The following is a 72,089-nucleotide window of genomic DNA, read 5'->3' on the forward strand; positions in this document are numbered from 1 at the left end:
AAAATCGAAATAGGGCCTGAAAAAAGTTAGAACTTTTTTTTAATATATATTTAAAAAATCTATATGTTTTAAAGAAAAAAACTTAAAGGGTCTGAATTATGAACCAAAAACGTTAAAGCTCAACTGTTTAGAAATCCAAATGCTTCGAACCCTAACTGTTTTAGTGTGTAATGGATTAAGGAATATGACCAAAATTATATCTCACACAAAGCCATTTGTTTATTTGTTTTTTTGTGATTTTCAGAGACATGCATGCCAAGCCTCCCTATCGCTAGATCAAATTGATGGATTAATTTAATTATTACCTACTAATTGATCAAAGTAGTACTCTAACGGCTAACCTATGAAAAAGGTCTTTGTTTTTTGCATATTCATTTTGTTTGGTTCAAATCTGACTAGAATAAAATCAAATGCTTTTAAGAATTTTTTATGACCAGCCCATTACATAAACTAGTTTACTATAAAATAAACATTAATAATTTTAATGACATATGTTATCCATATGTCCATTTGCAATTCAAGAAACATGAAAATATTCCCTTTCACCATTACCATTAATGTTGCATTGCATCACACACTACATCACCATTACAACTACATTATATATATGCCATTATCAGAAGAATGACTTGGATCATACTAAAAATCTACACATAAATGGAGATTGCACTTTACAACATTCATCTATCCATAAAATAATAAACGAAAAGGACATGATATATAATCACACAATCAATCAATACACCTAACTAATCTTCATTTGCATCAGGCGTATGGATTTATTTAAGATAGAACAAAATGCTAAAAACTTTATTATATTAACTAATACTAAATATATTTTGTTTTCTCTTAAAACTTAAACATATTTTGTTTTCTCACTATAAACTTTTTTCCCGAAATTGGGTTGTGAGTTGTATTGTACAAGCAAGCGAAACACAAATGTACATGTTATCAATGGTATCTCACATTTATTTTTTTATACATATAAATTGACGATGTTTACCCCTATCGCCATTTCATTCTTCTAGTGTTGCGACGTACTTATTTTTATCAAAGTTTCGATTAAAGTTTTATTTTAAATCAAATATTGTAGTGGCGTGCTTATTTCTATTTATGTTCTGATAAAAGTTTAGTTCAAAATTGAATGAGTCAAATAGAATTGATTTTTTTTTGTTCTTTATCGTGACTAACTGAACCGATACCGTTCGAACAACTTCAGTAGCGGTATAAAGTATTTTTTAGTGTCGGTACCGTAACGGTACTATAATGAACCAAACTGATATATCATCCCAACAATATCGGTACCGCATCGATTCCGACCGAACAATACTAGTACAGGTATCTGTACTATCAGAACCATTATTGATATTCGTGTTGTAACTTATATGGTTTTCGATTGATGCAAAAGTGCAACACACGTAACGATATTATGATGACTTTATCTTTTGGTGTTTATATATCTTTCGGTCAAGTTCGGGTACAACACCGATACCGTAATGTATAAACTACAAACCGATATTGACTGAATTCCTACCGCAATACACGGCTAGTTAATATAGTTATGACTTAAATAGTTCGTACCATGAAAAGACTGGGCACAGGTCATGTGATAATTAAATAGTTTAATTACCGCATAATCCAGAATGAAGAACTATTTATATATTACAATCGAACACTGGAAGTAGACATATAATTTGTTACATTGATAAAGCATCTAACTTGGAACAAACTTCTAGTTATTAAAGGCATACAATACAAATATATTATGGGGATGCGCCTCAGGCGCAAAATTAAGCTAAATATATAGTGGCCACAGTGCTGCACATAATTAATATGCAGCAGCTTATTTACTATAAGAAGGAAATTTTTTTCCTTATGATAGTATATAACATGTAAAATCATACCATACCGTAGATGAAAGAAAACACGTTCATCTCACAACTGCATGACATGTTAATGGCCTTTTTAGCTCAAGAGAGAGTTTGAGGCACTCTGAGAGGTCTACCTTTGTAGATGGAAGCCACTTGTATCGTTGGAGAAGTCGTGCAAGCCATAAGCTAACTGTGGCTAACCCTAGCGACTTCCCCGGGCAAACCCTACGCCCAGAACCAAATGGTGCAAGCCTAAGGTCCGAACCCAAGATTGGAAAATCTTCTTCCATGAACCTTTCCGGCTTGAAGTCCCATGGATTTTTCCATATGGAGGGGTCATGTGTGATGGCCCACATGTTAACCATAGCGGTGGTTCCAGCTGGGACGAAGAACTTGCCTACTTGGACATCATGAGTCGAAAGGCGAGCCCATGAAAGTAATGGCCCTGGAGGGTGCAACCTAAGGACTTCTTTGATTATGGCTTGAACATAACTAAGATTTGGGATATCTGAGTCTTGAACCACCCTATGTCCGCCTACGAGTTCCTCGATTTCATGTTGAGCCTTTGCTTGAATGTCTTGGTGCAAAACCATTCTTGCCATGATCCATTCTACAAGGATGGCAACTGTATCCGTCCCCCGAAATATCATCTCCTATACAAGTTTGATTAAACAAATTTATTATTTAATAGCTTAATCATGAAAATATTATATGTTATGAAATCTATATCGATCGCTCTATTATAATTTTATTATTTTTTTTTTGTAAACTTCTCAGTGCTTAAGTATGGTGTCTTCTTGTAATGTAAGTCTTGATTATATTTATATATCTTTGAACAATCAGCTAGCATGTCTTTATGAAGTTTGTGGACTTAGTTAACTAAAGCTAGTGATCATGTGCCAAACAAATAAAACACACACATATTTTATATATATAAATTGGGAGGTATACCAGTTACTTTGTTATAGATTTTTTTAAACGGCAATTAATTTAAAAGTCTGGCTATCCGAGCTAACTCAATGGTAAAAGGCAATCTCACACGTTTGAGACCGCAAACAGCGTTCAGTAGACCAAGCCCACTATCACCAGTTTCAAGAAAAACCTGTCGTCTGCTATGGTAAAACTCGGTTATAATCAGATTTAAACTTGAGGCCTTTGATCTCCAACCAAATCTTCACTTACCCTCCGGTACCAATTGAGTTACTAGCTCATTAGCATTATAGATGTTAGTTTGTCACAAATTAGGTCTGATAAACCTATTACTATTGAGGTAGCTAGCTAGTAACTAGTTTAGTCAAAGTTCCTTTGATACAAACCTACAAAGTCTTTTTTATTCTACCAACCTTCACTTTTGACCAAAACAATCTAACCTTTTCTTTATATTTTCTCTTTACCGGTCTGACTAGAGATATAAAATTTGGCTTATATCCAACATTCTGTTTGGAAAAGTGATGCCAAATATTTATGAGAGATATGCTAAATAAATGATTTTGGGACACACATCCATGTTAAAAATATCTTCATTATTAAACAATGAATTAACTCTCAGCTTTCCATTTTATAGGTTTCCAAACTTCATTTGATCTTAGAAAGATAGAGGATTTTATATTATTTAAACCGTCATTTTCACAATCATATTTTCAGAAAAAACATGCCACCTCTGATCAGCGTATTGTATTATACAGAATGGTCCTTTATAACTTATAGGACCATTTCTCTTTAATCATTTGGGCCTCTGACGTTCATATGTCTTTGTTTCAAGCAAAGCTTACATCTCTCGAGTTTTAGAACAAATATTGAAGAATTCATATATAGCATTGCAAAAATTTTTGTCATCCCTATAACTTTACCGTATTTATCTCGAGTTTAAGAACAAATCTGTTGGTTTCACTGGTTGATTTCTATATTTAATCTTACGATCTTTGTTAATATTAGTGAGTTTATGGTTTCATGTAAAATCCAAAGGCTCACGAACCCATTATATTCACTACATACTGATATGAATTAGGTTTAACAAAAAATATATATGACTAGTAGCTAGTATTAAGTTAGATGTAACCTTTGCATGTTCATAAAAGAAAGTCACGGGTAGTTGCTTCATGCCATGCATATGAGAGGAAAATACGGCCGTGTGTGTGTGAGAGAGAGAGGAGTGGGGGGGGGGGGGGGGAGGGGGGGAAGGAAATAAAATGTGTAGATATAGCCATATAGGTATACATATATAATTAGAGAGAGAACAAAGAAATACATGTACATATATACATAATATCATGCATATACACAATATGACATGTGTATCAAATGGCCATGTCATAGTAAGTGGCGGATCTAAAAAAACGTTATAGGGGTAACATTTCAAAACAAAGGGGTAACGAAATCGTAAAAAACGTCAATTTTTTTCAAAATTTACACTACCGCCAGAGCATCAAGGGGTAGCGGGAGCTACCCCTATTATAGTGCTAGGTCCGCCCCTGGTCATAGTGGTATTCATGTGTGTAAAATGAAATTGTGTCTCTCCTCAATAGATCAGATCGAGGGTCCGAGTCTCGCGATGAAAAATAATGTAAATCAAGGGTAGATTGGATTGATGTTAAAAATATGTGTGTGTGAGAGAGAGGAAGAAAACAAAAAGAAAAAGAAAAGAGAGACATACCCACAGAACAGCTACCATATCAGCATGAGTGAGTTGATCCTCTTCAGGCAAAGATAACAACACACTAAGAAAGTCATTTGGGCCATTGTTTGTACCTTTAGTACTGTCTCTTTTTCTTTCCTCAACAATTTGACCTACAAGACTTTTGACTTTCAAAGTCAACTTGTGACATCTCCTCTTGAGTCCAGTAAAGTCTAAAACCCTAATTGGAAAGTAATCTCCCCAATGAAATTCACTTATCAACTCATATCCTTCTTTCACCATAAACCCTAATTCTTCTTCTATTTCTAACCCTAATCCACTCCCAAACACACTCTCTATAATATTTCTCAAAGAACCCTTTTGTAATATCCCTCTTAACTCCACAACCCCTCTCACACTCATCTCATTCGACACCTTTTCCATCATTTGATCACACACACGTTGTCGAAGACACTCGAGGCTCGAAACCCTTTTGGGAGAGAACATATGGTTTGCAGCAATCCTCCTGAGATGCCTCCAGTACATCCCCGAAGGTGCAAACCCAATGGCTCGCTCAAACATCAACAAACTAGCTGATTCCTTTATGGGACGGTCCGAAAAGACACTTCCACACAAGATTTCCTTAGCAGTCTCCGGGTGACTAGTAATCACCACCCGAGTTGAGCCAAGGCTAAACGCCATAAGGCGAGTTGCACCCATCGAACTCGCTATAGAGGCGAGCTTCCGATGAGCATGAGGGCCCATTTTAGGTAAGATACCTAGGAAAGGCCAACCGACCGGACCGGGGATCTTAGTCGGGTTCAAATCAAGATTTCTCCATGCAAACCCGCCGGGGACTAACCATATGTTAACAAAAAAGGGAAAGAGAGGCACAAGAGAAATGAAAAGGAGATGTGGGAGTGAGAGATTGTAAAAGGCCACCACAAAGCAAAGGACTAGAAGAAAGATTTTCATTTTCTTGATGAGACTTATGCAATTAGTGCTTAGGTAGATATGTGTAGTGAGTTATATTGCATGTGAGATGGCTTGTATATATAGTACATCATGGAAAAAGATTAGTTCTTGTGATTGGGTATGTTAACCCAACCATGGTTAGTTAATTAGCAAGTATTTGGTGTTGTTTCATCATTTGCTATAATTTATTCAATAAATTAATAATTATTCAAACTATCGTTTCAAATATTGGATTCAGAAGTTTAGATGATGAATCCAATAAGACTATTTTCATAGAAATAAGTAACCCTTCTTTAAGAAATCTCATTTAACATGGAATTGAACTAAGGTTGTAATGAACCGAACCAAATTGAATGGAATTTTGTTCGTGTCCGTTCGTTTAGCATTGAAATTGTCGTTTACAATCGGTTTACAAACACATATCAACCGGAAATTCTTGTTCGTGTTTGTTTACTAAGGAATTGAACTTGTTTACAAACGGTTCACGAAGAAAAACAAACAATATGCCAATTTAAAAATACAACCACATTCTTAACCCCAAACATTAGACATAATCACCTTGTTAACCACTTGTAATAATAATCATAAATATAATTATCCCAAAGCAAAGGCACAAGTTAGACATAATAAGCAAACACATCATTATCCCATAACAATGTTTTAAAGATCTAAGTTTTTCTAATGACTAAACATAACTAAACAAAACAAGCGACCATGAAGGTCTTAGCCGATATTAGTGATAGTATTTTAGGAATAGATTATCATTGATTTTAGTCATATATATCTCTTAAATATTCTTGTATATCTCCTATTTTTACGATTGTATTTTCCTTATTTAAAGGGCAACATTATTCAATACATATCGATCAACATTCATACCATAAACACTTTTATGGTATCAGAGCTTCGGTTCTGAAACAACCACCAAAAAGTTCCGATCTCCCTTAATTCCGACTTTTTTTCCTTTTTTTTTGGTTTGGATCAGATTCAAAGGTTCATTTTTCGATCAACATAACAAGAGACGGCGACAGCTCCTCTAAGAAACCCGAAGTCCCCCATCACCCTGCGTATTCGGTCACGAATATTCAAACCAAGATTCGTACCCTAGATGGCACCAAGGTCACCTACTCATCATGGACCAAACTAATCAAACTACACGTCGTAGCCTACAAGGTCCTTGACCACATCGATGATACCCCAATGCTTTCAGAAACTGCGCCCGAGTTTGCTTTCTAGAAAGAGATTGATGCTCTCATTCTGTAGTGGATTTATAGTACGATTTCGGATGACCTTTTAACACGGGTTTTGGACACTGACTCAATGGCCTGTGCAGCTTGGGTGAAAATCGAAAAGATTTTCTTGAGCAACAAGAACGCACGCGTAGCCGCGTTAGAGATGAGGTTTGTGAATCTGACACTTTCATCTTGTTCCTCTCTTGATGACTATTACCAGCGATTGAAGGAACTCGTTAATCAGCTTGGGGATGTCGATTAACCAATCACCGAGTCTCGACTCGTTCTTCAGTTAGTTCGAGGCCTGCAATCTGAAAATGATACCATCGCCTCCCTCATCTACGCTCAGGACGCCAACTGGGATCTTGCACGCTCCATGTTACATGATGAAGTTATACAACAAGAAGCACGCCAATCCTCGCAATCCATTCTCGTTGTTGTGACGCCCTCCGACCAGCTACCACCACAGCCAAACTCGGCTCCGCAACCTAACCGAAACCCGAACTCGGCTCCGCCAACTTACCAAAGGGGTCGGGGACGTGGTCGCGGTCAAGGTTACCGTGGCTCTCGTGCTAGTCGTGGACACGAGGGTGGTAGGAACCAACAATCAGGTAACAAAAATTGGGATCCTCAATTCACTGGCTACCCGCAATGGGCCTAGTGGAACACACCTCCTTGCCCTTACCCGACTTAGTCCACTTTGCAGCCCACAAACTTTGGTCAATAGACCCCAATGGTTCAGCCCACTCCTCAAGCCAACTTTACATATCAGCCTGTTGATGCAGCCCAGTACACAACTTACCAACCCATGGTTTCTATACCCCAACAACAGCAGCCCAGTTACAATGCTTTGAGCCCATCTGATCTACAAGCCACCTTCACTACTATGCAGTTGCAGCAACCAGATCCATCCATCATGGATACAGGGGCTGAACGACATGTCACTCTTGACCAAGGTATGATCCAACAACCCTCATCTTCACCTATTTGTAGTAAACTTTTGGTATGCAATGGTCAATGTTTACTAATTCTTGGATCCGGAACCGGTTTTCACACCATAAATAACCGATCCTACATCTTGCCCAATATACTTTATAGCCCTAAAGTTATAAAAACCTCATATCTGTTAGACGTTTTACTCGTGATAACAATTTATCTATTGAATTTGACCCGTTTGGTTAGTCTTTGAAGGACCTAACAACTGGACAAATTCTTTCGCGCCACAATAGCACTGGGGATCTTTAGCCGCTCACCGCTCCACAACTTCTGCCCCCTGCTTGTTTCATTGCATCTACTTCACTACCTTGGCATGAACGTTTTGGCCATCCCGATGCTCAAGTTATAGATATTTTAAGTCTCAGTTTTAATTTTCCATGTAATCAAAACAAGTCATCATTTTGTCATTCTTTTTAGTTATCTAATAGTAAACGTTTACGTTTATATACTTCAAATACGTTTACTTTTTCACCATTTGACATTATTCACTCTGACTTGTGGACTTCCCATGTGCTTAGTAAATAGAGATACAAATATTACATGGTTTTAATTGATAATTTTTCTCATTTCATTTGGGTTTATCCATTAAAATATAAATCTTAAACTTTCCCAACCTTTGTTAAATTCCATCACTTGGTTTCCACCCAGTTTAACAGAAAAAATAAAACTTTTCAATGCGGCTTAGGGGGAGCTTGACAATAACGCATTTAAAACATTTGCTTATCAACATGGCTTATTATTTCAGTTTTCGTGCCCACAAACGTCCTCCCAAAATGGTCGAGTTGAGCGCATGATTCGTCGCCTAAACGATATCATCCGCTCCTTGCTTATACATGCAAATCTTCCGCCTCTCTTTTGGGTGGAAGCTCTCCACACAGCCACATATATTCACAACATCCTACCAACGAAACGTTTAAACTTCTTTACTCCTACCTATACCTTATACCTACGCCATCCAACATACGACCATTTACGGGTGTTCGGTTGTGCGTGTTACCCAAATACATTTGCCACTCAACCCCATAAACTTCACAGTCGTTCTGTGCGATGCATTTTCTTAGGCTACCCTTCAGATTTTAGAGGTTACCGGTGTTTCGATCCAACCACTGGTTGTAAAAACCCGCACGTTCGTGCTTGTTACTCTCACTACACTCGTTACGCCTAGCGTCAGAGATTCGGATCATAATGTAACTACATCGCCTATAACGCTATTTCGCATATACTCGCATACTTTCACATGCTATATCGCACATCACAACGCATACACTAACGTTAACGATGACATCACGTGAATAGTTAAGTCACTCCCATCGATCGTCGTGATGCAACGCAATCACGCTAACGACGACATCGCGTGAGTACTTAAGTGGTTCCCATCGATCGTCGTAAAGCATCGCAACGCTAACGCAGACTCAAACACAATTACTTATGCTATGACCTGTTATATATATATATATATATATATATATATAATAAAAGGTGTTGAAACTATCTAAACGCGCACTCACAGGCACGCGCAACTCAATCTATCGTGCTTAACACGACGCTACTTATATCGCTAAATAGCTTAATGTGTCCACAATACTTAACGCAACAAAACACGTCGAACGAAACGAAAGTCGAAAAACCAACTCGCACAAGCCACCCGGTCGAATGACCCTTCGAACGAATGGCCATCCGTCCGGATGACCATCCGATCGGATGGCCATCCTATCGAACGGCCGTCCGACCCATTGCCCTTGCACCGCCCTTCTCACCTTTCACCTATAAATACCCCTCAGTCATATCAACTGTTCGTTAATGTGACAGCGTCATCCGACCAGCACGCTCCCAAGCACTTTTCTTTCGATTCCTCGCGATTCCGTAAGTATTTCATCCTAAATCTTGTACTTTCATCATCAGTACACACCTTCTTATCATCTCTCCATCAAATCACAACTTTTCACCGTGAAATCCGCTGATTCGAGCTGTTCTAAGGTGACGTCATCATGGAGTTCTTATGAACATTGAAGTGTGACATCATCTCATCAAGAACGATTCAGAACTGATGGATTTCTACATGTTTAACCACTAATTTCTTCATAATCTAAACATTTTCCAACTAGATTCAAACTTTTCTTCAACATCTTTCTTTTTCGCTCAAAACCGTTAGAATCCAAACTCATTCGGGCTCTTCACTCATTCTTTAGTGGAGAACCGGTCTAAGAATGGATTTATATCAAAGAGACGACCGATTCACGGGTTGAATATGAAACTCCGTCAGGGACAGTTAGTTCTGATCGAACGGGGTGATTCCCGTCCGATCAGACGAGTTGGACTTGATGTGGGTTCTGTTGTTTAACACGTTATCACACCGTCTCGGTTAAACCGCAAGCTTTCTAAACTGGTTTTACCAAGTTCCAAACAAACAGTTGCTCAATCGAATAGCCATCCGATCGAACGGCTATTCGACCAGGTAACTTGTGATTTCAGCACTAAATCAATTTTTGCAAAACTTCAAGGAATAATCAGCCTCCAAACGAATGGTCATCCGATCGGAGGACCATCCGATCGAATGACTATCCAGACAGGAGACTTGATTCTTTGAAACTTTCACACTTAAACGAATTGCCATCCGATCGAACGGTCATCCGTCCGGATGACCATCCGATCGAATGATTTTGTTTATACTACAATGAAAACTTCAGAAGTTCAACATTTCACAAACACACCTTTCCAATCGAATGACCATCCGACCGAACGGTCATCCGTTCGGATGACCATCCGCCCGGATGAGTCATCCGATCAAACCACCATCCGATCCAACATCACACTCGACGCACTGTTACACGCTGTTCAACGCTTACTTTATCATTCTGTGATCAGGCTAATCTCCCCAGTGCTCCCGTCAATCCAATCAAGTTGTGTTTACTTATTAAACACCTACTGTGAGTATACTTGAGCCCTTTTTACGCTTTAAACACACTTTGGGGTGTAACATACGTTCATATCTAAAACGCACATATCAAAACTACTATCACATGCGAATTAATGTCGTACATATTTACACGTGATGCTTGATACATATGTGCTAGGACTTTTACTCGCAACGTCCCACCTTAGCTAGCATCGAATGACTTAGCTAGTTAGCTGGTAGTAATTGTTTTGTAGTGTATATGTTGTGTGTCTCGTTTATGTATGTGGAAATTCGCATCACTTTTATCCACTTATTTACCATGTCAAACCTGTATACTCGCCAATACTTTTGTATTGACGTCGCTTTAACGTATGTTGCAGGGTAATCGCAGGATATCTCGAAATCAAGCTAGGAAGTCTAGAAACTCTCAATAAATCTAGGTTGTCGGATATGTATTGTTCGAGAGAACATGAATATCTGTATGACTGTTTATTGATGTATAGTTTGTTAGTATGGGATAATAAACGCTTAAATATTGTCACTAAATAGTTGTTATGGATTCTCTTGAGCAATCTGATTTGCCTAGTGTCGTGCCCCGATGATTCCGCCATCGGTTGGGGTGTGACAGATTGGTATCAGTGCTATAACTATAGAGAATTAGGAAAGACATCAGACCTAGTCCGGGTTGAAGTCTTAGAATTGACCTAGTCTATAGTCTAAGTACCAACAGGCCGCCTCGTGCGAACCCAATGGGGTTTGTACGGGCCTACTTTGATACTCTCATTCGAACTCGCTAAAACTGCATCTTTGTGCGAACACCGCATACTACAGCTTCGCACGAGGAAAGCCTTTCCTAAGGCTTAATACTATTTGCCTTTCCTAAGGCTAACACAATACACACGATTGACGATACTCGCATAACACCAACGAGTGATCGTGTCGAGATGAGGTGTGAAAACCAGGAACTCTCGATAGGTCGCTCACTCAGCGCATTATTCTTAGCACGAGAATTTTCGTCGAGCCAGGAGTGATATCCACATCTCAACGAAACTCTCCATTTCTATCTAGTGGAACTCCCGGATTTATTCGATGACCACAACCGCAGCTAGGAGCGAAGTTGTTAGGTCAGGGGTGAAACCCGCATCTTAATAACCCATTCCACTCCCGAAAATGGTTTTCAAAAGCTCCCACCAAAGTCTCGACTGCACCAACGACTCGAGCCACGTAATGGCTGGAAGGATGAGTGCCGTAGCCACATCCCGGTGAGGGCAGAGTTTATTAGGCCAATGCGCGTGAACGAATTTGTTGAGCATAGTTGAACCACTTTGGGTAGTCGATGTCTAACACCCCAGACAGTCTATCTATTTTAAACCCGCAGTCGCCGATTTTTACGTGTCAACGAATTTTACGAGATTATGATTTTACGCTTTTTCCGATTTATTATGCTTATATGCTTACGATTGAAAATTTTACGCTTTATCAATTTTCCTCGACTCTACAGCTTTATCGATTTATCACTTTTCGCCCCCGCTTTATACGCACAACTCGCACAGCCATCTCAATCTAAAACGAAATCCGCATGCTCACAATAAAACCAAAGTCTAATAACTCGCTCTCTCTCTCTTCATCGCGCCCTCGCGATTATCTATACAAACATATATGTATGTAAGTATATATATTATACGGTTATATGTGTCATACGTGAGAACATGAAGATCTGTGTCACAATAAATCTAGGTTGTCGGATTTGTCTTGTTCGAGAGAACATGAAGATCTGTATGACTGTTTATTGATGTATTGTTTGTTAGTATGGGATAATAAACGCTTAAATATTATCACTAAATAGTTGTTATCGATTCTCTTGAGCAATCTGATTCGCCTAGTGCTGCGCCCCGATGATTCCGCCATCGGTTGGGGTGTGACACCGGCAAAGTACATATATCTCGTCATGTTACATTTGATGAAAAAACCTTCCCTTACAGAATCCCATCCACTCCTGGCACATATCAGTTTTTGGATGACACTATTCCAACACCTTTCACATTTCGGAACCCAGCCCCGACTGTAGTTCAGGCAGGTAACCCCAACCCGAGCCCACCCAGTTCGTATCCAATTACCTACAGCCGCCAAAACCATACGGTCACCTCCCACCCTCCACAACAACCTGTTGTTGCCACTGGTGCTCAATCAGCACCACCCGCCACAGCGGTTCCACCTACCCACGCCATAACTTCGCTACCTCACCCTCTTCTGTAACACCCCCAAAATTTCACCTGCGGAAACCCCGCGAGGCGTGTTATGCATCAGAGTACGAGCCACCAATCACATTGAACCAATGATAAATATTTAAATAAGTCATGACATTAATTTACCAAAATAAGTTGTCAACATAATATTAATTCTCAAAAATTGTGTAGCGGAAGCATGTACTAAGTTGTTTAGCAATTGTTTCATAATAACGCTTAAACCAATGTATCAAATGTAATTTAATCCAAGAGCCTCGATCCATGACCACTCCAGCACTCCCAGATAGCAAGCTTCCCAATTCCAAGATACCTAACGACCTGCGAGCATGTAACACGTGTATCAGACAAAGCTGGCGAGTTCACAGTTTTAGAAAACGTTTGTTACCCGTTGTATGTAAAACAGTTCAATAACCAATGCAAGTAATATTGTTAATATCTCATTTCCGAACAATGACGGCTCCTGAAATCCACGACTGCCCTTCCCACGTACTCCTATCTAGTACTGGGCCAGACTGGGTCATTAGTTCACCTCCGTCCTCTACAGGCACGGGGTGAGGGTGCCAAACCTAAGTAGCGCTACTAACTAATACCCGATGAGGGACTTACAAAAGATGATAGGTGAGAATATTAACCAATATACTCGTTTTTACCCAAAGACTCATCCCCCCATGGGATACCCACTGACTGTCCCCAACCACTGGGACGCATGCTCGAATGTAGTGAACTCACCTTAGTTTTGCTCGGTAAAATAAAGCACGTGTTCCCAGTTGATCAATTAGTTCCTAGTATGGTTACCAATAACGGTCAGTCTCTTATTCATTCAAACCACGCATGTAACAAGTTGCATCTGGCGTACAAGTTATCACACAGTCGCATAACAGCCATTGATCCACATATATTTCACATAATCAACTCGCGTCTTACGCTGACAATTAGCAGTTTAATACATAAATCAAGTAAGTGTGCGGCCCGTTTGACCAAAGACTAACGAGATGGTATTCTGATAACCGTGCAGCCTAGACTCATTCCAGGCCCTCTCACAATTGCGTTTGGCCCAAGATTTGCACAGTTCACATTTATTCATGCATTAGAGTGTGAGCCTAATTATCAACTACTAGATACCACATTACCTACATATCAATCAACACAATCATAATGGATGGCATGTGTGTGTACAGAAATCATCACATGTAATATTCACATATAGCAAACCTCATTGGACCTCCACTTTGGTCCAATGCAAATTGACAGCATGTATTAAGGTGTATACATGGCTTGATTATGGCTCATATACATAACAGTGATCCAAATAGCACATAAATCATGCGATCAATAAATGACTAAATCATGCAATTCTAGTTTCCACAACGATAAACCGTTCGTTTAACAGACTCATGCAATTCCAGAACATGCATCGATCCTAATCTCATGGTTTATATGCTCTATACCAATCTTTATTCACATGCAGGAAGTATCAATTAGTTAATAAAGCATGCGAATGGGATCCTCAGTCAATCGTTACGCACATTTTCATAATTCATGCCTCAGCTAACCCAGTTTACAACATCACTAGTTATTAGGGCTAATTTATCAACAATCTACGGGACATTCATCAGGTTTTTAATATACATACGGCCCTAAGAAAAACGTAAACTATCATATCAACATCTAATTAATATGGCACCAGTTCTTCAAATATGAAATCATACCAACATCACATTAGATCAAGATCATGTAAAGAAAGCACAATCATTACTTAATCGTTAACATAAGTATGGGTTTACTAACCGCTAAGCTTGATCGAACAGAATGATGTATCAAGGGCCTGCCGTCGCTAATTAGAACAAGAGGTAGGGTTTGCTGCAATCCTGATGTTATGGTAAGTGCAGGGAGGTTACGTACTACTTATATGGGCCGTTTACCAAAAACAAGTGGGCCGAATCCCCAAGCATTACTAGCCCATCCCATGGTTTATCTATAAAAGAAGCTGGGCCAGAAAGCATGAAGAGCACATGCAGGTTCCAAGCATATGCCGGCCCAGTTGTGATTATGAAGCCCACTTCGCAACTTATTTTACTACGCCTATACGCCTACATGACCTAGGCAATCGGGTACGTAAAACACATTTGTCTGCTTCACTTATAACAACTTACACACATAGCATTTAATAAAACACACATGTAACTTACTAAGTCTTGCATGATCATGAAACAAAAGTAATTAAATATGAGGACACACGCCAAAAGTTACCTTGGAAAATACGGGTTGTCACATCATCCCCAACTTGAAAGAAATTTCGTCCCGAAATTTGACAAGTAAGTACGAGAGAGTGAAGTGGCAATTCAAGATTGCCGTGGATTTTCCTCAGGTGTTACATCATCCCCAACTTGAAGAGGAATTTCGTCCCGAAATTCACCAGTGATAACCATGGTTGGTTCAACCTCTTGAACCATTGAGGATATTAAAGTTTCGACAAATCCTTACATTCCTATGTACACTCCAGTCCACGTATTGAGGTTTAACAAATCCACACGATTGTCTTACAACTTATGCTAGCGAACCTTGACTCCTTAGTCCGTGTTTTCGATAGGTTCCCTGATAAATACAACTGTTCCGATGACTTCATATTCCGACCAGGGTATCATAAGGGTTTTCATCGGACAACACAGTCCTACATCCATGGCATACATACCATTGCGACAGTTATCCCACTCCATCAATTAGCCCGAGTTTGTGAGCCATGTCACCGTTTTATTCCAGAAATTCGAATGTTCCCACGCGTCGAAAACTACGATTACCATGTTTACTATAGCGTATCGCACCCTTCTAGGGTGATACTTTCGATTATGACACTCTCGTCCACAACAAACTCCCAGAGTTTCTTAAGCTTATAAGTTTTTCCTAGAAGTTACGCGTTGCCATCAAACAATTTCCGATCTAACAATCTTCAAGGGTTTTGAGCTCAAATCCTGGTTCTGCGATTAGTTATCACCCACCTTAATTCAACAAGGAGATTAGTGTTACTGTCCAAGCGTTGCCCCAAACAAGGTTATATGCATACTTATACGGTAACAGCTGCTGTAGAACTCACCCAAAGATAAGCGTCCTTCCAGTTCTACTAAAGTTAGCCATACACATGCTCACAGCATGTCCTCGTGTGCAGGGATGGTTCGTTTACTCTGATCGTTTGCCCCCACGGTGATACTATATGTCCATGCCCAGACGTAAACCGAGGGTACCGTGTATTGCCTGTCATACATCAGGTATGGTTCCAAAATCGGAAGTAACAGGAGTTGGCACCTCGTGCTTGAGACCGCCTCTCTCAGAAGAACATCCACAGCTTGTGAAGACTCGCTAGTTTTCTAGATTGTAAGGGAGTGCGCTGGTTTCGTGAGGCAATTTACGATCACCAGGTGATATCGGTTCCGTTCTGAGTTTTAGGTAGATCAAAGACAAATTCATGGTGTTTGTTCTCGTTTCCATACGGGTGTTTCTGGTTACTGCCCAAACAAGTAGGTTTCCGGGGTTCCACCTTGACTTTCGCGCATGTCCAACATCGTTCACATGTAGTGCTATGGGGCCTTCCTGCCCGGTCATTCATACGAGGCTTAAAATCCTAATATCTCCTATCAAGTCCAGACTACTGAAACGTCGGAGTCGGTGTGCCTTGCCCAGTATGAGTTCCATACAGCTGCTGTATAGTGGGATCCACATCTGTTTCATGAGCTAACGAATATCGTCCGCCTTGCCAAAAGTTGCTTCTCCATGGCTCGCATGAACCCAGCTTGTGAATTCTCCTCCATCAGGTTTTCACTTCGAACAAGGTGAGTCTGGTCAGGTGGGTTAGGGTGGATAGCGAACTGTAAGGTCATGCACGTTCAAGTCTCACGGTCGTAATCATCCAAGAGTTCCGTCCAGTGTTCTCATCATTTGATAAAGCTTCTTTCGTAGTCAGGGTACACGGGAGGCCCTTGTGATCGGTCTAAGTAACGCGTTCGGTACCGCCCAAGTAACGCCTCCAAGTGAATCCAAAGACCACGATTCCTACTACCGGTTGTGTGTGTCGTGCTGTTCTTCTTTGTAACTCCATTACGTAAGCCGTCACGGCCTCGTATTGCATTGGCGTGTAACTGGAACTCTGATTCGAACAATTGTGGTATGCCACTAGATCACTTGCACCCTCAGGCAAAGACGATTTTGAGTACGTTGAAGCATCGGAATTAGAAAGGTGAAAAGACGTTCTCCTGTTCTGTCTCTCACGAACACAACACTCTGCTGCGCTTAAGGAGGTTAAGCTGCGTGATATTTGCAAGTCATGTGATGAACCTACAGCAGCATCCACTAAAACCAAGAAATGGTTGTACCCTCGAAGGGGTCTTGGGTGCCAAATCAGTTTCTAATAAAATGGATCCTAGCACGATCCACACGTGTTCCCACTTCGTTGTTTACATGATCAAATACATTCCCCAAATCTAGATGTTACATTCAACCAGACTTCACACGTAATGACTCTTCCCTCAGGAGCTCTGAGATAAGCTACGGATGTCGTCCATGATGTCCTTTCCCCCAGGGAATGACCCAAAACGTCATCAATAAAGACGGTCGATTCTTGTGGTCCATGAGCTGCTGATGTGTTGATTATCTCAATGGTCATGGTGCACGAAGTTGCGCTGGCCGTATTGTGTTCGATGTGCTGTTATAAAAGCATTATTCTATTGGACTTCCGTCTAATGATAGTTCATTCGTTAGCCAATCCTCGAATGGAAGCTTGACTCTCGCAACTCGTCGATAAGTTTGCCAATACATGGTAGGGCAAACAGTCCCTGGTTGCCACTCTGTTGAGTTCTCGATAACCAGTACGCATACGAAATGGTTTATCTCCACGGATATAAATGGGGTTTCCCAAGCGAAAACTAGGTCTGTCAAAACTACTGTCCAACAGTTCTCGGAGTAGCTTATAGAGTTATTGCAACCCTTCCCGGTGCAAGGCGATAAGAGTACGAGTGTTCGGAGCTTCCTCTAACGCGAGATCACTGTGTTTCCAACTAATATTTGTGGTAATAGGTCTGAGAGTTCATCTAGTTGCACATTGAGATGGGTCACAACAAGTGATGGATCCTCAATCCCATCGCAATTAGCCTGATCATTAGGGTTAGTTGCTATTACAGCGAGGTCATCCTTTCATAGACGCTTTCGGGGCTGTCATTACTGACATGATGCTAACCTTCTCACCACTCTGGTACTTCAATGCATAGGGTGACGTTAAATTTCTTCTCACAGGATGCGTCTGAGCGATTTATCTAGTTAATGAACCATCACTGACCACTGCATCGTAATCACCAAGGATAGTAGAAGTGAGACCGGTGTCGAATACCTGTCTCTTGTAGGGTCGAGTTTGCGTCCCAACTAGCATGTGCGGTCGCAGTTGACTTGCCATCGGCCGGTCCCATAACATGTTTGGTTTTGCGAATCATCAGGGTTAAACAGAATTGAGGCGAAGCGATTTACTACCCAACCAAACCACCATGTTGTTATTGTCCTATCGTTGCCCACATCAATCCTAACTTCCTTTCCGTGAGCACCACTGCCGGTGCAATTGTTACAGTCACGCGGATTCCTCCCGTATTGACATCGCTCTCGTGGTTGTGGTCGTTTTTGAATTATCGACGTCCAATACATGCCGAAAGCACCTTCATTTCCATACAGTAGGCTACTATTACAAGTACCTGGTTGTCACGAATACTGTTGCTCTAATTGTACACAGTAGGATAGCTCAGTTGGAAGAGCGTCAGACTGAAGATCTGAAGGTCACGTGTTCGATCCACGTTCACCGCATCACAATTTTCCTCTCTTCACACTTCGTGCCGAGTTCCAAGGAGCTACTCGTGGTGCTGGAAGTTACACATTCCACACTAGAATCTGTTATCACTGCTAAAGTTCAGATTGGTTTGTAACAGTTGACTCCCACGAGTTACTGACCAGAGTTAAAACTTAGATTGGAGTCAGTTCGCTGGTGTTCGTTGCTGGTAATCGGGGTCGTCCAAATGCTGAAGTCGGTAGGATACTACACTCACCCTTTTGTTCATCATTCCAGCAAGTGATTCGAATTATCCCCAGTGTGTTTCAAGAGTGTTGTAAGAGTGATCGCACTTCGAGATTTAGGGCGTTAGTGTGTTAGGTTCAAATGAAGATAAGTGAGGAAGGTAATAACCATTCATTCGACGCTACTACATCCAACTCAGGGACGTTCGCACAAGCACCTAACATTCTACGCAGTTTGCTAGGTGTTCTGATGAGTGTTCAGGCAATGTTTGTTAACGTCGAGGTTCGTAAAAGTTTAATGAGAAGTGAAAAGTTCGTGTACACAATATGAGGGTATGAATACTTGGTACATTCCGTACCAGCTTGATAGGCTGCTAAAGCCTCAGTCACGCGGGTGTTGATTAGGTCAGTCAACTCAGCCTGAGTCATGGTGATGTTACCACATCCGTGTCCTCGTTCACTCATGTTTCTATAGTTGGGAATAAACCGATTTAGAAGTCGAAACGAGATGAGAGTCAAGTATCATGCTGATATTTACGTACTACCAGGTTCACACATAGTAGGGCAGAACCCTCCTCACGCTCGATAAGTCTCACTGGAACTTGCATGCACCCCGCGTTATTATTAAGTGTGCACCCATAATAATAAGGCAATTTGCATGCTTATCTCAGTGCTTCTTAGCTCGCGCTCAAGGTTTCCCCCGTTCAAACAACACAACAGATGATATCCCAGGTCTATGGCTCGCATGAGTCGATGTGTGGGGTCACGCTATCAAGTCACTATGGTGCTAATTGTTTCAGTTCATATGCGTTGTGAGTGTGTGACTGTTAAACAAGTAATGTATAAATGAGAGGGAAACGAACCTTGCAATCTGGAGCTGAGTGTCATGATCGATTTTCAAAGTTGTTCGGTTATAGTCTGGTTTTATAAAACGTTTTAAAACCTAGTTCACTATAACCAGTGGCTCTGATACCAACTGTAACACCCCCAAAATTTCACCTGCGGAAACCCCGCGAGGCGTGTTATGCATCAGAGTACGAGCCACCAATCACATTGAACCAATGATAAATATTTAAATAAGTCATGACATTAATTTACCAAAATAAGTTGTCAACATAATATTAATTCTCAAAAATTGTGTAGCGGAAGCATGTACTAAGTTGTTTAGCAATTGTTTCATAATAACGCTTAAACCAATGTATCAAATGTAATTTAATCCAAGAGCCTCGATCCATGACCACTCCAGCACTCCCAGATAGCAAGCTTCCCAATTCCAAGATACCTAACGACCTGCGAGCATGTAACACGTGTATCAGACAAAGCTGGCGAGTTCACAGTTTTAGAAAACGTTTGTTACCCGTTGTATGTAAAACAGTTCAATAACCAATGCAAGTAATATTGTTAATATCTCATTTCCGAACAATGACGGCTCCTGAAATCCACGACTGCCCTTCCCACGTACTCCTATCTAGTACTGGGCCAGACTGGGTCATTAGTTCACCTCCGTCCTCTACAGGCACGGGGTGAGGGTGCCAAACCTAAGTAGCGCTACTAACTAATACCCGATGAGGGACTTACAAAAGATGATAGGTGAGAATATTAACCAATATACTCGTTTTTACCCAAAGACTCATCCCCCCATGGGATACCCACTGACTGTCCCCAACCACTGGGACGCATGCTCGAATGTAGTGAACTCACCTTAGTTTTGCTCGGTAAAATAAAGCACGTGTTCCCAGTTGATCAATTAGTTCCTAGTATGGTTACCAATAACGGTCAGTCTCTTATTCATTCAAACCACGCATGTAACAAGTTGCATCTAGCGTACAAGTTATCACACAGTCGCATAACAGCCATTGATCCACATATATTTCACATAATCAACTCGCGTCTTACGCTGACAATTAGCAGTTTAATACATAAATCAAGTAAGTGTGCGGCCCGTTTGACCAAAGACTAACGAGATGGTATTCTGATAACCGTGCAGCCTAGACTCATTCCAGGCCCTCTCACAATTGCGTTTGGCCCAAGATTTGCACAGTTCACATTTATTCATGCATTAGAGTGTGAGCCTAATTATCAACTACTAGATACCACATTACCTACATATCAATCAACACAATCATAATGGATGGCATGTGTGTGTACAGAAATCATCACATGTAATATTCACATATAGCAAACCTCATTGGACCTCCACTTTGGTCCAATGCAAATTGACAGCATGTATTAAGGTGTATACATGGCTTGATTATGGCTCATATACATAACAGTGATCCAAATAGCACATAAATCATGCGATCAATAAATGACTAAATCATGCAATTCTAGTTTCCACAACGATAAACCGTTCGTTTAACAGACTCATGCAATTCCGGAACATGCATCGATCCTAATCTCATGGTTTATATGCTCTATACCAATCTTTATTCACATGCAGGAAGTATCAATTAGTTAATAAAGCATGCGAATGGGATCCTCAGTCAATCGTTACGCACATTTTCATAATTCATGCCTCAGCTAACCCAGTTTACAACATCACTAGTTATTAGGGCTAATTTATCAACAATCTACGGGACATTCATCAGGTTTTTAATATACATACGGCCCTAAGAAAAACGTAAACTATCATATCAACATCTAATTAATATGGCACCAGTTCTTCAAATATGAAATCATACCAACATCACATTAGATCAAGATCATGTAAAGAAAGCACAATCATTACTTAATCGTTAACATAAGTATGGGTTTACTAACCGCTAAGCTTGATCGAACAGAATGATGTATCAAGGGCCTGCCGTCGCTAATTAGAACAAGAGGTAGGGTTTGCTGCAATCCTGATGTTATGGTAAGTGCAGGGAGGTTACGTACTACTTATATGGGCCGTTTACCAAAAACAAGTGGGCCGAATCCCCAAGCATTACTAGCCCATCCCATGGTTTATCTATAAAAGAAGCTGGGCCAGAAAGCATGAAGAGCACATGCAGGTTCCAAGCATATGCCGGCCCAGTTGTGATTATGAAGCCCACTTCGCAACTTATTTTACTACGCCTATACGCCTACATGACCTAGGCAATCGGGTACGTAAAACACATTTGTCTGCTTCACTTATAACAACTTACACACAAAGCATTTAATAAAACACACACGTAACTTACTAAGTCTTGCATGATCATGAAACAAAAGTAATTAAATATGAGGACACACGCCAAAAGTTACCTTGGAAAATACGGGTTGTCACATCTTCCCACTACCAACACCCACCCGATGACCACTAGGTCCAAATCTGGATCCCATCAGCCGTCACACACACACACACCCTACTTTCCTCATCCATATCACTAGTAACCATGGTTGCAAAAGTCTCTAGGCGCTCCCTAGTCGGTCGAACGGGGAGTTGAGAGTACTCGGCATTGGCGGAGAGTACTCGGGGAGTACTCGGACAAGTTAAATTATAAAGAAATTAGTTTTTGGAAATTAAATATATGTCTAATAACATAAATTTACTAATATTTACAACAAAATACGTTAAAATGATATTCATTATTTAATATGATAGTCATATAAATTATGTTTTATTATTTTTTAAGTTAAACTCGGCCCGAATTGACCTACTAGATCCGATTTTGGCCGAGTTTGACCGCGTTTGATCGATTCCGAGTAATTAGGCGGAGTTAGAGAAAGTCGCCTCGGCAGCCTACCTTGTAGCGACTACTTGGCCTTGGAAACCTTGTTTTACAACCATGCCAGTACACAACACATATGCCAAAGCTTTTTCGGATCCAAAATTGGTTACATGCTATGAAAACTGAGTTAAATGCTTTACAGGTGAATGATACCTGGGAATTGGTTCCACGCCCGGTGGACAGACCGATCATTTGATGTATGTGGTTGTTCCATCACAAGTTCAAATCTCATGGGTCATTGGAAAGGTATAAAGCTCGCTTGGTTGTTAACGGCAAGTCTCAAACTGTGGGTATTGAGTGTGAGGACACCTTTAGTCCGGTTGTTAAACCGGCTACTATACGGACGGTTCAGTCTTTGGCGGTTTCTAGATCGTGGCCCATTAATCAGCTAGACGTTAAAAATGCTTTTTTACATGGAAATTTAAATGAAGTTGTGTTTATGCATCAGCCACTAGGATTCGTTGACAAACGGAATCCCAACTTTGTCTATCGCCTCAAAAAAGTCTTTATATGGTCTTAAACAAGCACCTAGGTCTTGGTACACTCGGTTCGCCAACTACATTCTTTCACATGGTTTTAAAAGCAGTGCTTGTGATCATTCGTTGTTCATATACAGTAATGGTACTGATTTGGCTTATTTGTTACTATATGTCGATGATATTGTTTTGACAGCCTTTACAACAATTCTCCTTCATAAGATTATTCATATGCTATCACGGGAGTTTGCAATGACAGACTTGGGGGAATTGCATCATTTTTCTGGGCATCAAGGTCACTCGATAGAAGAATGGTCTTTTTCTATCACAGGCACAGTGCACTAAAGACATCATCGCTCGTGCATCAATGTCTAACTGTAAACCATGTATTACTACGGTTGATTTGGCTGCGAAACTTAGTGCTACAGTCGGGGTTCCGTTTCATGAACCGACGTTATACCGAAGTTTGGTAGGGGCATTACAGTATCTCACATTTACTAGACCGGATATTTCTTATGCTGTCCAGTAAATTTGTCTTTTTATGCATGATCCTCGGGAGCCACATTTTAATTTCTTGAAACGCATAATTCAGTATTTACAGGGCACCATTGAGTATGGTCTTCGGATTGTACAGTCCCCCACCACCTCACTAGTCGCATATTCGGATGCTGATTGGGGAGGTTGCCCGGATTCTCGACGTTCCACTAGTGGGTATTGTGTATTCCTTGGTGACAATTTGCTTTCCTGGTCTTCTAAACGTCAACCGACAATATCCCGTTCGAGTGCTGAAGCTGAATACTGAGGTGTGGTCAATGTCGTTGCCGAGGCCACATGGATTCGTTACACGCCCCATTCCGACAGGCGTCTATTGTTTATTGTGATAACGTTTCAGCTGCCTACCTCTCCGATAATCCGGTACTACATCAATGGGCGAAGTATATTGATATTGATATTAATTTGTGTCACGGCCCCCGACCCGGTTTGACCCGTTTCAGGAGCCGCGGGACAGAAATCCTGCGGTATTTTAATTTAGGCGACAGCGGAAGTCTTTTAAAACAGGATCTTTAGTATTTAAAACTGCTCATTACATAATTTAGGGATAAAACCCAGTAATTTACAATAATATGATTTCCATGGAAATCGTTATTTTTAAAACATGTTTCTTTATTTATTTACACTGAGCCACTTTTCTAAGCTGGTAGTGCTTCCTGGCACTTTTCTTTGCTCATAACAGATTACCTGAAACATGTTTGAAAAAGGTTTTGTCAGCGGGGAAATACTGAGTGAGTTCATTCAGTTTTTAGGAAATGACCCATAGTTATAAATTACAGCATAAGAGCGATTACAATGGTTTATATCTTTATCTTTATCTGGTTTTCTGCCACAATGGTGACAAGTCACAATAGTGACGATGGTCATACCACTATTAGGTCAATGAACTCTAATAGTGACGTTTCTCCCTAGTAGGTCAATGAACCTAACTGAGAGAAATAGTAATGTGCACAATACCCCACTAACCAATAAATCAAGATATCCACGACTTAGTCCCTGTAATTATAACACTTTGAAAATAATTTGGAGTATTGTAAAACAATTGATAAAAAGAAGAATGACTCACATTGCAAATTGAACGAGCAGTGTATAAGCCTACTGATTAGCCTTGATTATTTCTAATTTAACAATAATGCACACAAAACAGGATTAGTGATCAATACAGCAGTTACGATAATTTCCCGAGATCAAATACTCGCAATGAATGACCAAGTGCAATACTTCAACTCATTTATCAAAATGACAAACGACAAAGTATAGTACTTCAACTCGTGTATCGAATTATCGACAACGACAAAGTACAATGCTTCGGCTCATTTATCGGATTACCGACAAACGATAAAGCATAGCCCAATGTGGGCGGCACTTAGACATTCTTTGAATATATTGATTCCGGAAACTGAATCGTAATAGCGATCGAGTAATTACCCTGTTCTGCGGCAGCGATTCGATAATTGTGTGTGTGTGTTGGACTGTTTTGCTTATAACTCGATCTACGTAACTCCGATTTTCGTCGTTCCAGTGCCAAAATTCAAGTCCCAACCCCTGCTATTTATACTGAGATTTTGACACCGTCGCGTAGCGCGAGGGGGTACCCCCTTAGGCGTCGCGCTACGCGAGTGACCACCCTACTTTCATAGAGTAGCCCTTCGTGCATGTAGGCTTGCTATGTTGTCAGTTTCTTAAAATTCGATTTTTATAATTAGTTATGAAGATAATCGTTGGCTAGGGTTTATCCCCCCCTGAGTTTTAGGGGCCCTGATCCTGATTCTGATTGTTCTGGAAATTTTAGGGTTTGCGTAGAATCACTTGGGTGTCTCAATTAGGGTTTCCTTAATAGCTAATTAATATTCTAATTATTAATTTTAATGAGAGTTGTTACAATTTGTCAGAGAGAAAGTCCAGATCGGCCATGTTCCATCTTCGCTGCAATATGCGGATATCTTTACCAAGGGAATCTCAAGACAGTTGTTCTAGTCTTTTCGGTCCAGTTTGAACGTCTGTCCTCCGCCTGCTTAAACTGCGGGAGTGTCTTAGCAGATATTATTGATAGTACTTTAGGAATAGATTATCATTGATTTTAGTCATGTATATATCTCTTAAATATTCTTGTATATGTCTTATTTGTATTTTCCCTATTTAAAAGGCAACATTATTCAATATAGATCGATCAATATTCATACCATAAACACTTTTAGAAGGGACGTAAACGAACATGTTGTTGGATGTTCACGAACGCAATTGAATGAATGGGACCTTTGTTTGTGTCCGTTCATATAATTAATCGAGTGATACTTACTCATGCTCATTCATTTATTAAACTAGTGATCATAAACGAATTTCCCATCGAACGGTTCACAAACGATTCGTTGAACGTTCGGTTCGTTTTCAACCCTAAATTGAACGAACTAACCCTATCAACTCTCTCATATCTAAGAACCTAAGAGTCGAGTGTTTATCAAATCTTAAGGAGATGACAAAATATCATGTATGTTTGTCACATGTACATAAATTTACTTTTTATCTAACTAATGTGTTTTGTTATATATATGTGTGTATTGACACCATAACTTCGTATAGTTCTCGTAATCCGCAAAGTCAATTTCTACGTATATTTTCATGATAAATTACGCACACGCGTAGTATTTCTATTTTCATGGTTAGTTTCCGAAAGATATTACTATACTTAAACCTAAAAGATGTAGATATGTAACTGAATTCTCATTCCCTTATAAGTTATAACTATAGAAGCTATGAACAATCATGGCGATAAAGAATAAAATTGGCTCAAAAGTGGGCACGCTTTAACAAATGAGCTTTGTGGAAGGCATATGATTAACTTAAAATAAGTCATTTCTGTAATAAATATCTATGATTTATAACAAATAAATATGATATTAGTTATAGACAAAAGATCAAATACAAATACATTTATCATACAAAACGTATGAATAGGGTGAAAAGGTAAAAAAAATCGCGGTGTCATTTTTCGTAATTATTTACTCGTAGAGTAATTATCAAAATTATCCTACAGGTGATCTTGTTGGTTAATTTTGTAAAATGTTCTTGTAGGGTAATTTTGATCTTGTAGAGTAATTTTGTAGAGTATTATAATTACTCTACAAATGATCTTGTATGGTAATTTTGATCTTATAGATAATTTTGTAGAGTATCATAATTACTCTACAAGTGTATCAAAATTACTCTGCAAGTTTCAAAATTACCCTACAAGAACATTTTACAAAATTACCCTACAAGATCAGTTGTAGAGTAATTTTGATAATTACCCAACGAGCAACTAATTATAAAAATGACACCAAGGTTTTTTTTTTCATGCCTTTCGTACGTTTTGTAAGATTGTTTGTATGTAAACTTAACTCATTAGTTAGGCTATAGGGTGTGGGAGTCATGGTTGGGTCATGATTTGCCACATAGGCCCATTATTCATGCCCTATACCACCCCCTCATTAAATCACGGTGGTTGGCGTGGATTAAACCACGGCAACCACGTCCCCCTTTTTTCCATTATTCACGCAAACCCTAACCCCAACATCTAGAAAATTTTTCAATTCACAATCTGTGATCGTCTGCACTGGTTTTACTTTTTTCCACAGGTACTTTTTTGTTTAATATGTATTTTTTTTTTTTTGATAGCAATCGCAATCTTTTTGATCGTAACCTGCAAATTACATGTTTGTTTACTGTGCAAATTACATGCTTGTTTACTGTGCATCTTTTTGATCGTAATCTGCAATCTTTTTTATCGTTGATTTTGTTTAATTGAGGCGTTGATTATGGTGAAGCAAAGGTATATTTCAGGAATCGAGGAAGTAAAACATAGAATGCATTCACTGACAAATTTTAGGGCCCTAGGTTTACTTTTTGTATCTTATCATACTTAGGGTGCCCGGGGCACAATCGGTGACCCCATGCGGGGATCGATTTCACCGAGCGGTGAGGTGCCGCCTGTACAGCGGTGAGCCAAAAAGGGGGGGGGGCGATGATCGGTGAGGAGGCACTGAAGAGAGGGGAGGAGAGAGAAGGTGGGCCCCATTCAATCAACCAATGAAATTTTTTTTTTTTAATAAAAAACCAAGTCACCTAAGAGGGGAGTGCCGCCATGGGTGTGATGGGAGTTTAAGAGGGGAGTTGACGTGGCACACGAGGATTGGTTATGCGTAAGAGAGGGGACTCCCCTCTTAGGGAAGTGCCCCTTACACCCTTATGTTTAGCTTTGAAACAAGTGAATTCCGTCCATTATCAATTAATTATGTATTTACGAATGATGAAAAATATGTATTTTAAATTATTATATTAAGAATGATTATCGAAAACGAAGGTAACACCATATGTGAATATGATCCTAACGACATTCATGAGAATGTTGTACCAATTGATGAAGGGCAACAAGAATCTAACATGTGGGGTTATACAAAGAGACTACGCATAATCATCTTTGTTCGGATTTGATTGAACATGTTTGGCAATTTGGTCGGGTTAACAATAACGAGTAGTTTTCTTTTCTTAAGTTATAATATGTAGCTTAAATTTGGATGTTATTTTTTTTATTAATTTGAATGCTATGTAGTTTTATTACTAAAACTTATTTAATTTTATTTGTTGTTTATTTAAAATAAATAAAATGAATTTCACACAAAAAAAAGGGGTGGATAGTGGTTTGGGTCATGACCACACCCTTAGGATTAGGGGTGAGCAAAAGGGAAAACCCGACCCGACCATTACCCGACCCGACCCGAGAACCGATTAAACATAAAATACAGAACCGATTCACTACCCTAAATATAGGGTCGGTTCTGGTCATAGGTCCAAGTCGGGTTTCACCATGAAAAAAACCGAGAACCGACCCGACCCGACCCTATTTTATATGAAAAATTGGAACCGATTTAAATACCTAGGTACTTGGGTTCGGGTCTGGTTGGGTATTTTTCGGTTCGGTTCTCGGTTATTTTCGGTCCGGACCTAAACTTGCTCACCCCTACTTAGGATAGTGATTTTGGATGGTGAATTAGAGGGCGATGACATGTCGCTGACGTGGAGGATCATGGTGGGCATGAGGATCATTACCACACCCTTTAGCCTTATAAACTCTAATTTGGACTAGTAAAATCAGTTAATTTTAGACAGAAACAAATTCTATAGTTTTCCATATTTTGCGGTCATGATCTCCGCAACTATGTATACACAACTTAGTTTTAAAAAATACACATATATGTAAACGGTTTTTCATATTTATAACATATATAAATTTATTTAAAAAAAAAAGTTCCACTTGTTATTTTTCCCACTGGGCTAGTGAATACCTCTGATGCCCATGATTGTGACTACAATGAAATTTGGTCTAGTCTTCTTCTTCTTCTTTTTTTTTTCTAAAAACCACAAATAAAGTGGTATATATTGGAAGATAATATTTGTCCAAAGCCTAATTTCTCGTGAAAAGTCATTTTTATTATGTTTTGTTTATTTAGGGTAAAAGCATTAACTAAAGTTATGGACCACCAAAAGAAAAGACAGTCCAACATCCGTTCCGTACGGTTCAGGCCCAAGCGGGTTTTGTTTTGATTTCATTATTAAGATCGTTCCCACACCAAGCCAAACTGAGTAGACCTTTGCTTATGTTTGACTCGTTTACAAAACTGAACCGAGCAGAGCGGCTCATTTAAAACTGAGCCTCAAATCAAGCGAACATTTTCCTAGCGGTGAATATTCCGAGCCAGCGCCGAGCGAACTTCGAGCGATTTTGACAACTGTGTTGCGCGATCTAATTTTGCGGGATAGTGACAATGTTGGGTCTCAAGTTTTTATGTCTTTAAAACATACGCATTTCATGGCATAATAGTTTTCTTATAAATAATAATGTTGGGGGCGACGAGTCGATGTTCATATTACACGAACAATGACGTTGAGAGCAGGAGACGATCGACTTAGGGTAACAACATGAGACATTGAGGGGATTAGCAGACTGTCGTTTAGCGGTTTAGGGTTTAGGGTTTAAGTTTTAGATTTGGTATTTTGTTTTTTATTGGCGTGATTAGGCTAGTACCTATAGATATAGTTGTAAATTTGTATATCGTGGACGAAAATCTAATAGAATGGTATATATAAAACTATAAATTTAATTTATATTTATATTTGTGTATAAATGTATGTGTGTGTATATATGTATAATTTATATTTGTGTATATACATGTTTATATATGTAGGTATGTCACAGTATGTGTATGTGTTTATGTTTATGTTTATGTTTATGTGTATGTATATGTATACTAATAAAAAATAATAATTCGGGCAGAACCGATCCGATTGGACCTTTGCTCATGCTTGACTCGTTTACAAACCAAACCGAGCATAGTGGCTCATTTACAACCGAGCCTTAAATCGAACACGCATTTTCCAAGCAATTTCCAACACACGACGAGCGACGAGCGGTTTAAACGGCCCTATTCATTATCTTGATCCCCTTTTTACCATATTATTTATACGGTCCTTTTAATTATTTCAATAGGCAGTGATAAAAAAAAAAGTGTTTTAATAAGGAAAACTAACTATCTGACAACTATTTAGTTTAATTTTAGTGAACTTATGTAATGCTAATAATGTTTATTCATGTGAGATGTAGTACAAGACATAAAACTACAACGATTTGTGAGATTTTGCATTTTACATATATAGTCAACATCACAACATGTAAGGTGTAACTTGTAAACTACATATCACGACATTAAGTTTGTTAGTTAAGTTGTTAACCACATAATCAGATCGAACACTTTTTACAAAATTATAAATACTATTACCGAGAGCTAGAACTTACAATACCGGTTTTATGTCAGTTCAGTTTTGTTTAGAAAAAAAAAGAACCTTGGTCTGGCGCACTCCATGAGCCGGACCAAAACTTTTTGACTAGTGATCAAGCCTGGCTAAACGATGCCATTTAATTAGTTTTAATGAAAAGTTTAATTCGGGACAAGGCTTGACCCCAAATCCCCAATTAAAAGGTACATGATAATAGTCTGATACCAAATCAAAACTAATCGTTTTTTCGGTTTTTTCAGTTTTATTGGTTTAGACTAAGTTTCCCAAATCCGTAGAGATAAATGTTGATGCTTAGTATAAAAAGAGCCTTGAAGACTTAAAAATAAAATAAAAAAATAATAAAATTGTTCTTTGGCAATAGAAACGTAAGAAATTGCATAGGTGAGTGCTCTTATACATCCAATACCTCAGATCATAACATAGAAACTTGGTGTGGTAGAGTGGTTGGTGAAAAATGTAGTGTTTTTTGTGACCTAGGTTTGACTCTCACTCTTACTATTATTTTATGCGGCATCCAGGTGAAGGACGAATACGGGTGGTGCCGGTTCGTCTAGAATAGGAGGCGTGGTTTTACCGATTATTCCGCTGTCGTGCTTTCGGGCGAGTGGAGGTCGGGTTTCCGCTCATCTGGAAGAGTTAAGGGGCTGACACCGGTCAAGTAGTCGACCTTAATCACATCGCCCGGTGTCACAGTAATTGACACGTCGTTCCTTGTCATTAAAAAAAACAACATAGAAACTCATTGGGGTTGCAACTTAAAAACTTCTAAAAAGAGCCAATCCCATTTGTGCATAACATGTAGCCCTCTCATTAGTTATTTCCTAAAATGATAATAAAATAAAATAAAAAGAAAAAAACAACCAACAAACGCATAACAATATCCCATTTGCGCATGGCATGTAACCTTGTTTTGTTTAATGTCTATTCATTTATTTATGTTGGTTCATATTGTTTACATGTTTATTTAAATTTAACTGTTATTGTTATTGGTAATGGTAATTCTATTTATAGGGCTGTGTTCGAGCTTGAAAAAACGTTTCTAGGCCTTAACGAAATTGAGTATTGGGCTCACAGCTCACTAAATATCTAAACCTAATGCCAATAGGCTAATAACAAATCTAAACCATAAAAATAGTTTTGTAAGTGGGCATATGGCCCTATGTTGGTGTTTGTATGGGTATACCCTATTAATTTATTTATTTTTACATATACATAATCAGAGTTTTTTAAAAAATAACGTGCCCTTCGAAATATCGGACCCTGGCCGGTGGCTATTTACTTAACTGGCTCATCGTGTGTCCAATTAAATCGGAAAAACCATGGAAACAAGCAAGTTAACATAGAAGATTAACAAAATGGACATTGACTTTATATGTGTTGGATATGGAAGTGCATGCTATTATGGTGCCGGCTTATCTAAATGTGGGCAATGGAGGTGTCTACTTATCGAAATTTGGGCTATGAACGTGCCAATTTATTCAAGTGTGGGCTGAGGAGTCGGCCTTGCTTATTTGCCTTACTTTAATTGGTTGTTTTGAATTGACTATTTTAAAAAGAGCATAATTCAATACCTAGTTTGTTAATTTTCTTGGTCGACTTGCCTATTCCAGGTTTTCCCAATCAAATTTAGAACCAAGGCATTGCATAAACATCCCCATTAGGCACTAACTTTCATTTATCTTCATTTAGAGTATTAACGGAAAAAACATAAACGAATACGAACACTTTCACTTCCTTAACGCAAAAAAAAAAAAAAAAAAAAAAAAAAAACCTAATTCGTCTAAGTGCTTGTGTTAGTTCAATTGTTAGGTTAAATTTAAACAAACAAACACAAATAAGGCTGGCAAATCGTGTCTTAACAGGTTTCTGACGGCGCGCACAACATATGTTTCAAACATGATTACGACTCGTTTAACTACTTTTTACCTCATGTTTATAAAACAGTTTTATGTTTTATGTACAAAGGTGAATAAATGATAGATCCTAACATTGTAATTTTAATTATTTTAAAAATTAAAAAAGTCAAAGGGTGTATTTTTCAGTCAAACAGGTCTAATCGTGTCTTAACAGGTACCCAATTGCCAGCCCTAAACACAAACAAGCCCTTAAGAAACCAAAAGTGAGCCATTGACCTTTTGAAATTATGGATTATGGTCCATCCAAGAATAATCCTTAGTTGCTCTTACTCAAGAAACCACCAACACAAATCGAAGCCTATTGAACATCACCACTAAGAGATATATAAAATCAAATCTAGCTCTAGAGGCACGCGTGTTCCTCCTGCATCCGCATAATTAATTAAAACCTTTAATTAATAAAAAAAACAAAAGACCCACTATATATCCTATTAATTAGTGAACCACTTATTATTATTAAAGCAAAGCAAACACAATATCATGGTCATCATCATCATCATGGTATAGAAAATAGAATTTGATGGATCAAGTCTAGATGAGATCTATAAAAGCATGTAATCTTTGCTAGCAGATTATTAAATAATATATACACAAATTGACCAATAAATGATGGATGAATAAAGTTTGATTATTATTATATGGTACGATGCTTCTGGGGTTGGAAGATAAGTGGGATATGTGTCCCAAAACTTTTGATCCTTTCCATTAAATAAATATTACCAAAAGAAACCAATTCTAGACCAACACATATCAGACTAGCTAGATATAAAAAAATATTATTATGAGCAAGCATTAACCAAGTAATGCTTCTTTCCAGCTATGGCAATGAGAGGCCCAGCAATCTGCCACTTTACTTGCTAAAAGAAGAAAGTTAGATGTCACTAACCCAACTTGTTCATTCATTCAATATACTTACTTGCTGTGTTACCAAAACAACAATTAACAACATACTGGGGTAACGGTATCAGGGTGTGTAGAGGGAACTCTTAATCGGGTCCATGACTATTGACATTATTCTTGAAACGGGTGGTTTAAAAAAAAGTGAAAGGTGAAGGGAGATTCATATGTGAGTTTAATTGATTTGGAAGTTGGAACTATCTCTAGGTTTATTAACTTATTAGCATGTTTATCTAACTAGTGTGAATTTTAGCATGATTAGTTTTTGAATCCTTAGTTAATCAGCAAGTTAAAAGCAAGAGGAAGATGGCAAGTTAAAAGCATGATAGCAAGAAATGAAAGCAAGAAAAAAAAAAACAAAGAAAGCACAAAAGAAGCAAGATAAAATGAAGAATGAGCAAAATAGACCTGGCAAACGGGTCGGGTCGGGTTGGGTCATGGGTCAAAACGGGTCCAGGTCAGAACGGGTTTCGGGTTGGGTCGGGTCAAGTCAGAATTTTTTTTATGAACTTGCAGTAACCGTCTATATACTCCACTGACAACACTTTTTTTCAGTTTCTTCTTCCTTGATCTACTTCAAGTTTGAAGAATCTGTTGTTTACGTGCTCAATTACATAACCGTACCTAGCTATTAGAGAGACGCACCTTTGTTTCTGTGAACTAGTGAGTTTGGTACTTTGGTCCTTAATTTTGCGTCCTTATTAGGTCTACTGCAAGCTGAAAAACAGATTCTGATTTGGATTTATATAGTCAAGTTTGCTGATAAAAAAATGGTCAAATCACTTCCACAAAGTTGTGTGTCAAGCACAGTGGGAAATTATATTAGTTTTGATGCTTTATTTCAGTATGATTTCGGGTCGAAAAGGTTCGGTTCGAAACGGTACTGGTCAAAACGGTACGGGTCGAAACAGTTCGATTCGAAACGGTTCGCGTCGAAACGGTACGAAACTCGTCCCGACTCGAAACTCGTCTCGTGCGGAAACACGTGTCGGCCCAAAACCCGTTGCGATCCGAAACCCGTCCCGTGCAGAAACCCGTGTCAGCCTGAAACCCGTCCCGAACCGACCCCGTTCCGATCTAAAACCTGCGTCGTGCTGAAACCCGTCTCGGCCCGAAACTCAATTTGAACTGAAGCCGTTCCGATCCAAAACCCGTTTCGTGCTGTAACCCGTCTCGTGCGGATACTTGTGCCGGCTTGAAACCCATTCCGATCCAAAACCTGCCCCGTTTCTTTAAGACACCAAGCCACATCGACCCATTTCTTTAATGTTGTCGACCCGCTTTGACCCGAAAATAACAAGATGAAATTTCAAGTGACCCATTGTGACCCATTTAGTTAAAATATCTTACCCAAACCAACCCATATAACTTTAAAAGCAACCCAAGCTAACCCATTTGGAAGGCTTTGGGTCAAGATTGCCCCCTCTAGCTATTTCATATGTGCTGCAGTGTTAAAAAAATTCACAACCACCAAACCATGTCCTTTTTTTTGTATTTGTGTCATAGTAGTCAAAAGAGTACAAAGCACACGTCTAGGCACTCAGGCGAGAACTTTCTCTAGAAGCAATAGAAGCACGCGCCTTTCGTGAAGTTAAACCAAGGTGCTTTTTAAATTTGTAAAAATTAGAAAAAAGTAAATACATGCCTTTCGCAAATCTAAAGCAAGGTCCCTTTTTAGTCTCGTGCATGTGCTCTTTTTACGGCTTGTGTCTACACGACAAGCAAGCTCTATGCGCCTTTGACTACTATGCTTTTGCGTGTACACATGTGCACGAGGTGGATAGAAATCAGATAAAGCAGCAAACCATAGAACGAACATTTCACAAAGTAAAATACGCTTATGAAGACTTACAAAGTCAAAATTTGGCAACATACCAGATACGTATCGCTATTTTACTGGCAGTGCACATTAGGATGAACATTTTAAAAATAAAAAATGCACTAATAGGCTCACTTAAAGTGCTAAGTCGGTACACATCTTAGCCATTTATATGTAGTGAACATTTGCATCGTCTTTGTAACAATATGAGCTCTCAACTTACCGATGAGAAAATATAACGCCTTATCTCGGTGGTGATGGAGGCACGTTAGACTTGGCCATCCCTACCCATGCAACAAGCCCAACAGCAAGAATTATCCACCCGAATATATCGTACTTCAAATCACTGCTCTTACTTTTGGCGGAACTCTACAACACAGAATAGTCCAGCGTTAGAGAAAACTTTAGAAGCAATAAATCCCAAAACAAGCATTCTATTTAGAGAAGGAAAAATTACAAGTTTTGTCCTTTATCTTAATACCACTTATCAGGCGGTGTCCTTTTTAACGAATTTTGACAATTTTGCCCTTTACAAGGAATTTTGTTGCACGTTTTGTCCTTTAGCCTTAACCCAGTTAGATTTTCTTGTTAAACTTTGTCACACAAGGGTATTTTAGTCTTTTTACCCATTTATTTTAAAAGCCAACCCTAAAATATTTTGTTTTATTCTTTTAAATAATATTAAATAAAGAGTGAATTTCAAGTTTTGTCCTTTATGTTTAGGCCACTTTGCAAGTTTTGTCCTTTATGTTTAAATTTGACGAGTTTTGTCCTTTATGTTTAAAAATCAAGCACGTTTTACCCTTTATGTTTAAAAATCAAACACGTTTTGTCCTTTATGTTTAAAAAATCAAGCACGTTTTGTCCTTAAAAATCAAGCAGAAAGGACAAAACGTGCTTGACTTTTAAACATAAAGGACAAAACTCGTCAAATTTAAACATAAAGGACAAAACTTGCAAAGTGGCCTAAACATAAAGGACAAAACTTGAAATTCACTCTTAAATAAATGTGTAAAAAGACTAAAATACCCTTGGGTGACAATATTTAACAAGAAAATCTAACTGGGTTAAATCTAAAGGACAAAACGTGCAACAAAATTCCTTGTAAAGGGCAATACTTGTCAAAATTCGTTAAAAAGGACATCGCTTGATAAATGGTATTAAGATAAAGGACAAAACTTGTAATTTTTCCTTTAGAGAAATATACTATCATAAAAATCTGACAAACAAATTATTCGGAAAATACTTGAAAAGAAGATTTGGATTTGAACAAGCATTTTGGGTCAACCTGAAACAAATCGTTTTTTTAGCTGATCTAACACATGACCCAACCAACCCATGTTGTGACCCCAAGGTGAGAGCAAAATATGGGAATATGCATGATAACCTTAGCACTAGAAGATGCAGCGGATGATCCACCCAATGTCTGTTGAGCTTGACCAAGTCCTCCATGTTTGTGGATCTCTTTGTGCAACTCAGGTGCCTGCAATATTCTATTTTAATCCACGACATTCATCCAACTTTTTACATAAAGATTAAGTACGATATATCAATCTACACCTACAGCGTAATGGAGATGATAGGAATCGGATTGGTAACGGATATGAAATTAAAACTCTAACACTATGTTCCCGAGTCTCATTTAACAGGGGGAGAGGAGGGAAAATAGATGAAAATATGAAAAATCATGTTCCCGAGTTTCATTTAACAGGGGGAGGGGAGGGAAAAAGGGAAGAAAATATGGCCAAATATGACCAAATATTCATCCTCCCAAATTGGAGAGATTAGGAGAGAAAATTTTCCTTCCCCTCTCCTCCCCTCCCCTCCCCCTGTTAAATGACTTGGGAACATAGTGTAAATAAAATTCATAAATCGAACGGTCTCTCGTGATACAGAAACACCACACAAGAAAATGATAAATGAAAATCAAGATACAGACACACCACTTGACTCTAATCTAGGCTCCAAGAACACCATCTACGTGCCGGGTTTGAACTAGCATGGAAATCAATTTAACTCAACAAACCAAAGAGATAAAAACACTAAATTTCTTTTTCACACATAAACACACTAACTTCGTTGGTAACAAACCTTGAATACATAAAGGAAAGAAAATAAAACTACCACTACTCACAATCTAAAATATAGGAGATAGTACTACTGTACTACTATCCTTTGAAGCAAGCAAAGGTGCAACTAGCTAAAGCATAAAAAAGAAACTGAAAGAAAGGACTTATAATGGAACATGGGAACGTGGGCCATTTGTTGAATAATGTGTGTTGCATGGAAACTTTATATCTTTCCACCAAAAATTCAACTTCAGCTGCCTTTATGGATGGTCCGAGATCCGACCCGGCTTACCCAAGTTACAATTCTTATGGATCGATGAACCGACATACAACAGGAGTTTAAGCTAAAGCGCAGGAGGAAGAAATTACAAAAATCTATTGTCAAGGATACACATGTCAAATTCCAAAACTATTGAAAAAATTAACTCCTTGAACGGATATACTGATTTTGGAGTTTATACAAAAAGTAACAGCAAAATATGTGCATCTGCCAGAAAAAATATTTTCAAGATAGTATATATATAAGAGTTAAGCTGCTTAAGCATAGGTTTGTGCTTAGAAACAAAAGCAGCCAGCAGGTAATCAGCTTATTTCACCCAACGGGCAAACTTGAATTCTAAATCCAACTAGGCAGTTAATGCGGAAAAATATCGGTTATCGGTCAAGGACCAATATTTGAGATATCGTTTATCGCGGTGAGATATCGGTAATTTATAATATCATGCATAAATATATATATATTTATATTTATATTCATATCTAGAGCCTCTATATATATACTAGAAGTCTGGAATTTGGTTGAACTCATGCGTGCCCACACGAATGCAGCTCTGAAAACCCGGGCCCGCGTGCGGCAGTTTTTGCACCGCCATTTAAGGTTTTTTTAAGCAGCGAGACATAAAAGAAATGGCCCAAAATGCAGTTTTTGTATTAGAAAAACATAAAAAATGGCCGCAAGGCAGCCAATATGAGATATGCAAAATATCAGCGCTATATCGGTATTTATCGCCGATAATATCGCTCACCGAGATGCAGACCGATATGGCACACCGATATGTTGGGCTAGGGCCGATAACCGATATATCGGTGATATAGCACCGATATATCGGCATATCGCCGAAATTAACTGCATAGAAATCCAACAAAAGCTAGCAGTTTGAAATAAGCGATATCAACCTGTTTACTGAAGTTAACTTATTTAACCAAACATAGGAAGTTTTCCATAATTAAATACTCAAACGTGCTTATGAGTTATCGGTTTTTAAAAGAAAACACAACAGGCAGATAAGCAGTTTCCGTGAGCAATCCCAAACACTCACTTGGTATGACACAAAACCTAGGGCAACTAATAAGAAACCATAATAAGACATAAGTATACAAATTTAGTAGAATACCTTAGCACAGGATGCCAAAGATTGGAGATAATGTTCATTCCCTGGACACTGTGACAATACAATTCATTAAAAACACTCATAATCCAGATTTAACAAGTATTCTGGGAGAATGTTCAACTTTTAAAACTTCTATGTACTGATAGGGCTGCAAACGAATTAAACGTTCGGCGAACAGTTCGTGAACCGTGCGGTGGGTTTGTGTTCGTTCGTTTATTAAACAAACGAACACGAACAAGAAATTTCGTTTTTTTAGTTAAATGAACAAACATGAACAGAGGTCACGTTCGTTCGTTTACGTTCGTGAACGTTTGCTAACGTGTTCGATAGTTCATTATTTTTTTAGTTTTTATATTTTATTTAAATACTTGAAAATTTTGACAAATAAAATATGTAATAAGTGTCAATGTATTATATCTTCTGCTCATAAACTCTTGTTTGTGTTCGTTTGTTTCCATTTGTATTCATGGATATTAATTTATGCTCATTTGTGTTCATCAACGTTCATTTTCGTTCGTTGCCTAAAATTAACAAACAAACACAAACGAACACGAAAAAGTTCATTTCCTTATCAAACAAACACGAACATAATATCTCGTTCGGTAAGTGTTCATGAACAGTTCGTGAACACATATATTTCTTAACAAACGAACACGAACAAGGTCTTGTTCGTGTTCGTTCGGTTCGTTTGCAGCCCTATATGTACAAGTAAAAAGATAGTACCTCTTCTACAGCCTTTTGGAAACACCGAAGTGCATCATCAAACTGAACCTTAGCTTCATCAAAGTCACTAGTTAGAAATGCACCAGCAGTGTAGGCATTCCCTAAGCACCATAAAGCCTCGTGTTTTGCCGGATTGATAGATAACGCCTCATCCAGTTTCGACACAGCATCTAGATTTTGTTTATTGATTCATTGTGAGCCAATCATATGCATTCTTAGCAAATTATTAAAACGTAATACATAGATTAAAAAACAGAAAATAAACTCCTGGAGCAAAAACCGCATTATTATCACGTGATACCAAGATAAGCAATAGCAATTATAGTCCATAACAGTACCTTTAAGCATCTTCTTTGACTCATTGATATCTCCAAATTGGGATAATTCCAGCAGAGCTCCACCCCATCTTGTTAAATTCTGTATTAACATAAGTACATAACATGATCAGTCCTCTTCTTTGAAGTCTCAATGTTTAGATTTTGAGTTAAATGCCATTTTAGTCCCTGTGGTTTGGGCCATTTTGCCAGTTTAGTCCAAAGGTTTCATTTTTAAACTGTGGGTCTAAAAATGTTTCACAGATGCCATTTTAGTCCACTGGGTTAACTTCATCCATTTTTTCTGTTAACGAAAAGGCCAATTCGGTCATTTTATATGGCTGAATTGCCCTTTTAGTTAACAAAATTACATACAAAATGACCGAATTGGCCTTCTCGTTAACAGAAAAAATGGATGAAGTTAACCCAGTGGACTAAAATGGCAACTGTGAAACCTTTTTGGGCCCACAGGTTAAAAAATGAAACCTTTGGACTAAACTGGAAAAATGGCCCAAACCACAGGGACTAAAATGGCATTTAACTCTTAGATTTTTAACAACCACTAATAAAATCAATTGCTAAATATAATTTCGAGAATTCATTTTTGGTTGCTATGGTCTCCATTTTTTTTGTATTATAGTGTCCCATTCTCTTAACTCATTAGATCACCACCTACTAGACACAGATATGCCGGAAAAGTTTATTATAGTAAAAATAGCACCACCTATATTTTAATTTACACCAATGTAGTAAAAAAATTAGTGTTCAGAATGTTCCTGTTTCCAATCCTTTAAGATAGTGTTCGTTTCACACAATGTAATCTGAATGGAATTGGAATATTCCATTCCTTAAGATGTTCGTTTTAACAAAAGAAGGAATTGAAATTGAATCTAGACCGTCGTTTCGCCTCCTTCTTGCTGGATACAAGGTAGTTATGTCATTTTATATATTTTACATTCCAATTCCATTGATATTTACACCAACCAAACACATTACGAGATTTCAAAGGAATTCTTTAAAATCCAATTTCAATTCCACGAAACGAACAACACTACCTAGAAATTACAAAACTACTTAACTCAATAGCTATGCAGTAACCAACTGGGGTGTCCCAGTTGGCCAGCCTCATCCCTTCTTTCAGTAGAGCCCCGGGTTCGAGCCTTGGCAACCCCAAGTATTGAATTCCGGGTGGGATAATCACCGCCAGGCAGCTATGGGGCTGAGCTAGCTTGCGTGAGTTGAAATACTCCGGCGGCCGGGAGGTCCGTGCACTAACCCCCCCCCCCCCCCAATAGCTATGCAGTTAATATCGTTGATATATTGGTTATCGGTCCCCATGCAAAATACCAGTGTCAAATGTCGGTCAGAATATCGGTACCGGTATAGTCGGCGATATTAATGTATCACCGATATTTGACCAATATAACCGATATATCACTGAATTGTTAGTGTTAAATTGCTATATGTATATAAATCTGCATGATATTAAAATTACCGAGATAACCTATATCTCAAATGTCGGTCCTTAACCGATATCCGATATTTTACCGTATTAACTGCATAGCTCAATAGTCTTAAGCAGCATGAGGTTAATTACTAAGAATATCCAAAAATAATAAAAGAAACTAACTAAAAAAGTAGCATATATCTCAACCATCGATCTAGCTATAACTAAAGGGAAATTACACTAAGGATGAGAGGAAATCAATGAATTCGAAACAACCGACAAGTATAGAAGAGACGTACATCTACATCGGTAGGGTTCTTGGCGTATTCGGCCTCAGCGTTCATACGAGCATGCTCGAAGATCATGAGCCTCTCCAGATCATTTTGAGCACCGTCCATTGTTGCCTTCTTGCTTGGTGGATCTAACACTTAGCTAGGGTTTATGAGTGCAAGCCGAAACTTAACTATAGCCCGGTCCAACCCCTAACTCACCTTGATATCATCGGTGTTTATTGTTAACTGTATTATTTTATCTTACTCTTTTCTGCAAATGTAAATTTAGTTAAATATTAGAATATTTGAAAAAAAAAAAAAAAAAAAACTTACTTAATATTAATAAAGTTTATTATATACGGAGGTGTTTATGGTTTGGTTTAAAACCGTAAAATCGTTTTGATCAATCAGTGATTTGATTTTACGGTCGGTTTTTTATATATTTTTGATCAGTCGATTTAAAAATTCCAAATCATAATGAACGGTTTGTAAACGGTTTATACGTAAAATCGAGCATGTAAAACCAAACCATAAAATTGGTGTATTCTAAATTTAAAATATTTTATATTACATATATTTAATAATATGGTCTGGTTTTGTATTAGATCCTTGTTTAAGCGATTAGTTTTCAGTGTATTTTGGTGATCTATGTGTGTTATCAATTGTACGTGTGTCTAGATGATGTGTTATGTGCCGCTATTAAATGTTTTTAGTTGTTTGGTAGTTTATTAAGAATTTTTTGAGTCAAATGCTAAAATGGTACTCGAGTTTTGGTCACTTTAGTCCAAAAATAAACCTTTTGAATTTGGGTCCTTGAGGTTTCGATTTTGATGCCATTTTCATCCAAACGACAAACTGGGTCAGAATTTTCTGTTAACCTCCACCTTTTTGTCACGTTCCTCATTTTAAGTTAGTTATATAAAGGGATAAAAAGACAATTCTACCTTTCATTAAAACGAGGAACACAACAAAAAAGGTGGAGGTCAACATAAAATTCTGACCCAGTTTGGCTTTTGGATGAAAATGGCATAAAAAATGAAAACTCATGGACCCAGATTCAAAAGGTTTGTTTTTTGAACTAAAGTGGCAAAACTGACCTAAACTCAGGGACCACTTTGGCATTTTACTCATATTTTTTAGTCCACTATGTCTTTTGGCTATTCTTTTTTAGTAGTTGTATCTTTTTCAGTGTATTAGATTTAACTAACTCCAACTTTCATCATTGGCCGATAACACTTCCAACTTACGAATTGTATCACGTCACTCTCAACTCTCAACTTTCAACTAATTTTCTTTTGACACTCCCAAAATAACTGACCTAACCTAGTTAGTTTTCTTCTGACGTGGCATATGACTTGGCATTTTTGTTAACGTGGGATCTGACATGGCACTTTGACATGACACTTTTTGCTGATGTGGCATTTGACGTAGCTTTTTGATGTCGAAGCATCTAATGTGGCACTTGTATAGTGACGTAGCATTTGACGTCAGTTAATTGGATTAAAGTTCTGTTAGTTTAGGAGTGTCATAGGAAACTAAGTTGAAAGTTGGAAGTGGCGTGGTACAATTTGTAAGTTGAAAGTGTTATCGGTCAAATGGTTAAAGTTTTGGTTATTGAAGTGTGGTTGTGTTTGGGAGAGGAAGGAGTTCAATGGGTAACAACCCTATTCAACCTTATTTTCAAGTCTGGAAAATGCCAAATCAATGGAGGCGTAGTGTTGTAGTGCCCTTATATAAGAACAAAGGGGACACCTATTGTTGTGAGAACTACAGAGGAATTAAGTTGCTAAGTCATACTATGAAGTTATGGGATAGAATAATTGAGACTAGAATTAGAAGAGAAACCCAAGTTACGATAAACCAATTTGGTTTTATGCCAGGGAGGTCAACTACGGAAGCGCTACACATTCTAAGGAGATTGATGGAAAAGTATAGGGAGAAGAAACGAGATCTGTATATGGTGTTCATTGACCTAGAAAAAGCAAACGACAGTGTACCATGTGGCTTGATTTGGGATAGTTTGGAGGGTAGAGGGATACATGGGACGTATATAGACAAAATTAGGGATATGTATGGTGGGACCAAAACTTATGTTCGTGCGCCAGTAGAGGATACTGATTTTTTCCATGTGGAGATAGGACTCCACCAAGGGTATGCATTGAGGCTGTTTCTCTTTGTAGTTGTCTTGGACGAGTTGTCAAAGTCATTGCACGAGTCGATTCTGTGGTGCATGCTTTTTGCAGATGATATTGTGTTAGTTGCGGAGACTAAACAACGCCTGAATGAGAGGTTAGAATAGTGGCGGGCTTCTTTAGGACGAAACGTATGTTAACCTGAGCCAAGAGAACTTTAGGACGAAACGTCTCTCCGACCTCTCAAACTTCCATGCAATAACCTGGGCCATTTAAGTTGTATGACATTTTAGAAAATGTGTGGCGTATTTAGAGAATGTGTGGAGTTTTAAGTTTTGTTTACTTGTTCTACTTATATAATGACCATTTTTTTAGCACGAGGTAGATATATGTTTTTGCCAGTAAAAAACATTAGTAATTATACTTTTTTATGTGTATTTTTTGTATCTTTTGTCGTGCCATGTAGGATGCAAACTTATAATGTGATAGGTAATTATGACGCTTTGAAAAGATAGATAAATTCAATTACCATGGTGTTGCTTTTCTACTACTTCTAATAAAACAAAATAATTTTTAGCCACTTGTCATAATCTTAACCCATTAGTTGACACTTGGCATTAGACTAATACCTTTTTACTTCTTTTGACCGCCAAAACCAATTCCCTCTCACGCTTCTTTTATTTTCCTTCTTCTTTCTTTAACCTAATTAAGGCTTCACCGTTTCACACAATTGTCTCTTCACCTTCACTCCAATCATCTTCCAAGAATACCTTCTATTTCCATATTTAACAATGAAATTCGCTGGATCTACATATATAGATTGTTTTATATTCTTCTGGTTCTTCATCTACGTCTACCTTTTCTTAATTCGATTCAGAAATTCTCATATCGATATACAAATCTGTAAGTTGTTTATGTTAAATTTGTTCTTTAATCATTATCATGTGTTCTTTCATTTCTTTAATTTCTTAAAATTATGTTTATGTTGAATTAACCCTAAATCGGATGGTTATTGAAAAATCTGTTGATTTTGGGGTTTTAAGTTATGGTTTTGTATAAGAATATGATGTTTATGCAAAACCCTAAACCCGATTTGGATGCTGAATAAATTTAATTTCTAATGTTTTTTCATTCAATCAAGTTTATATGAAACCCTAGATCCGATTGTTATGTTGTAACACCCCAAAACTTATTTTAATACTATAATAAATGAAAAATGGATAAATTAAATCATGGGAGGTTTTCAAATCAAAATTTAACAAGTCTTAAGGGGGTAATATGTAAATTATAATTAAGAAGGTTTTAATTATGTTCAAACCACAAAACCCACACCCTGTGCGTGTTCTGGGTTCGATTAGAAGAAGGGAAACAAGGGTTTACCCTTGTTCTTGCAAAAATTCGCCAATTGACAAGGAGAAATCAAAGATTAATTGTTGCATGTACTAAAGTTTCAATCATCTAAGCATACCTAGTGGAGTGGTAAGTCGAATTTCTGAAATTGGTGAATTTTAGAGAAAGGGTTTCGACCCAACCATGAATTCGTGGTATGATTTGTGTTAGTTAGATGTTAGGGTTACTCCCTAGAATCGAAATCATGTTGATTTTAGTTTTATTGGAAGAAAATTTTATGAAACCCACCTTGTGAAAATTGTATTATGAATAAGAAGATTTTAGGGATTTTGATTATATGTAATCTTGATATGTGATCCTGTTTGTAATACTTGAATGTAAGATGAATTGGTGTAGACTAAAGAAATTGTAAGAGTTAGGTTAATTATTGATGGCATGTATGATGAACTAGTGAAGTTATGCTTTAATTGTTGTACATTATGTTTTATAAATGTAACGCACACTAAGTGCTCGATGAAATGCTTGAAAGAATAATGATGTGTAGTTTGGAACATGATAGAATGAATTGTGAGGACTAAACGAAAGAATAAATGTGTTGATATAGGCGTGAAGGAAGAAGGTTCAAATTCCAAGAAAACGGAAGGATCACAAGACCGAGGTATGTCCCGTTACATACGAAACTTTACTTATATTTTGTAGTAAATATATCGAATAACCCTTGATATAATAATTATTCCATGTTATAATGATTACGGTGTTAGTAAAGATTAGTAAATCCCTTGCGGATTTGGTTATGCTAATGAAGAATTACGTTAAGTTATGCAAGTCGACCGGTTCGTGTAGACTAGGTCGAGTAAGGATATGTTACCATCCGTCTAGAACGGGTGGTCGTGTAAGCCAAATCGCATGTATGAAGTTCAATCCGTTATATGGATAGAACGATATGTTTATGATGAAAGCAATCACCCTGATGTTACCGGGTTGTAAACGATACGCTTAAATCTCTTTATGAGAATATAAGCTTACCCATTTAAATGGGTAAATCGAATGCATAATGATAGGAATGAAATCAAACGAATGCGACTAATAAGTGGTATTGTAAGCAAAATAAGTAATAAGACTAATTTTTTTTTAAAATTTGTTGTTGAACGTAGGTAAATCCTCGACTTAGGCTTATGGACGGCTTGGAACGTGCACACTTGGTCTACGCCCGCCTCACGCTTCCGTTACAAAATATTTTTGAAATGGGTTAAGTTTTGGTCATATGTATTTAAGCCTATGTAGTATATTGATATCTTTGTTGTTGGGTAAAAACTTAGTAGTTGAAGTCATGTCGTGTCCAATGTAAACTTTATCCGTTTTGGGTTTTGTCAAGGATGTTAAACGTTGAAGTTTGTTGTGTAAAACAGGTTGTTAATGGTTTTAAAAGAATAGGTCATGCCGAAAATTTCCAAAATTTTTCCATATACATTATGCTAGTTAATTAGGTAAGGTTTGGGGCGTAACAAGTTGGTATCAGAGCCTAGGTTTGAGGGATTCGAGCTGGAGTAATAGCGCTTGAACTCAAACCAATGGTTCGCTCGAAAGTGTGCTCGTTCCAAGATTGCCAACGAGGTAAAAATTTAAGTTTTCGGTAAACGCAAGTATGCATAGTAAGCTTATAATGCAGATATTGAAGATAAGTATTTTTGTATGTAATGAGGGGAGGTGAAACGGGAAGTTCCAGGGACCGTATAGCTGAAATCGGCCTGAAAATACGATTAAAAGTGCTTAAACTGTAACACCTCGAAATTTTGGGTCCAATAATGAGCTGACACGTGTCATGAGTTTACACGTGGCATTAAACATTAAATAAAGGACTAAAGTTGACAAACCTTGAAAGTATGTAAATTCGAGGGTTAAAAATGTCAACGAGGGGTAAATATACTGTATAGTAACCCTAAATGATGCTCGTACCTTCAAACGAATAAATCATGGATCGTACGGAGCGAAATGCGGAAGAAAGTGAGAGGTTACAAACTACAGGGGTCAAATGTGTCAACATGTTTAAATTATACCCTTGAGTGACCCTTTGACGAACCCGAGACTTTGTAACAGTAAAATACGCTCACTAGAATATACGATATAAATTTCGCAAAGTTCCATTTTAAAACGAGAAAGTTATGATCAAATTCGTATGCGAGGGGTTAAAAGCGTCAACAATAAAAGTTAAGGCTTTTCGGATAGTAATTAAACTAACCGGGGACTTAAGAATGCGGGTAAAAGTCATGAGGCCCTTATTCGTAAATAATCGAGGGCCAAATCGCAAAGTTACCCCTTTGAAACCGAAAGGTCAGGTTAATGATTACAAAAGATTTGAAAATCTTGTGAAACAGGCCTCAGGCGGGCCGCGTTAAAGATTCGAGTAACTTTACGCGGGCCGCGAGCCACCTATAGATTCGTTTACTGACTAAAGGATTCAGGCGGCCCACATGAGCCTAGCCTGATCCTTTACGCGGGCCGCGTGAGAGTCCCAGATGCAGAAACTTTGGACAGATTCAATGTTTGAGCTTGTAAACGTTCATTGATGCATTTATTGAAGCATGAGCGCCCTCTACATGTCCCCTAGCACTGTAGGACACCTGCTGATCATCCATGAACCATTGTAGGATGAGTTGTAATGATCTTGTGTCACACCCCCAAAATCCACCCGCGGAGTACCACCGCTTGGAGGCGTGACTGACCAGGATCAAGCCACCAATTATATCAAACATAGCATTTAGTAATAATCAAAGACATAATTGGTGTCCAAAACCAAACACTGTTTAAGTAGCGGAAGCATTAATGTAAAACCCAAAACATAAGTATCAATGTGTGAATGTAAAAGTGTTTAATAAGCATTCACGAGTTCTTGTCCACAACGACCCGCCTCTCTTCTGGTGCAAGCTCCAAGTATACCTAAGGTCCTGCAAGGCATGCAGCAAATAATCAACAAACTAGTTGAGCGAGTTCACAGGAGATAAGTTTGTAATACTCATGCGTAAGTTCATCTAATAAGGCTTCCCAAGCAAGTGTATTCTATTGGTGAGGAATTCTCACGTTTATCCTTTATAACGGGCTTCTCATTATGGTACTTACTAGACTAACTTCCGACCATGTGTTCTTCTTTACCGAGAACAGGAAAACGTACAGGGTCACGTAGGCTTTACGTGACGTGCCCTTCCCCGAGGACATGGTACGCGTGGGGGCTACGCAGGCTTTACGTAGCGTGGCCTTCCGACCCGGAAGCCAGTAGAAGGTATTGGGTTACGTAGGCTTTACGTAACGTGTCCTCCCGACCCGGGAGACAAATGGCAAACATACTGGGTTACGTAGGCTTTACGTAACGTGTCCTGACTAACCTGAGGACGATGGTCTATAGTCTGGTATATGCGTAAGTACGAGTAATCATTCCATTTTATCATATCCAACCCAATTCCCAACCCGGGAATCCCATGCCTTGGCTGTGTGAACTCACCTTGGTTTGCTCGGCAGATACACAAAGAGTATAGATAAGCTAGTAATTTGTCAATCACGTCCTAGCATGGTTGTAATACAAGTCAGGTTCGGTGTTCAAGTAGTGCACGTAAACAATCAAAGCAAGCACTTGAGCGATTCATTATATGTTTCCCAAACAATACCCGGCCCAAACAATAAACCCATTCAGTAAGCGGCCCAAAGATAACAATTTAGACATGGAGGTTTCGGCCCAATTAATCAACATACAATGTCTTGTGCGATTGGCCTAGGCCCAACTATAAACGGCCCATTGTGTTGTGTGATTCAGCTAGCATAAGCAGCCCAAACATATGGTACGTAGTGGACTTGTGCGGTCCGATTCAGGTTGTGCGATCGGACATTCCCGGCCCAATAGACATACTCGTGATCCAATATGTCCTTGTACGATTAGGGACCCTTGTGCGATCGGGTTTCTTGTGCGACCCGGTGAATTACCCAGCCCAACACTTATCCGGCCCATACAACTTGTGCGACTGGGCTGCACTTGTGTGATTGGACCAGCATGTGCGACCAGCCCAGTTGTGCGATCGGGCCTGCTTGTGCGTGTGGTCCAATTGTGCAATCAGTTTAATAATTTCCGAGAATCATGCACAATCGGTTACAATCAATATTGCTTCCAAACTTATCATTCTATCAATTAACATCCACTACCTTTTACAATATTAGATCAAACAAGGGTTTTTAGTATCAATTTCCTATGAACCCTAAACTCATATCAAGTCTAATCATCGAGCACAACTAGCAATCATAACAATTCGATGCTTATCCTAGTTCGATACATCCCAGCCGATTATCACGGCCAATTACCAACATCATTCCACACAACTAAATCGATTCATGACTGTTAAGAAATCAACGTAACAAGAACATCAAAAACGATCACATCATCAATACACGTGTAAGGCATAGCAATATCAATTCGATTTTATTTTAAACATTAGCAATACTCAACCGAATCATACATGAATCATACAATCAATGACCAAACAACATCAAAGCACTAACCGGATGAAGGTAGAGGATTGATTCGTTTCACAAGCTTCAAAGTATGTGTGTGTGTGCCGTCGGGTCCCAAACAAGCCGAGAGAGAGAGTTTAGCAACTAGGGTTGTGTGTGATAATGTGTTGTAACAAAAATGAGGGAACAAAACTCCTTACGGGTGTTTGTTCGTGTGAAGATAAGGTGGGCCGAACCCCTCAATGGGTTGCCCTAATGGTCCGCGTACAAAGGTAAGGCCCAACCGGCCTTGTGCGGATGTTGTGGGCTTGTGCGGTTCGAGTTATTAACATTTATATATATACAAAGCACATAATAACAAACCATTTATTAAATCCAAACATATAATCCAGTTCACATATGCACGTAGCGTTACAAAAAGCGAGTCTAAAATTCGAGTTGTCACATTATCCCCAACTAATTGGAAATTTCGTCCCGAAATTTGGTATGCACTCACTGAGGAAGCTAGGTAAACTGTACTGTTCACTGATTTTCCTGGGGTGTCACATCCTCCCCCCGTTGATCTGGAATTTCGTCCCGAAATTCCGAAGTAGTAGCTTCAGCCTCAGTAGTGGTTGCCTTGTTCCCGAATAACTGGGGGTACTTTTCTGTCATCCTGTCTTCGCGTTCCCAGGTGTACTCTGGGCCACGTTTGGAGTTCCAACGAACTCGAACAAGAGGGATTCTCTTGTGTTTGAGGACCTTCACATCCCGGTCCGTGATTTCTACTGGTTCCTCGACGAACTGCAACCGCTCGTCGATAGTGAGTTCCTTAAAAGGAATGGTGAGATTTTCATCTGATAGGCACTTCTTTAAGTTCGATACATGAAAGACATTGTGAACTGCCCCGAGTTCAGCTGGTAGGTTTAACTTGTAGGCTACCTTGCCAATCTTTTCTATAATTTCAAATGGTCCGACGTACCGCGGATTCAGTTTACCCCGTTTGCCAAAACGAACCACACCCTTCCAGGGTGAGACTTTCAATAAAACCCGGTCCCCGACCTCGAATTCCAACGGCTTTCTACGCTTGTCCGCGTAGGCTTTCTGACGGTCGCGTGCTGCCGCCATGCGTTGTCGTATCTGTGCTATCTTTTCTGTGGCGTCCACAACAATCTCTGGACCCGTGATCTGACTATCTCCCACCTCTGCCCAACAGAGAGGTGACCGGCATTTACGCCCGTACAATGCCTCGAATGGAGCGGCTTGAATGCTGGTATGGTAACTGTTATTGTAAGAAAACTCCACCAAAGGGAGATGCTTTTCCCAGCCGTTGCCGAAATCAATGACGCATGCTCTAAGCATGTCTTCGAGCGTCTGGATCGTTCGCTCAGACTGCCCGTCCGTCTGAGGATGATATGCTGTGCTCATGTCTAACCGTGAGCCGAAAGATTTGTGCATTGCTTGCCAAAGCTCTGACGTGAATCGTGCATCGCGATCCGAAATGATGGATGTGGGCACTCCGTGCCTCGAAACAACTTCCTTAAGGTAAATGTCTGCGAGTGTGGAGAACTTGTCCGTTTCCTTTATAGGTAGGAAGTGTGCAGACTTAGTGAGTCGATCCACGATCACCCATATCGTATCGTTCCCACGCTGGGATCTAGGTAAGCCTGTAACGAAATCCATGGAAATTTCTTCCCATTTCCACTGTGGTATCTTAGGCTGTTGAAGTAGGCCCGCTGGTTTCTGATATTCGACCTTGACTCTCGCACAGGTCAAGCATTTTCCAACGTATGTAGCGATGTGGGCCTTCATGCTAGGCCACCAATAAGTAGTACTGATGTCGTGGTACATTTTATCCGACCCTGGATGTACCGAATAGCGAGACTTGTGAGCTTCATCCATCACAAGTTCGCGTAGACCGCCATAAAGAGGGACCCAAATTCGGCCCGTTACATAGTAAGCGCCGTCTGCCTTCTGTTCCATCTGTTGTCGTGAGCCGCGTAAGGCTTCAGCCTTGACATTTTCGGGCTTCAATGCTTCTATCTGAGCATCTCGTATCCGTGTAGGAAGGCTAGACTGAATCGTAAGCTGTAGCGCTCGCACGCGCCGTGGTAGAGTGTCCTTTCGACTGAGGGCATCAGCCACAACATTGGCTTTGCCTGGGTGATACTTGATAGCGCATTCGTAGTCGTTAAGTAGCTCGACCCATCTTCGTTGACGCATGTTCAAATCCTTCTGCTTAAGAATATGCTCGAGACTCCTGTGATCGGTGTAAATCGTGCACCTGGTACCGTACAGGTAGTGTCGCCATATCTTAAGCGCGAAAACAACAGCTCCCAGCTCTAAGTCGTGCGTCGTGTAGTTCCGTTCATGAACCTTTAGCTGACGAGAGGCGTAGGCAATAACTTTATCTCTCTGCATCAATACGCAACCCAGACCCTGTATTGATGCGTCACAATATACTACGAAGTCATCTGTGCCCTCTGGCAATGAAAGAATAGGTGCGCTGCAAAGCCTATCCTTCAGATACTGAAAAGCAGTTTCCTGCGTGTTACCCCAACGGTAGGTGACACCCTTCTGTGTCAGTAGTGTAAGTGGTTGTGCAATCTTCGAGAAATCCTTGATAAATCGTCTGTAGTAACCTGCCAGACCCAAGAATTGTCGTATTTCTGTCGGTGTACGCGGTGCAGGCCAGCTTCTGATCGAATCCACCTTGGATGGATCGACGTGAATCCCATCCTTGTTCACCACGTGGCCTAAGAAGTGGACTTCTCGAAGCCAGAAGTCGCATTTAGAAAGTTTGGCGTACAGCTGTTCCTTACGAAGGAGTTCCAAAATAAGACGAAGATGCTGCTCGTGTTCCTCCTGACTCTTGGAGTAAATCAGGATGTCGTCGATGAATACTATGACGAACTTGTCAAGATAGGGTTTGCACACCCTGTTCATAAGATCCATAAATACAGCAGGCGCGTTCGTTAACCCGAATGGCATGACGAGAAACTCGTAGTGACCGTAACGAGTTCTGAAGGCTGTCTTGGAGACGTCCTCATCCCGGACTCTCAACTGATGGTACCCAGACCTTAAGTCTATCTTCGAATAGTAGCACGACCCTTGCAACTGGTCGAATAAGTCGTCTATGCGTGGAAGAGGATAACGGTTCTTCACCGTCACCTTGTTGAGTTCACGGTAGTCGATGCACATCCTGAACGTACCGTCTTTCTTTTTCACGAATAGTACTGGAGCTCCCCAAGGCGAAGAGCTTGGACGAATGAAGCCCTTTTCCAAGAGCTCTTGTAGCTGCTTTGACAGTTCCTCCAATTCCGATGGAGCTAGACGATATGGTGCGCGAGCTATGGGTGCTGCTCCTGGAGCGAGCTCGATCTGAAATTCGACCTGACGATGAGGCGGTAAGCCAGGTAAGTCTTCAGGAAACACCTGAGGGTATTCACGTACAATTGGAATATCTTCCAATTTCTTTTCCTTTGCTGATGCGTCTGTAACGAGAGCCAAAATGGCTGTGTGACCTTTACGTAAGCATTTCTGAGCCTTCAAGAAAGAGATGATGCCAACCACAGCACCACTCTTGTCGCCTTGAACTTCTAGAGGTTCCTGACCCAAACGAGGAATACGAATAACCTTTTCGCTGCATAAAATTTCTGCCTGGTGTTGAGATAACCAATCCATCCCAATCACGACGTCGAAGCTACCCAAAACTATGGGAATGAGATCAATAGAGAAGACTTGACCAGCTAAGATAAGAGTACAACCCTGAACTACGTGCGTGGCTTCTAGACTTTTACCGTTAGCTAACTCGACTACATGTTTAGTGGGTAAAAGTGTTGGTGCACGTTTTAGCAGTTGACACATTTTCACAGACATATAGCTTGTATCCGCACCCGAATCAAACAAAACAGTAACGTAAATATTGTCGAGGAGAAACTTACCCATAACAACGTTGGGATCGTTCACTGCATCACCTCGACCTAGCACAAAAGCACGACCACGAGCTTCATTGCCGTTGTTGTTGTTGTTCCCGCCGTTATTGTTGCCGTTGCCCTGGTTGTTATTGTTGTTGCGATTCTGGTTCAACTGAGGGCAATCGCGTTTGAAGTGACCTTCAGCCCCACACTGGAAACACCCCCGGTTTCCACGCTGTGGCTGCTGCTGCTGCTGCTGGTTCTGTGGAGCTGGTTGCTGAGGCTGCTGATTCTGATTTGCAGGCCGTGGGCTCCTACAGTCTTTAGCCTCGTGCCCCATCTTAAGACACCTTTGGCAACGACCCTTGTTACATGGGCCGTGGTGATGCCTGTTGCAGTTGTGGCACCTGGGTTGGCTACCCTGATATCTCCTCTGTCTGTGACCACTAGAGGATTGCTGACTGGGACTCTGATAGTGATCGATCTTCTGCTGCTGAGCTTGTGGCTGAACAGATGCTGAACCTTTGCTAGAATCTCCATCCCATTTTCTTTTACTGTCACCAGATGTAGCAGGAGTAACTGAGGTGGTGACGTTAGCAGTAGCATTAACACGCTTGGGCAGCCTATTCTGATCCACTGCCTGATCGGTGATGCGATGAGCAAGGCGCTGGATTTCCTGGATGTTTTCGAGGTTAGCCGACGTCACGTGGCTCTGAATTTCTGGCGCCAATCCCTTGAGATACAACTCAATGCGCTTGTATGGAGGGTCCACCATAGTAGGACACAGAACGGCCAGCTCATTAGACCGTTTGGTATACGCTTCGATTTCCGATCCAACCATTTTCAAGTTATAAAGCTCGTCTTCCAGCTTGTGTATGTCTTCCCGCGTGCAATACTCACGCTTGATGAGTTCTTTGAAATCGTTCCATGGGGTGGCGTTAGCAGCTGCCAACCCTAAGATCTGGACTTGGGCATTCCACCAAGTCAGTGCTATCCCTTCCAAAGTACCAGTAGCAAACTTGACCTTGCGAGCCTCAGGGCACTCGCACATTTCGAATACTGATTCTAACTTCTCGAACCAGTGGAGGAGTCCAACCGCTCCTTCTGTGCCGCTGAAAGAGTTTGGACGACAGTCCATGAAATTCTTGAACGTGCAGACAGGCTGCTGCGCGTGTTGACCTATTGTGTACGAGTAGGGCAAAGTTTAAATACGAGAGTTAATGTAGGATCTAGAGATCCTAGTGTGTGCCTATACTGCAGGATATACTACCTGCTTGAGCTGCTGCAAGTGCCGCTGTGACTTGGGCTTGAACGAGAGCCTCTAGCTGGGCTTGTGTCATGTTGATTCTTCCAGACATGATCTTCATGGTAACAAGTAGCATACATAAGAATGGTTCGCGAGTAGGGCGATGACAGAAAAGCGTAGGCATATAGGTGTTCTCATGAAATCAAAGCATGTGTATCTAAGCGTAATGCGAGCAAAGTTCTAAACAGTTCTAGCAAACAGGCAATAAATATAAACCTTATTACCTAGGATGTCGAGTCTTGCACGTGGAGCGAAGCGTCGTTGTGGATCGTTGAGAGCACTGTTCTGGTTATAGTCCGGTTTTAATAAAAACATTTTCCCATATTAAAACCAAGTTCTCTATAACCAATGGCTCTGATACCAATCTGTCACACCCCCAAAATCCACCCGCGGAGTACCACCGCTTGGAGGCGTGACTGACCAGGATCAAGCCACCAATTATATCAAACATAGCATTTAGTAATAATCAAAGACATAATTGGTGTCCAAAACCAAACACTGTTTAAGTAGCGGAAGCATTAATGTAAAACCCAAAACATAAGTATCAATGTGTGAATGTAAAAGTGTTTAATAAGCATTCACGAGTTCTTGTCCACAACGACCCGCCTCTCTTCTGGTGCAAGCTCCAAGTATACCTAAGGTCCTGCAAGGCATGCAGCAAATAATCAACAAACTAGTTGAGCGAGTTCACAGGAGATAAGTTTGTAATACTCATGCGTAAGTTCATCTAATAAGGCTTCCCAAGCAAGTGTATTCTATTGGTGAGGAATTCTCACGTTTATCCTTTATAACGGGCTTCTCATTATGGTACTTACTAGACTAACTTCCGACCATGTGTTCTTCTTTACCGAGAACAGGAAAACGTACAGGGTCACGTAGGCTTTACGTGACGTGCCCTTCCCCGAGGACATGGTACGCGTGGGGGCTACGCAGGCTTTACGTAGCGTGGCCTTCCGACCCGGAAGCCAGTAGAAGGTATTGGGTTACGTAGGCTTTACGTAACGTGTCCTCCCGACCCGGGAGACAAATGGCAAACATACTGGGTTACGTAGGCTTTACGTAACGTGTCCTGACTAACCTGAGGACGATGGTCTATAGTCTGGTATATGCGTAAGTACGAGTAATCATTCCATTTTATCATATCCAACCCAATTCCCAACCCGGGAATCCCATGCCTTGGCTGTGTGAACTCACCTTGGTTTGCTCGGCAGATACACAAAGAGTATAGATAAGCTAGTAATTTGTCAATCACGTCCTAGCATGGTTGTAATACAAGTCAGGTTCGGTGTTCAAGTAGTGCACGTAAACAATCAAAGCAAGCACTTGAGCGATTCATTATATGTTTCCCAAACAATACCCGGCCCAAACAATAAACCCATTCAGTAAGCGGCCCAAAGATAACAATTTAGACATGGAGGTTTCGGCCCAATTAATCAACATACAATGTCTTGTGCGATTGGCCTAGGCCCAACTATAAACGGCCCATTGTGTTGTGTGATTCAGCTAGCATAAGCAGCCCAAACATATGGTACGTAGTGGACTTGTGCGGTCCGATTCAGGTTGTGCGATCGGACATTCCCGGCCCAATAGACATACTCGTGATCCAATATGTCCTTGTACGATTAGGGACCCTTGTGCGATCGGGTTTCTTGTGCGACCCGGTGAATTACCCAGCCCAACACTTATCCGGCCCATACAACTTGTGCGACTGGGCTGCACTTGTGTGATTGGACCAGCATGTGCGACCAGCCCAGTTGTGCGATCGGGCCTGCTTGTGCGTGTGGTCCAATTGTGCAATCAGTTTAATAATTTCCGAGAATCATGCACAATCGGTTACAATCAATATTGCTTCCAAACTTATCATTCTATCAATTAACATCCACTACCTTTTACAATATTAGATCAAACAAGGGTTTTTAGTATCAATTTCCTATGAACCCTAAACTCATATCAAGTCTAATCATCGAGCACAACTAGCAATCATAACAATTCGATGCTTATCCTAGTTCGATACATCCCAGCCGATTATCACGGCCAATTACCAACATCATTCCACACAACTAAATCGATTCATGACTGTTAAGAAATCAACGTAACAAGAACATCAAAAACGATCACATCATCAATACACGTGTAAGGCATAGCAATATCAATTCGATTTTATTTTAAACATTAGCAATACTCAACCGAATCATACATGAATCATACAATCAATGACCAAACAACATCAAAGCACTAACCGGATGAAGGTAGAGGATTGATTCGTTTCACAAGCTTCAAAGTATGTGTGTGTGTGCCGTCGGGTCCCAAACAAGCCGAGAGAGAGAGTTTAGCAACTAGGGTTGTGTGTGATAATGTGTTGTAACAAAAATGAGGGAACAAAACTCCTTACGGGTGTTTGTTCGTGTGAAGATAAGGTGGGCCGAACCCCTCAATGGGTTGCCCTAATGGTCCGCGTACAAAGGTAAGGCCCAACCGGCCTTGTGCGGATGTTGTGGGCTTGTGCGGTTCGAGTTATTAACATTTATATATATACAAAGCACATAATAACAAACCATTTATTAAATCCAAACATATAATCCAGTTCACATATGCACGTAGCGTTACAAAAAGCGAGTCTAAAATTCGAGTTGTCACATCTTGTGCCTCATTTTTCACTATAAAAGGCAATGTGATGCACCAATGTTCAACACATCTCAAACTGCATTCTAGTTCACTTCTGGAGCTCTAAAGCATTCTTCTATCATCTCTAGTCGTGCACCAAGCTTCTGTAAGTATGCCCAACCCTTTGTGGCTTAGTTTTTGCATAGTTTAGCTTAAAAGTCAATTCGTCGTAATTAGCGATTGACTTTGCGATAAATCACAAATGGTCCAGTGGTTTGTCGAATCAAAGGTAGTTATATGTTGGTAATCATGTGGGCTTTAAACCCCTAACAGGGCACCCTCTGATTCCCACTCTAACTAGTCCGAATGTCGAGTCAAACGTGCTTAGAAAAAGTCAACAGAAATGCTATTTTGCGATTTATGCATAACCCGTAATGTAGATGGTGTGTAACCTGTTTAAACACTCATAAAACATGATAATAAGTATATTAACAAGTCTAAGCTTGTTTGATCCGACCATTTGCCATATTAACCCGGTTCGGAGCCGAAAGTCGCAAAACTTTGACTTTTGCTTTGACTTCAGTTCTGACCTGGTTTAGTATAAATTAGATATGCCTTAGGACTCTCTTAGGACCAGGTTACATGATGGTATAACCCTCTGTGACCGGTTCGTTGTTTGTCCGAGTCTTTTACACCTTTCCGTTAAATGCTTAAAAGTTGACCGTAACGCCCTTTTTAAATTAAAACGAGAATTTCGGACATGTGAAAGGACCATAACTTTGGTTACTGAATTCTAAGCATGTCCCTAAAATTTCACGTCAATCCGAGGTCCAGAATAGGAGTTATGCTAAATAGCGCAAATTACGGAAACTTTGTAATTAAATAGCGCAATTAGCATAACGCCTATCTAAACCCAGATTTCGACACCAAACCTTTTACACATTGATGTAAAATAATATTTTGGGATTTCTAAAGATTTTTAATTATTTTTTTACCTGCTCATAACCTGCGGTTATGGCATCGGTTCGGTAAATACCGAATATACCCTTTTCGGCCATAACTTGAGTTCTACAAGGTCTTTTGACCCGATTCCAGTTACTACTGATTTTAAATAAAAAATAAAGTATTTTAGACTTTATAAACTGTTCGGGAAACTCAGATTTCCTGTAGAACTCAGAAACCTCTTTTATAATCTTTAAAAAGACCGAAATACCCCTACGGGGCATAAAATGGATTTAAACTCGTTACGGGCATTATGGAAGGTATCCTACTGATACCACAACCTCTTTAAAGTATATTGACTTAGGAAACCAGTGTAGGACTCTTACGGTTACCCGTTACGCCTTTTGCGCGCACGGTTCGGCTTAGGTAACTAGTTTACATAAACTAGCCGAAACGGGTCAAACCATATTGTTTTGACCCCAAAATCCAGAGTGTGATTATTTTACCCATATAAAACAAGTCTTCAAACTTGTTGGGTCAAAATCACATTCCATTCCCGGTTTTCGCCTTTCACACGATTAAACCGTAACTATTCTTTGAAACTGACCGGTCTAAGCTACGGCTAAATTAAAGACCCGTTAGGATTCTAATAGGTTATTTTAAAACCTTCGTTCCAGAATAGGAGACCAGTAAAAGCTATCTGCAATTTATTCGATTAAGGAATTATACTTGCAAAGGTAAATACTTTTGACTTATTTTCAGTGATACGGGCTTGGGTTACGGTATATAAAATACCGCTTGATCGGGCATCAAATCTTCCATCGTTTGGTGGTTAATTGAATAATTTGATCGGCCCGTTTAAACAGTCTTGTTTACTTAAACGCCTTTGGGGGGTTAATGACCATGTCCCGGATATCCTTGGCAGCATTTTACGAAATGGCCACGACCTTGACATTCGGGTGTAGGCATACACCCGACATTATGTCTATAATTTTAAAGGTATAGCCGTTGGTTACCCGCCACGGTTTTATGCTATGTGGTGTGTCTATTGATCTTTAACCCGGACTTGATCCGGGCTACTGAACGCATAAGGAACATGTAATTCGTTCACAAGATTATAAATTTAAATAATTCTCCCAAGTTATAAAGAGTTTGTGCCTTGTGCATTCAAATCAATTTTATTAAACATTTTACAAAAGTGTCGGTTGAATGTATTTACCAGTGTAAACTGACGTATTTTCCCAAAAAGACTAAATGCAGGTACTAAACGTAATTGGCTGGATATTCCTCCTTAGCATCAATAAAGAGTCTCGCAAGCTTAAGATGCCTACGTCTGTTGAACAATTACTTTTATTATTATTTTGATCCCCTGTGGATTTTATTTCAACAATGGTGATACTTTGATATTACATTCAGTGTTGAAATATATTTATCTTTATGCTTCCGCTGTGCATTCATATATTGTGTGGTTTGACTATATTGTTGCCAACTACGTCACGGTAATCCCCCACCGGGCCCACCGGTGAGACACGTGGAAATCGGGGTGTGACAGGTTGGTATCAAAGCCAACGTTGAGTGAATTAAACACTAGTCTTTTGTGTTTAATCTCAATGACACAATTGCACATACTTGAGTCTAGACAAGAACATAAGACAAATTCGAATTGTATTTTTCCAGTTTGTCTTTTATCATTTATTGTTATTTAAGGGTTTGTTAAGCAGGAAATTATGCCGCCAGCAATTAGAAGAGGAAGAGGCAAAGGGCCGATCACTACTCGAAATGATCACGAGGCCGGACCATCGAACATGCGAGCTCCTTCTAGCACGAGGAGCGAAGAACCTCAAAGACGTAGAAGAAACCTCTTTGAGCCTGCAAGACATTCTACCTCGCATAGCTCGACACCTTCATACCGTCACTCGTTTGGACCAAATTCTGAAAATGGTCCCAATAACCCTCAACCTTCCTATATACCTCTCCAGCGATCTGTTTCGCATCGTGCCTTTGGCGATCCTACTCCTTTCTTCCAAAGCCAGTTTAACCCGGCAGATTATATCCAAGAACTCGCGGGCTTTAACCCGTTGGGACCAGGAGATCACTTCTCCGAAGATAATGCGGAAGATATGGACGAGGACACAGATCCCATAGAACCTGCACGTGGTACTCCCACACACCCTATCGAGATCTCTGATGGATCTTCCTTCCATGGTACACCTTATCAAGGTCCAGATAGTTTTCAAGCGCTGTTCAACCAGCATGAGTGGTACTTTACGCCCTCCCATCAGACATCACAACACCACCAGCAGCAACAGCAAGATCCCTCCGAGGATCCACGATTCGTGGCAGTTACGCCACCGCCTCCGCCACCGGTTCAACCAGTTCCTGATCCGCCAAGGAGTAGGAGATCGGGTGCACGTATGTCCACTCGAAGAGGGGAATTCCAATTCAGCACCCCTCGACACTCTAGTGGCAGTCACTATCCGCCACTGCAAGAAGAAGGACCTTCAAGTCCAGTACAAGAGGCGAACTCTGCACCAGTTGCACCATCTTCGCCACTATTTGGGTATGATAACCCAATACCTGCATACACGGGTCCCTCAGCGTACAACCCGTTTGATCAGCCGTCTCACACGCACTACAATTATAATTATGAATGCGACCCATACGTGGTAGCGGCTAGGTACAATGCCCTCTATCCCGATGGAGCTTATGGAAACCTTAGGAGACCAGATTACTCAGCTCATGGGTATCCAGCACCTCCTAGACCTCCAGTTCAGCAACCATCGCAACAGCCACGTTTTTCCCCACCAGAACAGGAAGAAATCCTCCACCGTTTAAATCGTGTGGAACGAGATTTCGAGGAAGAACGTAAGAACAACCGAGGATTCCTCAAAGGTTTGGCGAACCTGTTGAAGGGCAAGAAGAAGAAACGTGACCATTAGTCTTTATATATTCTAATGTAATGTCTATTTTAAAAATCAAGTCTCTATGTGGACGTCTGTTTATTTTAGTCCCTGTGTGGACAACTGCGTTTCAGTCCCTGCGTGGACTTATCTTTTAGTCCCTTTGCGGACATCCATCTATGTATTTGGTCCCTGCGTGGACTCGTTTTCTGTAAACCTCTGCGTAGGTAATTATCTAATTGAAAGTCCCGTTTAGGGCAGCGTGTAATCATTAGCATGGTTAATGGAATATTAGTTTATGAATTTCGTTATTATCATTATGTACCTTATCATATAAATAAAAAATCATTCCTTTTAAATTGATCTGCCTAATATATAAAGGATCTTAATAGTGAAACCTAGCTTGGTGTCATTATAAGACCCGGCCAAGATGGTAAGACTTGATTAAAAGATTCAGATTTCTGTTAACCTCTGTAATCATGTTAACATTCTTGGCAGATGTGATTCGTTAAAATCGCACGCGTCATTCTTATATAAGAATCCTTTTAAGGATTCCAAAGCCCAAATCAATGATTTGTAAATAATAGGTTAAATCATCAATGAAGATGGTCACTTATTAAACATCCATCAGCGATGTAGTGCCTACGGGCCAAACTTATTAAACATCCATTAGTGATGTAGTGCCTGCGGGCCATACTTATTGTCATATAAGACAAAAGACAGTGGTAGTCTATGGCTCCCTGTCAGAAAATGGTAAAAGGACTACGGTTCAAACCTTCATGCCTTGATTCTCTGTAATCCCGGCTTATATTATAAAAACGTCCTTGTGACTAGGCTTTCGGGCCACTAACAATATAATTGTAATTAGGATAAGTATATTCAAATCCTAAATAAAAGTGAGTGTCAAATTAACCAGATATGGTCTATGTTTACCATGGTTAATGAATTGCCATAAAAGACAATTCCATAATAAACTCTTAAATCAAACATTGTCGTTATCTTCTGTAGCAGATTCAAGTTACAATGGCTGAACCAAGTGGAGTAAATAGCCATTCAAAGGAAGATGAAAATGATAATGCCCAGATTCATTTAACGGGCGCGGAATTAAAAGCTCTAGTCGACGGCGCTGTTAAAACAGCCTTGGATCGACAGTATGAAGAATACACCGAGTCCCGGAGCAGAACCATATCTAAACCACACTCGAAGCCAAAAACCCACTCAAAATCTCACAGCAAACCACACTCGACTCCGTCTAAACCTAAAAAGGACGATGATAGGCACTCATCTAATGGAAACAGTGTCCGTCCTAAAGAAGTGTATACTAATGCATCTCGCGCCAGGGGTTGCACCTATAAATATTTCGTATCTTGCAAACCCCGAGATTTCACTAGGAAGAAAGGCGCGGTAGATTGTATGACATGGTTAGACGAGATGGAGACCGTGGTGGACATCAGTGGTTGTGCAGAGAAAGATGTGATGAAGTTTGTTTCGCAGTCATTCAAGGGTGAAGCCCTTGCATGGTGGAGAGCTCTGGTTCAGGCCTCGGGGAAGGCTGTGTTATATGGCATGACATGGGAGGAATTCATTTCTCTCATCAAGGAAAATTACTGCCCTCAACATGAGGTTGAAAAGATCGAGTCCGACTTCCTATCTTTGGTGATGACGAACCTTGACTGTCAAGCTTACCTCACGAGCTTCAATACAATGTCCTGGTTGGTTCCGTATCTGGTAACCCCGGAACCAAAGAGAATAGCTCGTTTTATCGGTGGTTTAGCCCCCGAGATAAAGGCAAGCATAAAGGCCTCTCGGCCAGCGACCTTTAGATCTGTTGCTGACATATCTTTGTCCCTCACTCTGGATGCGGTCAGACAAAGATCGCTGAGGAACAAAGAAGCTGAGAAGAGAAAGCGTGAAGATGATAGTTCACGAAGGTCGAGCAAGAAGCACTGTGGGAACGGTGACAACAAGAGAGGGTCTGAGTCAAGGAAGGATGGGCATCAGTTTGGTGAGAAGCCCAAGTGCAAGAATTGCATGAGACACCACTTTGGAAAGTGTAGACTCGAATCAAACTCGCAGACTCAGTCGAAGTCATTTGCTTGCGGGATATGCAAGTCCAAGGATCACAAAACCTTGGATTGCAAAAAGCTGAAGGATGCCACATGCTACAACTGCAATGAGAAAGGGCATATCAAAACCAACTGCCCTAAGTATGCCAAGAAACCTGAAGAGGTCAAGAAAACAAATGCTAGAGTCTTTCGATTGGATGCCAAAGAAGCGATTCTAGACGATAAAGTGATCACAGGTACTTTCCTTGTAAATGATGTCTTTGCAAGAGTACTTTTTGATTCAGGCGCTGATAAGTCTTTCGTAGATCATAAATTTTTCAAATTGCTGAATTTACCTGTCAAAACCTTAAATGTGAACTATGAGGTAGAGTTAGCAGATGGCACCATAGAAACCGTCTCCACTATATTAGATGGATGTGTGATATCCATTAAGAACCACTCTTTTCCTCTGTCTCTACTTCCCTTTAAATTGGCCGGTTTTGACATAGTATTGGGTATGGACTGGTTATCTCACAACCAGGCCCACATCGTCTGCAACAGAAAGCAAGTGGTGATAAAGACTCCGTCTGGTGAATCGCTTACCATTCGGGGAGATACCCAGTATGGATTACCTAAGCTAGTGACTATGCTCAAGGCTTCAAAGTGCTTAAAGAAGGGTTGTGTCATCTACATGGCACAAGTGATTATTGATGAGCCTAAATCGAAGATAGAAGACATCCCTGTCATTTCTGAATATCCAGAAGTTTTCCCTAAAGATCTACCTGGTTTACCACCAGATAGGCAACTAGAATTCAGGATTGATATCATCCCTGGAGCAGCACCTATTGCTAGAGCACCTTACAGGTTAGCACCAACCGAAATGAAGGAGTTGAGGACCCAACTGGATGAACTGCTAGCTAAAGGTTTCATTAAACCTAGTTCGTCTCCTTGGGGAGCACCTGTCTTGTTTCTCAAAAAGAAGGATGGATCGATGCGTTTGTGCATCGATTATCGCGAGCTTAACAAAGTCACGATAAAGAATAGGTATCCTTTGCCGAGGATCGACGATTTGTTCGATCAGTTACAAGGGGCAAGTTATTTCTCGAAGATTGACTTGAGGTCAGGCTACCATCAACTGAAGGTTAGAGACGAAGACGTGCATAAAACCGCATTTAGGACTCGTTACGGTCATTATGAGTTCCTAGTGATGCCTTTTGGGCTCACTAATGCACCGGCCGCATTCATGGATCTCATGAATCGCGTTTGCAAGCCGTACTTAGACAAATTCGTCATCGTTTTCATCGACGATATTCTTATCTACTCAAAGAACCAAGCTGACCATGAGAAACACCTTCGCTGTATTCTCAAACTCCTGCATCATGAGAAACTCTATGCCAAATTCTCTAAGTGCGAATTCTGGCTTCGAGAAGTCTAATTCCTTGGACATGTTGTCAGCGAGCGTGGTATCCAAGTGGATCCCGCTAAAGTAGAAGCTGTCATGAATTGGCAAGAGCCAAAGACGCCTACAGAGATTCGTAGTTTCCTGGGGTTAGCAAGATATTACAGACGTTTCATTGAAAACTTTTTAAGGATTGCTGCGCCCTTAACTTCCTTGACCAAGAAGAAGGAAAAGTTCGTTTGGGGCCCTAAACAGCAAGTGTCCTTTGATATTCTGAAGCAAAAGTTGAGCAACGCTCCTGTGCTGACGCTGCCTGAAGGTACCGAAGAGTTCGTAGTTTACTGCGACGCATCACACACCGGCATGGGATGTGTGCTTATGCAGAAAGGCAAGGTTATTGCCTATGCTTCAAGATAGTTAAAGGTGCATGAAAAGAATTACACCACCCATGACTTGGAGTTGGGTGCCGTTGTGTTCGCACTAAAACTGTGGAGGCATTATCTGTATGGTATCAAGTTTGTGATCTACTCTGATCATAAGAGCCTTCAACAACTGTTTGATCAGAAGGATTTAAACATGAGGCAGCACCGTTGGATGGAGACTTTAAACGATTATGATTGTGAAATCAGATACCATCCCGGCAAGGCGAATGTAGTCGCTGATGCCTTGAGTCGAAAGGAAAGGGTGAAACCCATCCGGATCAATGCCAAGAGCATTGAAGTGAAGAATAATTTGATTGAAAGGTTGTTAGCTACACAGAGAGAAGCTGTGTTGGAAGCTAACTATCCTAACGAGAAGCTAGGAGTAACTGAGGAGCAGTTATCTCTTGGCAAGGATGGAATTCTAAGATTGAATGGACGAATATGGGTTCCAATTTACGGAGGACTGCGAGATGTTATCCTCCAGGAAGCCCATAGTTCCAAATATTCCGTTCATCCTGGAGCTGATAAGATGTACCAGGATCTAAAGGCGAATTATTGGTGGATAGGCTTGAAAAAGTCTGTAGCCACTCATGTAGCCAAATGCTTGACTTGTGTGCAAGTCAAGGCTGAGCATCAAAAGCCGTCAGGCTTGCTACAACAACCTGAACTTCCCGAGTGGAAGTGGGAATGTGTAACTATGGATTTTATTACCAAGTTACCTAAGACGAGGAAAGGAAATGATACAATATGGGTTATAGTCGATAGACTGACTAAATTAGCACATTTCTTACCCATCAAGGAGACTTATAGCTCCGACATGTTAGCCCAGTTATACGTCGATAAGATTGTAGCCTTGCATGGCATACCTGTGTCTATTATCTCCGACAGAGATACTAGATACACGTCGCATTTTTGGAAAAGTTTCCAGCAATCTTTGGGTACACGTTTGAATTTTAGTACGGCTTACCATCCTCAGACAGACGGTCAGAGTGAGCGTACTATTCAGACGTTGGAGGACATGCTACGTGCATGTGCTATCGATTTGGGTGGTAGTTGGGATAAGAACCTGCCATTAATCGAATTCTCCTACAACAATAGCTACCATACCAGCATTAAGGCTGCGCCATTCGAGGCATTATACAGTAGAAAGTGTAGATCACCCGTGTGTTGGGCGGAAGTTGGAGATGTCCAATTATCAGGACCCGAGATAGTCTTCGAAACAACGGACAAGATTGTCCAGATTCGAGACCGTCTCAAGGCTGCCCGAGATAGGCAGAAAAGTTACGCAGACCCAAAGCGTAAAGATTTTCACTTCGAAGTAGGTGAAAAGTATTACTCAAGGTATCACCCTGGAAAGGGGTGATGCGTGTAACAACTGCCACTAAAATCAATAGTTAGGATAATAATTAGTCAATAAGAGAACCCTAATTGAGACACCCAAGTAATTCCGCACTAGCCCTAAAATTTTCAGAATAATCGGAATTAGGATCAGGGCCCCTAAAACTCGAGGGGAGCAAACCCTAGTTGGTAATTATCTAAATTAAAACGTTGCTAACAGCTGATTGGTTGAAATTTTGATTCACCAAGGCTAGTCCCGAGCTAGGCAGTCCCGAGCTAGGCAGCCTATAAATTAGAATGCTTAGCTTACGGACCGTAAAGGGTCAGGCTTACGGTCCGTAAGGGAGTCCCAAAACTTGCTATAAATAGCCGACCTTGGGACTTGAACAGGGGACTTAGAACGACGTAAATAGCTTCTGTGTACGTCGAGATATCACTGTTATATCACAATAAACACACACGATCACGAGGTGCTGCCGCAATCAGGGTAATAACTCGATCGCTATTACGATTCAACGTCCGATCGATTATAACTATCCAACGATTGTCCGAGTGCTGCTCAAATTGAGCTTGTACTTTGTTATTCATTGTGATTTCAACTTGAATGTTTGAGTGATGTTCGAATTCGGACTATGCTCTGTCATTCGTTGTGAATCCATTGAATTGTTAAGTATCGCACTTGATAATAGTTGTGAGGGTTTAATCTCGTGAATTGACGTAACTGCTGAATTAGTTACTAATCCCGTTTGTGTGTGCATTGTTATTTAAATTAGGTTAAAAGGCTAATCAGTAAAGCTTATACTCTTCTCGTAAATCTGCAATGTGAGTCATTCCTCTTTTAACAACTCTTTTCTCATAGTTTGTGAGTCAATTGTTTTACAAAACTCCAAGTTATTTTCAAAGTTATAATTACAGGGATTAAGTCTATGTAATCACCAAGTTACAGCCGGTATGTGGGGTTTTGTATACATTACTTATTTCCCGTCACACTTGGACAAACGGGTGGCCAAGGGGTGATCTGACCACAGTCACAGACACCATTGGACAAATGGGCTAGCCAATGGATGGTCGAGTGACAAGTACTGTGGGTAGTTGGTTTGATATCAGAAACATTGTAATTCCCCTTAATACTGTAGATTATAACAAATGTGTCGTTTTCAGTAAACTGAATGATTCACTCAGTATTTCCCCGCTGACAAAACCTTTTTCAAACATGTTTCAGGTGATCTGGTATGAGCAAAGAAAAGTGCCGTGGAGCACTCCCAGCTTAGAAAAGTGGCTCAATGTAAATAAATAAATGAACATGTTTTGAAAATAAAGATTTCCCTGAGAAATCACATTATTGTAAATTTCGGGAATTTATCCCTAAGTTATGAAATGGGCAGTTTAAATTATTAAAAGATCCTGTTTTAAAAAAAAAAAGACTTCCGCTGTCGCCTAAATTAAAATACCACGGGATTCCTGTCCCGCGGCCCCTGGAACGGGTCAAACCGGGTCGGGGGCCGTGACAATGCGTTTCGGTAAGAAAGGCAAACTAAGCCCGAGATACATAGGACCTTTCGAGGTTATCGAACGTGTCAGATCAGTTGCCTACAAGTTAAACTTACCGGAGGAGCTCAATGGAATTCACAATGTGTTCCACATCTGCAATCTAAAGAAGTGCTTCGCTGATGAATCACTGGTGATACCACACACAGATGTGCACATAGATGAGAGCTTAAAATTTGTGGAAAAACCTTTGTCGATTGAAGATCGACAGGTAAAGAAGCTTCGAAGGAAGCATGTACCTATAGTAAAAGTCAAGTGGGATGCCCGTAGAGGTCCCGAATTCACGTGGGAGGTTGAATCCACGATGAAAGAAAAATACCCTTATTTATTTCAGTAAATCTCGGGTCGAGATTTATTTTAAGGGGGTGAGGATGTAACACCTCGAAATTTTGGGTCCAATAATGAGCTGACACGTGTCATGAGTTTACACGTGGCATTAAATATTAAATAAAGGACTAAAGTTGACAAACCTTGAAAGTATGTAAATTCGAGGGTTAAAAATGTCAACGATGGGTAAATATACTGTATAGTAACCCTAAATGATGCTCGTACCTTCAAACGAATAAATCATGGATCGTACGGAGCGAAATGCGGAAGAAAGTGAGAGGTTACAAACTACAGGGGTAAAATTTGTCAACATGTTTAAATTATACATCTGAGTGACCCTTTGACGAACCCGAGACTTTGTAACAGTAAAATACGCTCACTAGAATATACGATATAAATTTCGCAAAGTTCCATTTTAAAACGAGAAAGTTATGATCAAATTCGTATGCGAGGGGTTAAAAGCGTCAACAATAAAAGTTAAGGCTTTTCGGATAGTAATTAAACTAACCGGGGACTTAACAATGCGGGTAAAAGTCGTGAGGCCCTTATTCGTAAATAATCGAGGGCCAAATCGCAAAGTTACCCCTTCGAAACCGAAAGGTCAGGTTAATGATTACAAAAGATTTGAAAATCTTGTGAAACAGGCCTCAGGCGGGCCGCGTTAAAGATTCGAGTAACTTTACGCGGGCCGCGAGCCACCTATAGATTCGTTTACTGACTAAAGGATTCAGGCGGCCCGCATGAGCCTAGCCTGATCCTTTACGCGGGCCGCGTGAGAGTCCCAGATGCAGAAACTTTGGACAGATTCAATGTTTGAGCTTGTAAACGTTCATTGATGCATTTATTGAAGCATGGGCGCCCTCTACATGTCCCCTAGCACTGTAGGACACCTGCTGATCATCCATGAACCATTGTAGGATGAGTTGTAATGATCTTGTGCCTCATTTTTCACTATAAAAGGCAATGTGATGCACCAATGTTCAACACATCTCAAACCTACATTCTAGTTCACTTCTGGAGCTCTAAAGCATTCTTCTATCATCTCTAGTCGCACCAAGCTTCTGTAAGTATGCCCAACCCTTTGTGGCTTAGTTTTTGCATAGTTTAGCTTAAAAGTCAATCCGTCGTAATTAGCGATTGACTTTGCGATAAATCACAAATGGTCCAGTGGTTTGTCGAATCAAAGGTAGTTATATGTTGGTAATCATGTGGGCTTTAAACCCCTAACCGGGCACCCTCTGATTCCCACTCTAACTAGTCCGAATGTCGAGTCAAACGTGCTTAGAAAAAGTCAATAGAAATGCTATTTTGCGATTTATGCATAACCAGTAATGTAGATGGTGTGTAACCTGTTTAAACACTCATAAAACATGATAATAAGTATATTAACAAGTCTAAGCTTGTTTGATCCGACCATTTGCTATATTAACCCGGTTCGGAGCCGAAAGTCGCAAAACTTTGACTTTCGCTTTGACTTCAGTTCTGACCTGGTTTAGTATAAATTAGATATGCCTTAGGACTCTCTTAGGACCAGGTTACATGATGGTATAACCCTCTGTGACCGGTTCGTTGTTTGTCCGAGTCTTTTACACCTTTCCGTTAAATGCTTAAAAGTTGACCGTAACGCCCTTTTTAAATTAAAAACGAGAATTTCGGACATGTGAAAGGACCATAACCTTGGTTACTGAATTCTAAGCATGTCCCTAAAATTTCACGTCAATCCGAGGTCCAGAATAGGAGTTATGCTAAATAGCGCAAATTACAGAAACTTTGTAATTAAATAGCGCAATTAGCATAACGCCTATCTAATCCCAGATTTCGAACTAAACCTTTTACACACTGATGTAAAATAATATTTTGGGATTTCTAAAGATTTTTAATTATTTTTTTACCTGCTCATAACCTGCGGTTATGGCATCGGTTCGGTAAATACCGAATATACCCTTTTCGGCCATAACTTGAGTTCTACAGGGTCTTTTGACCCGATTCCAGTTACTACTGATTTTAAATAAAAAAAATAAAGTATTTTAGACTTTATTCGGGAAACTCAGATTTCCTGTAGAACTCAGAAACCTCTTTTATAATCTTTAAAAAGACCGAAATACCCCTACGAGGCATAAAATGGATTTAAACTCGTTACGGGCATTATGGAAGGTATCCTACTGATACCACAACCTCTTTAAAGTATATTGACTTAGGAAACCAGTGTAGGACTCTTACGGTTACCCGTTACGCCTTTTGCGCGCACGGTTCGGCTTAGGTAACTAGTTTACATAAACTAGCCGAAACGGGTCAAACCATATTGTTTTGACCCCAAAATCCAGAGTGTGATTATTTTACCCATATAAAACAAGTCTTCAAACTTGTTGGGTCAAAATCACATTCCATTCCCGGTTTTCGCCTTTCACGCGATTAAACCGTAACTATTCTTTGAAACTGACCGGTCTAAGCTACGGCTAAATTAAAGACCCGTTAGGATTCTAATAGGTTATTTTAAAACCTTCGTTCCAGAATAGGAGACCAGTAAAAGCTATCTGCAATTTATTCGATTAAGGAATTATACTTGCAAAGGTAAATACTTTTGACTTATTTTCCGTGATACGGGCTTGGGTTACGGCATATAAAATACCGCTTGATCGGGCATCAAATCTTCCATCGTTTGGTGGTTAATTGAATAATTTGATCGACCGTTTAAACAGTCTTGTTTACTTAAACGCCTTTGGGGGGTTAATGACCATGTCCCGGATATCCTTGGCAGCATTTTACGAAATGGCCACGACCTTGACATTCGGGTGTAGGCGTACACCCGGCATTATGTCTATAATTTTAAAGGTATAGCCGTTGGTTACCCGCCACGGTTTTATGCTATGTGGTGTGTCTATTGATCTTTAACCCGGACTTGATCCGGGCTACTGAACGCATAAGGAACATGTAATTTGTTCACAAGATTATAAATTTAAATAATTCTCCCAAGTTATAAAGAGTTTGTGCCTTGTGCATTCAAATCAATTTTATTAAACATTTTACAAAAGTGTCGGTTGAATGTATTTACCAGTGTAAACTGACGTATTTTCCCAAAAAGACTAAATGCAGGTACTAAACGTAATTGGCTGGATATTCCTCCTTAGCATCAATAAAGAGTCTCGCAAGCTTAAGATGCCTACGTCTGTTGAACAATTACTTTTATTATTATTTTGATCCCCTGTGGATTTTATTTCAACAATGGTGATACTTTGATATTACATTCAGTGTTGAAATATATTTATCTTTATGCTTCCGCTGTGCATTCATATATTGTGTGGTTTGACTATATTGTTGCCAACTACGTCACGGTAATCCCCCACCGGGCCCACCGGTGAGACACGTGGAAATCGGGGTGTGACATAAACAAAGCTGCAGCGAAATCATCAAACGGAAGCCCGTCGCCGACGGTCATCAGGTCGTCGCTGACGCCCCCTTGATGTCGACGCCCTAACTTCCTGCCTACGGGCAAAAGTGGCCGACGCCACTTTCTGGAACCCGTCGCCGACGGGAGGCAATGCCGTCGCCGACGGCTAGCGGGATTTCAATCCACTGAAAAACTTTATTTTTGTATTATTTTCGCGGTTCGAGTTCCCGAGTTGTTTGAAAATTTTTTTATAGTCGAGTAAGACCCACATAAGGCCTAAAATGGTAGATGTAATCACGGGTAGTGGTTAAGATCGAATGAAATCATAAAAGCCAAAAGTAATATGTCGGGTAATGTGGACGAATGATGGAAACCTTAAAAGTGGACAAAAATTTAAAATGTAAGAGTATGAATGAAAGAAACATGAACTAATGAACTATGATATTCGGGGAACTTATGATTTGTATTAAACGAAAACATGACATTGTGTAGATGGCTGATGCAAGAAACGTCAATGAGGACGATGACCCGACCCGTCAAGAAGCCTTTAACAATAGGGTCACGGAGGTGGCTGAAGGGGTTATGCAAGCCCATCTTCCACAATTAGCTCAAGAGGTAGAAAACCGGGTTTTGGGAGTCGTGGATGCTATGATGACTAGCAAGATTGAGGAATTGAAAGAATTGATTGAGGGGTCAAAAAGTAAAGGCAAAGAACGACGGTGCACGTATA

General features: G+C 40.0%; 2 protein-coding genes and 1 non-coding gene across 3 annotated transcripts; 1 reads left to right on the forward strand and 2 right to left on the reverse strand.

Moving 5' to 3' along the window:
- Positions 1-1,641: 1,641 nt before the first annotated feature.
- Positions 1,642-5,523, reverse strand: LOC110926296 (cytochrome P450 78A4). Its single transcript, XM_022170046.2, has 2 exons — positions 4,525-5,523; positions 1,642-2,524 (listed from the first exon to the last, which is right to left on the reverse strand). The coding sequence occupies exons 1-2, from the start codon at positions 5,458-5,460 to the stop codon at positions 1,931-1,933; spliced, it is 1,530 nt and encodes a 509-aa protein (XP_022025738.1). The 5' UTR covers positions 5,461-5,523; the 3' UTR covers positions 1,642-1,930.
- Positions 5,524-18,590: 13,067 nt separating this feature from the next.
- On the forward strand, positions 18,591-18,665 carry TRNAF-GAA. Its single transcript has one exon. It is a non-coding gene; the product is annotated as a tRNA-Phe (tRNA).
- A 16,369-nt stretch (positions 18,666-35,034) lies between these two features.
- LOC110921264 (mitochondrial import receptor subunit TOM20) lies at positions 35,035-41,494 on the reverse strand. The gene is made up of 6 exons (XM_022165554.2): positions 41,296-41,494; positions 39,574-39,652; positions 39,236-39,405; positions 38,516-38,563; positions 36,440-36,535; positions 35,035-35,421 (listed from the first exon to the last, which is right to left on the reverse strand). The coding sequence occupies exons 1-6, from the start codon at positions 41,392-41,394 to the stop codon at positions 35,296-35,298; spliced, it is 618 nt and encodes a 205-aa protein (XP_022021246.1). The 5' UTR covers positions 41,395-41,494; the 3' UTR covers positions 35,035-35,295.
- Positions 41,495-72,089: the final 30,595 nt, after the last annotated feature.

This window comes from Helianthus annuus, chromosome 17 (assembly GCF_002127325.2).
Source record: "Helianthus annuus cultivar XRQ/B chromosome 17, HanXRQr2.0-SUNRISE, whole genome shotgun sequence".
In the NCBI taxonomy this organism is placed as follows: Eukaryota; Viridiplantae; Streptophyta; class Magnoliopsida; order Asterales; family Asteraceae; genus Helianthus; species Helianthus annuus.

Excerpts from the sequence above, each read along its gene's own strand:
- LOC110921264 (XM_022165554.2), bottom strand. The coding sequence starts at position 41,394 with ATGGACGGTGCTCAAAATGATCTGGAGAGGCTCATGATCTTCGAGCAT. Across the intron at positions 38,564-39,235 it reads TCCAAAAGGCTGTAGAAGAG|TGTCCAGGGAATGAACATTA; the intron begins GTACTATCTTTT and ends GTATTGTCACAG. Across the intron at positions 36,536-38,515 it reads CTTTGGCATCCTGTGCTAAG|GCACCTGAGTTGCACAAAGA; the intron begins GTATTCTACTAA and ends AGAATATTGCAG.
- LOC110926296 (XM_022170046.2), bottom strand. The coding sequence starts at position 5,460 with ATGAAAATCTTTCTTCTAGTCCTTTGCTTTGTGGTGGCCTTTTACAAT. Across the intron at positions 2,525-4,524 it reads ATATGGTAGCTGTTCTGTGG|GAGATGATATTTCGGGGGAC; the intron begins GTATGTCTCTCT and ends AAACTTGTATAG.